Source organism: Callospermophilus lateralis, chromosome 15 (genome assembly GCF_048772815.1).
Source record: "Callospermophilus lateralis isolate mCalLat2 chromosome 15, mCalLat2.hap1, whole genome shotgun sequence".
NCBI classification, from domain to species: Eukaryota; Metazoa; Chordata; class Mammalia; order Rodentia; family Sciuridae; genus Callospermophilus; species Callospermophilus lateralis.
This window is the reverse complement of record NC_135319.1, coordinates 3,946,108-4,018,196: the sequence shown is the minus strand read 5'-3', so window position 1 is coordinate 4,018,196 and position 72,089 is coordinate 3,946,108.

The following is a 72,089-nucleotide window of genomic DNA, read 5'->3' as shown; positions in this document are numbered from 1 at the left end:
GCCTGTGAGAGTTTTCCAGAGCTTTCATTGAAATGAGCTTCCTCAACATTTAATGATTCCTGAATGAATTGAAACCCACAGTGCCTCTAACTTCATTTTTGAAAAATGGCTAGATAAATTCCATGAAATTTTTGAAATTCCCATGACCAGGTGGCACTGGAAAATTTTGGATGCCCTGTTGCTGATCATGAGTATACCAGACAGTCCCTTGATTGACTGGGTTTCATGAAAATGGTGTAGAACAGAGATGCCAGTAAGTTGGATCCTGCTGAGTAGTGGCCCAGAGCAGTGGTTGGCAGGTGTTTGTTAATACATCGGTGTTAGTGCCATGAGGATCTACCATTGGATTCCAAATGGCTTGTGACTGACATGGTGCAGCCAGCAAACCCTTATATGTAAAGGCATCTTGTTATATGGAGAGGTTTCAGGGCAATTTTCTGAATCATGTTGCTATTGTCAGGAGGCAAGCTACGTGGGATAAAACTGGTTGGTGCATTCTCCTGCAGACCCTTCCCCCCACACCTGACAGAACTCCTTCCAGTACTGTGTCCCATTTGAACTCGTTGTATTTTGTGAAGCAAATACCAAACTCCCAGAGCAGCATCAAAAACACCACGAAAATTAGAGGATGACCAAATGGCTTCACAGTCGACATGGGGAGACACTTATCCCTTAGAGGCCACAGTTTACCTACAAAGAGAGAATTCAGCACTGCTGCCTCATTACACTGGAAAATAAGTAACCATGTCATCCAGGTCACATAGATTCAAACCCAGCTTTGATGGTCTCACTACAAAGTAAGCTAAAGCTCCTGACAACAAGATATATTTCAAGTGCCCAACCTCAAAGGCAAATTCTCAAAAAACTTTAGACCAGCAGAGCTCCATGTTTGTTTATTGTTTACCCTGTCCATTACTTTTAGAAACTCCTCTACCAGGTCCAATGGTGTGAAATCTGGAGCATTTTCCATTCCAGATAGGTACTCACAGATTTTTTTTAACTCTTCTCCTCTAATTGTGTCTTACGTGAGGCGAAGGTAATGTCAAGGCATTGTTCTGGATGAGAGTCGGAAGATTTTTCTGTAGCATATGTTTGCATACACATTGGATTCACTTTCCTATTTTCCATTCGATATACTGAATCCCTGACACTAACCCATACCCTACCAGACTCTGACTACTAATCCTAATATGATGGAGAAAAATAACCCAAACAGAATAGATATACAAGCAGTTCAGAGGAGGCATGGTGTATAGTTGGACTTGCCTTCTGCATGATACAGAGTAGGAGTTATAGATCTAGTCAATTGATTGTTGAAATAGTTCTCCATGTATTTTTAAATTTAACAAATATGTGAATTCCTGTCTCCCTTTCTCTGTAGCCTATTCAGCATGTGTATTTTTATATGCACATATAGAATCCTACTTGGTACCACATGTACATTCTTGTGATTTGGCTGACTTGGCAGATACAAATTGTGAGACGAGATCACTCCTACTTAACCCTGTTGGTACTGAATATTCAAACTATGGGTGAGCTTCCTAGTTGAACAACATTTTACATAAATCCATGTTCAGTAAAATGAATATTTTTAGATCTGTGGATGATATATATTTTATGATGAATTTTGATTGACATACACATTGCTACTTTTTTTATCTGTGTGTACTCTCCAGATTTTTCAAAATATGAAATATATGTGTCTTACGCACACTCCCTAAATTTATTCATGATCATGTATGTGGATTTATAATCAACTATTCACAAGATTATTCTCAGAAATATTCATCGACCTGAAATTTGCCTAATGCTCTCAAATATCAATCCGATTGTTGACTACATATTGGTTTCTTCCTAAGATTATATATTCAAACTCAACCCTGTTCAAAATGTCTAATCCTATCACTCACTTTATACTTTGCCTGATTTTCTAATATCTCTATTTATATCTGCTTTCCTACATATTTTCCCCCGTTCATCATTTTGACCGACTCTTCACCTGTGCAGACATTAACATTCACTCTCTAACTGAAACCCTATAGCTAAAGAACTTTTGTTCCAAATCCTATACTCACACTTCTTCCTAAACGTACTGACTATCTTCCTAATTCTATCAACTATCCCTATTTGACTGGATGTTCTCTTCTACATTCAATCATCCTAGGAAATGTCAGGCAAGCTTCACAGGAGGAGACCACCGATAGACTATCTCATGCAACAGCAAAAGTTTATCGACTCTCCAGCATGCTGGTGCTCAGAGCTCACTTGAATAGAGCAGACAGCCCTGAGAATAGCTTAAGTAGAGCTTATATACTTTACCTGGAGAGGGCAGGGAGGGAAGTTTATTGATGGATCAGGGCGAGTGGGCGATTTGCGTGGAACTGGGTCAGGGAGCACATTCTGCAGTTTGGCAGTTGGGGACAGCACATACTGGGAACAAGATTTGCAAGTATTTCTCAAGATTTCAACAGTGCTTTGTTAAGCATACAGAAAAACAGGAAGTGACAAGTACCTATTTTATTAACCTTTTATTCCCCAATTCTTCTTCTGGCTACTTTTAATCATAAAAATGATGATTGGGGGGTGTCACATTCTATGTCTGCTAGTGGGTATTACCTTAAGTTTAACTCGTCCAATTTGAGCCTGGAGAAAAGAAATTACACGGTTGAAAAAACAGGGTTTTATAGTTAGCAAAAATATGAGGATTATTATTGGACTGGCCAGGGTTGATAAAAACGTAGTTAACCAGGGGGACTGTGTGAGCCAAGACTCAAACCACCCTTTTTGGGCCTCTCTCTATCGTTGATTCTCTTCAAGACGTCTATTTAATTTACTCATACATTTTATTACAACTCCAGTATGCTCGGCATACAAACAACATTCTTCCCTCAATGGAGCACAAAGTCCGCCTTCTCTCATGAAGTGCAGGTCCAACCCTCGAGTGTTCTGAAAAACAACTTCAGAGAGAGAGGTTAAAGATTCATGCAAAGCTCTGATGGAGGTTTCTAATATCTTCGTTTTGGTCTATTGCTGTCATATTTTTTTGTCATTTGTTGAGTCCCATGGACAAAGGCAGTAGTTCCCGTGCCCACCAGTGCAGCAATTCCTATTCCTAATAGGATGGCTAAAGGGAAGGATATATATTTTCAGTGGAACAGGGTTGTATGCCCCCCTATTTGATCTTCAAGTGAACCTGTGTCGTGATAGAGCACTCTGGGAAACATCTGCACCATTACACAATTAATCACATCTGTTGACCATTTCATGAAAATATAAGCAATGTTTAAGTATATAGAATTATGCTGTAGTAGGGACAGACAAGGCAAGGCACCTAAGAAAGCACTGAAGACAGGGAAACAGTCTTATTTGGTTGCAACCGGATTCAGAGGGCATTGATTCTGTTGTAGTCAAGTAATCCTCTGAAACCCAAGTTTAGGTAGTTTCAGAATTTTGTACCCAACATGTAAGGGAAGGAGCTCAGAAGTTCACAGTTTGCAGAAGTTGAAAAAAGCAGTTTCTGTTTCTGTTTTTTCCTCTGTTCTGGGCAAGTTAACTTTTCAAGGACACCTGGGAGGGTAAGAGCTTTTTCTTCCCTTTCTTATTTTCCCCCTGCCAGCTGTTACCACGGAGCCCAGTTGCTAACTTCTTTAACTTAGAAATGTAGCCATCTCTGTGAAGCCCCAGGTCAAGGCCCAAGGCTTTTTTCACATATTTTTGTGAAAAACTAGAAAGAGGGTGTCTAGCTAAGGATTGCTGTTTTTTTTAGCCAGTTGCCAAGTAGAACAGGGCAATATGAAAAGAAGAAGTTTAACTACATTGAACTCTCTTACAGGGACTCTTTTGCTGAAAGTCCAAAACTCAGCCATGGTGAAGACTTCTGGAGAAGGTCAGTTAAGAGTTTTCAGTGGGCCAGGTACAGAGGGGGAAGACAGGGAAGGTAGGGCTGAGAGCAGCTCCGAGGATCTGAGAATGAGGAAGGAGAGATGTAAAAGAATAATGGGAGAAGTGGTTTGGGATTTTCCTAGCAACAAAAACTTGAGCAGTACAACAGGTAGAGCACAGGGGAAGACGGGAGTGAGTATTCCAAAACGCATGTGAGGGACTTTAAATTCTTAGTAAACTGTTTTCAGTGATGACAAAGCAACTTTAAAGGCCATTTTCATTACATCTTGAATAGGGGTCTGAGGACTCTCCTCAGCTGGTTTGAGCTTTGGGTTAGCTGGTTAGAGGACCTGGTGGGACCCGGTGCGGGCACTGACGGGAGAAGAGAGGAGAGAGTGGGTGGAGGGGTACCTCTGAACCTGCTACCTCAGCAAGGGGGCAATGGTCTGAGAACCAGCGGAGGTTTGGGTTTTTGATCTATTAATTGGAGGGGAGAAATCAGGTTTCTGAGGTGGGAGTGACAGCAGAGACTCTGGAGCAGAAGGCTGAAGGTGAGGATCTATTGGATAAGCATAGTTCAGGATGTGAGTGAAGGAGGGAAAAGGCCTCCACATAGGGGAATCTCCTTTTACCCTTTTGAGCACTTGCAGATGTTAAAAAGGTCATGCAGAATTTGAGGATCTAGAGACCCCTCTGGGAGCCATTGTTTTTTGTTATCTAATTTGTAATATGGCCAATGCTGTGCACTGAATTTGATGAGGAGTTTGGGTTCCATCAGGCAGCCCCTGTATGCTCACATCCCCATTACTTACAGAAGAAGTCGGCTTTTCCCCCACACACTCATGGCTGTTTGTGGCTTTGATGGTCGGTCGGGCAAACATAGTAATCTAGGCTAGCCAACCTGCATCTGGCTCATGTGTCCCTACATCCATAATGTTTGTTTCCATTATCTATGGTACGGAAGGGATTTAATGGAATTTTAGTGGAATCCTCTTCATCAGGGATATCCCAATAGGAATGACCTGTAGCCAGCTGACAAATGTCTGGGTAAAGAGATGGTCACCAGGTACCTAAGGGGGCTGTATGCAAGATAGATTATACATCTTTTCCAGTAGAATTTGTGATCAGCCATCGCTGCTGCACTGGCTGATGAGGGTTAGGACTACTTGTTGCCAAGGGGAGATTCTATAGCCTTATCCACATGGTGAATATGCAATTTGAAAGTGTTACCAGTCTTTTCCAGTTTCCAGCCAGAGTGTGGACAGGGCACAGGCTTGAGATGAGAGGCAAGGATCCAGGAAGTGATTCTGTCTACCTTTACCACTGTAGATGTTATAAGTAGCACATGGTATTGTCCTTTCCAGCAGGGTTCCAGGGATGACACCTGATATCGTCTTACCTAGATGAAGTCTCTTACTTGATATCGATGTGGAGTCCCCTCGTCCCCAGTTTGGTAGGCAGTGGCCAGCTGTTTCCACAGGTATCACTGAGTTCTTTCAAGAACTTTAAGTCTGTCAAGCAAGGGGGTGTGGAAGGGATCGTTAGGTCTAAGAGTTGGGCTTAGGTCACTTACTGTTGGAGAGGCACCCTAGAGAATTTCACAGGGGATGAGGTTACTCAAAGAAACAGAGGGAGTATTTCTTGCATGAAACATTGTATATGGCAGGAGCATAGTTCAATCTTTTATGCTGGTCTCTAAGCTTAATTTCATTAAGGCGTCTTTAATGCTTCTATTCATTCTTTCTACCTGTCCTGAACTCTGGGGTCTGTTAGCACAATATAACTTCCAATTAATCCCCAGGTTCCTGGCTAACCCCTGACTTACCTGAGCCACGAACGCCGGTGCATTATCAGACCATTATTACCTTAGGCAGGCCGTGTCTTTGAAAAATATCTTCCAGGATCTTCTTGACCACCATTTGCGCTGTTTCTTCTTTTTTTTTTTTCTTTTTTTTTTTAGGGGGAAGGATTCAATTATATCCTAAAAATGTATCTACAAAGACTAGGAGATATTTATGTCCATACCTTGCTGGCTTAATTTCAGTAAAGTCAACTTCCCAGAATTGTCCTCGTGTGGATCCTCATAGGTGCTTTCCTGCAGGAAGCTTGGAAGGGTAAGCATTTACCATTTGATGTACTCGACAGGCTTTTTTTTACCCATTCAGCTATTTCTTTTTGCTGTGAGTCAGTTAGTGGAAAACTCTGTTCTTGATACTTCAGAAATACCTGCAGTTTCTTTTAACCAAGGTGAGTGAGTTGATGTGCATTTTCTACTGACATAGTTAGAGCTGTGATTATAAGAGTTTTTACTGAAAGATTTAGAAATTCCACTTGGGGGCCTTCAGGGATAAAAGTTATTTTGGCCCGGAGCTTGGTGAGCAGATCTCTGCCCATCAACGGGGCCAGGAATTTTGGGATTACTAGGAAGGAGTGATGGATTTTTCCTTTCACCAGGTCCATGATCCTCTTAGTTGTCCATGATCCTCTAAATTGTCCAAGCCAGATATTTACTGCCATTAGCCCCTTGAACTAGAGACCTTTTATTTGATAGAGGGCCCAAAGTGGTCTTAGGGGTGAGTATATTGCCCCTGTATCCACTTCAAAGTTTACTGGGGTCCCCTCCACTTCAAAAGTTGCCCTGAACTCAGGGAGGGGATCTTAGCCGCGACTTTCGTAGTCATCCTCCAGAGTCAGAATGGCTGACTGGCATGGCTGTCTCTTTCTAGGGCACTCTTTGGCCCAGTGTCCTTTTTTTTTTTTACAGTAGGCACATTGTTCTGAGGCCAGGGGTGGCCTCTGGCATGGGACCAGGTATCCCTTCATGTCTCCCTGTTTCTTAATTTCTGGCCCTTCTGTTGTTGTGACCAGGACCTTAGTCAATGCCTTAGTCTGTCTTTTGTTTCTTTTGTCCTCCCTTTGCTCCCTTGTCTTCCTCAGTTTCTCTCTTAAGGTATACTTTCTTGGCTTCTGTGACTAAATCTCTCAAAGTCATATCTTGTAATCCATCTAAGCATTGTAACTTTATTTTAATATCCAGGGCAGCTTGCCCAATAGAGGCCATCCTGACAGATGCCTTTTGATCCTCTGCCTGAGCATCGAAAGGAGTATATCTCCTATATGCCTCCATAATTCTCTCTAGAAACATAGAGGGAGATTCATCAGGCCTTTGAATAATCTCTCTTACCTTGGCCAAATTAGTTGGTTGCCTAGCGGAAACTCAGATGCCCACTATTAGATCCTGGCCATAAGTGGACAGATGCTTTCTAACTTCAAAGGTGTTGGTGTCCCATTTGGGTTGTTTCAAGGGAAAACCAGCTTTGATTAAGTTGGGAAGATGTGTTGGTCTCCGATCTGGTCCGAGGATTTTTTTTCTAGCTTCCAGGAGGATTCTCTCTTGTTCCTCTGTCATAAAGAGAGTCTCTAGGAATTGTTGACAGTCATCCCAAGTATTCAGGTGTGAAAACATCAATGACTCAACAAGACCTGTGAGCCGGGTGGGGTCCTCGGAAAAACAGGGATTGTTATTTTTCCAGTTATATAGGTCTGAAGAGGAGAAAGGCCAATAGTTGTCGGCTTGCATATTCCCCCCATGGCCTTCGTCAATCAATGGTCTGTAGGGACATAGGGGGAGCATCACGGGAGTTTCAGGGTTTTCAATCATTCCAAGCCAGCGAGTTCCCTTAGCCGGGCCATCTTCCTCCTGGGGAGGTGGGGCTGTGTGTGCTGTGGGGGAGTTATCTGGAGGGCGCAGGGCCAGCTTAGCTTCCTCCAATGGCGGAGAGGCTGAGTCAGCTGCAGGAGAATCACTTAGAGTGGGTTGGTGGTTGGGGGATGAGGGCAGGGTATAAGGAGGGTGATGAGAGTCCAGTAGAGTCAAATCTTGTGACTCAGGGAGAACAGAGGGTGGTAGAGGAGGAGGAGCAAAGGGTTTGAGAGATCATGGGGGAAGCAGTACGAGCAGGGAAAGGGACAAGGAAAGGCTTCACCCATGGAGGAGGAGACTTGCAGAGGTCCTGCAAAGTTAAGATACATGGGTGTTGATCAGGATGCCTATGTGTGCGCAGCTGAAAGACAATATCTCTGACTTTTTAAATTAGTGGGAAGTAGAAAGATGATTCTAGGGGCAATCCGACTTGAAAGGTGAAACATTCTGAGGCACAGACAGTCTGGCAAGTCTGGAGTTTTACTGAAAAAGAAAGATTCTGAGCCCTTAAGCGAACTTTGGTCCAGTGATCAAGGGTCAGGGACAGAGACATTGAAGTGCTCTGTCCCATATTGAAAGATACACAAACAGTGAATGCAACAACACACAACACAGACAAGACAAGACAATAAAGACAGGCAATGGACGTCCAAAACTGAGACCAGGACTGTGTAGCAGGCAAAACCCTATGGGCTGGCAATACCGAATCTGAAACAAAATATCACTGAGTCGAGGAGACAATTGTTCCTTGATTTCTCGAGTCCTCGGAGGCATCCCCCAATACCATTATTCATGCAGCAGAATGATTCCTAACCCAAATCGAACATGTTATCAACCCTAACCATACACTGTTACCTCAATCTAACTTTACAGAAGAGCAGGGACAGAGTTGGTCTTACAATCCAGGAATGTAGGGGATCTTCCACCTGCTGAGAACCTCAAAGATCCATGCAAAAATGATCCCTGAAGAAGATGTAGGCAGCTTTGAAGGACCTGATTGAGCAAAAGTCATCTTCCATGGCGAACAACCTGGTCAGGATGAAGGGTTGTGTCTGAATCAGCCTCTCTATTCTTAATATAGAGAAGATGGACCAAATGAGACCTGTGTGGAGAGTTGTTCCCAGGTGCCTATGGTTGATATACCATTCTAACTTGTGAATGTGTCACAGGAACCAGGGGCAGCCTCCATGTCATGGGACCCTTGGAAGCAACTGTTAAGACAAAATGGTTGCCAAGGCAGTGAACTCATTCTGTTCCTGAAGGAAGTTACCTCACCTCACTTCCTTGGTGATGGAACTCTCTGATCTTGGGATCCAGGAAGCCAGTTAAACAGTGCCAGTCCTAGTCCCAGTCCCAGTGTTCTCACTTTTTGGATTTCCCGAGGACAGGGTCATTCTTTCTTGCTAACTACTGATGTTAGGATGTCGAAATGGCAGAAAATCTCTGAAGAAGGGCCTTTCCTGAGAAATAAGGTAGTGCCTCACCGCTGACTCCTGACAACTTCAGAGACTTGGCCAAAGACACAAGATCTGAGACAGGACAGGCTATTTTGGAGGAACATTGTATGGCCCTCCAGTCAGAGGACACTCTGGATAGTCACAGACCTACTTGTGGGAAGGAGGTGCCTTTGTGGGTTTGGGTATGTGTTTGTGGTTTTGTCTCATGTTCTGAGAATAGGTAGGAAAGACGGTTTGTTTGGTTTGGAGTGAACTATTTCTAGTAAGTCTTTTGACAAGGTGAGTGTTTCTATGTCTGTAACTCACTGTCCGTGGTTGTAGACATTAGAAAAGATAATGCATCAATGGATGTGTCCTGTCTATGAGAAAGCTCCCCAGCATTCATCCTACCAAATTTATGAATGGACTGCCGCTTGCCTTATGGATAGCCAACTCCTGCTCTGTGTGCATCCAAAACCAAAATGGCTAAAAGAACAGTCATTGTGGATAGAGTCTCTTGACTTCCTCTGTAAGGTTCCTGATCTCAATTAAGTGAGAATAGAGATCCTTTGGGTCAAGTGAATTCTTTAAATCCTACAGAGGCTAGCTCATAGTTGCTTGGGTTTTCTCATGACATTAATTCACATAAAGAATCTAAAACGCACTGTCCGTAGGCCTCAAATTGGAGAAGCGGAGCAGTATTAATGGCAGGCCTATTTGATCACTCCTGCTTCACAGGAAGCATGTCCAGGCCACCATGACTTTAGGCAAATGAGGGGCATGGGAGCTTATTTTGGAAACTGCCTTGGGCTGCACCCCTCATGGAAACCTCCAACCAGAGGTTATGATGAGTGTCTATATATAAGAAGATGAGGGCAATGTGGGAGTTTTTTGGTTTTAATTGTGGTCATTTGTTTGGTGGTAGGAAGAGATGACTGGGTCCTCCTGGGCTTGAACTCTGGTGTGATTCCCCATAAAAACTGAGTTCTGGAACTGATCTCAAAGAAGTATTTCCATGAATTGTGTTGGGATATTAGGAGGCCACACTTAAGATTGGTCCTTGGAAACTGAGATCTAGGCCCAGAGTGGCTTTCCACAGAGCACTGGGAATCTCAGCCAGGATATCACATTATTTTATTCTGAAATATTTGGCAGCCATAGTTGAGAGTCAAAACACACATGGACTTCACATTGTAGACCTCAATGGGTCTGGCTTCATGTGATATTTTGGCCACTCTTTGGGAAGCCTTGCCTGTGAGAGTCCTCCAGAGATTTCATTGAAATTTTCTTCCTCACCATTTAAAGGTTATTGAAATAATTGAAACACTCAATGCCTCCAACTTCATTCTTGAAAAATGGCTCCATATATACCATGAAATTTTTGAAATTCCCATGACCAGGTGGCACTGGAGAACCACTGGATATCCTGTTGCTGATCATGAGTGTGCCAGACACTGCCTTGATTGACTGAGTTTCACGAAAATGGTGTAGATCAGAGATGCCAGTTAGTTGGAGCCTGCTAAATAGTGGGCCTAGAGCAAAGGTGGGCAGGTGTGAGATAAAACAGCTGTGGTGGTTTCATGTGGATCTACCATTGGCTTCCAAATGGCTTGTGACTGACATTGTGCAGTCAGCAGACCCTTATATGTAAAAGCATCATGTTGTATGGATAGGTTTCAGGGCGATGTTCAGAATCAGGTTGCTTTGGTCAAGGGGGCAAGCTATGTTGGACAGAAGCCTGGTTGGTGCATAATCCTACAGGCCCTGTCCCACCACACGTGACAGAACCTATGTGGGATAGAAGCATATTTGGTGCATTCTCCTGCAGACCCTGACACACGACACATGACAGAACTCCCTCCAGCACTGTGTCCCAGTTGAACTTCTTGTATTTCGTGAGGCAAATACCGAACTCCCAGTGCAGCAGCAAGAAAAACCACAAAAATTGGAGGATGAGCAAATGGGTTCACAGTCCACACGAGGAGACACATGGACCCCAGTGGCCACAGTTGACCTACAAAGAGAGATTTCAGCACTGAAGCCTCATGTTCATTGGAAAATAAGATACCATGTCCTCCAGGTCACATAGATGAAGACACATCTTTGATGGTCTTACTACAAAGGAAGCTAAAGCTCCTGACAACCACATATATTTCAAGTGCCCAATCTCAGAGGCATTTTCTCCAGAAGTCTTTAGGCCAGCAGAGCTTCATGTTTGTGGAGTGTTTACAGTGTCACTTACTTTTGGAAACTCCTCTTCCACCTCCAAGTTTGTGAACTCCTGAGCATATTCAATTCCTGATATGTATTCACAGATTTTCTAACTCATCTCCTCTAAATGTCGTATTTGGGGCGAAGGTAATGTCAAGGCATTGTTCTGGATGAGAGTGGGAAGATTTTTGTGTAGCACATATTTGCATACACATTGGATTCATTTTCCAATTTTTCATTCGAAATACTCAATCCCTGACACTATACCATACCCTACTAGACTCTGACTACTATTCCTAACAGGATGGAGAATAATAACCCAAACAGAATAGAAATACAAGCAAATCAGAGGAGGCATGGTGAACATTTGGACTTGCCTTTTCCATTATATAGCGTAGAAGTTATAAATCTAGTCAATTTTTTGTTTAAAGAGTTCTCCATGTGTTTTTAAACTTATCAAATATGTGAATTCCTTTCTCCCCCATTTCTCTGTATCCTATTCAGTACATGTATTTTTATATGCACATATAAAATCGTACCTTGTATCACACGTACTTTCTTGTGAGGTGGCTGACATGTCAGATACAAATTGTGAGAAGAGATCACTCCTCCTAAATGCTGTTGGAACTGAAAATTCAACCTATGGATGAGCTTTCTAGTTGAACAACTTTATACATAAATCCATGTTCAGTAAAATGAATATTTTTGGATACGTGGATGATATATATTTCACGATGAATTTTGATTGGTATATATATTGCTAGTTTTTAATGTCTCTGTGTATGTGTGTGTGTGTGTGTGTGTGTGTGCGTGTATGTATATATTTATATATATATATATATATATATATATGCACTGTCCAGATTTTTAAACATATGAAATATATGTGTCTTTTGGCCACTCTTTGGGAAGCCTTAGCTGTGAGAGTTCTCTAGAGCTTTCATTGAAATGAGCTTCCTCAACATTTAATTGTTCCTGAATGAATTGAAACCCACAGTGCCACAAACTTCATCCTTGAAACATGGCTTAATAAATACCATGAAATTTTTGAAATTCCCATGACCAGGTGTCACTGGAGAAACTTTGGATGTCTTCTTGCTGATCATGAATGTACCAGACAGTGAAGTGACTGACTCTGTTTCATGAAAATTGTGTAGAACAGAGATGCCAGTAAGTTGGAGCCTGCTGATGAGAAATGGGCCCAGAGTTGTGGTGTGCAAGTGTATGATAAAACATCTGTGGTGGGGCCATGTGGATCTGCCATTGACTTCCGAGTGGCTTTTGGCTGACATGGTGCAGGCAACAACCCTTATATGTAAAGGCATCTTGTTATATGGAGAGGTTTCAGGGCAATGTTCAGAATCAGTTAGTTATGGACAAGAAGGCAAGCTATGTGGGGTAGAAGCCTGGTTAGTGAATTTTCCTGAAGACCCTGACCCTCCACAAATGACAGAACTCCCTCCTGCACTGTGTCCCAGTTGAAATCCTTGTATTTCATGAAGCAAATACAAAAACCCCAGTGCAGAAGAAAGAAACACCACGACAATTGTAGGATGACCAATTGGCTTCACAGTCAAGATGGAGAGACACTTATCCCCCAGTGGCCACAGATTACCTACAAAGAGAGAATACAGCACTGCTGGCTCATGTTCTTTGGAGAATAAGGAACCAAGTCCTCCAGGTCACATAAATGCAGACCCATCTTTGATGGTATCACTACAAAGGACAGTAAATCTGCTGACAACAACATGTATTTCAAGTGCCCAACCTCAGAGGGAGTTTCTCAAGAAGTATTTAGGCCAGCAGAGTTGCCTGATTGTGGAGTGTTCATCCTGTCCCTTACTTTTGAAAACTCCTTTACAACCCCCAAGGTTGTGATCTCCTGAGCATTTTCCATTCCAGATATGTATTCACAGATTTACTAATTCTTCTCCTCTAATTGTGTCTTACTTGGGGTGAAGGTAATGTCAAGGCATTGTTCTGAATGAGAGTGGGAAGATTTTTTGTAGCACATATTTGCATACAAAATGGATTCATTTTCCTATTTTCCATTCGAATTACTGAAATCCTGACACTAACCCACACCCTACTAGACTCTGACTACTAATCCTAATATGATGGAGAAAAATAACCCAAACAGAATAGAAATACAAGCAGTTCAGAGGAGGCATGGTGTATAGTTGGACTTGCCTTTTGCATGATAAAGTGTAGGTGTTATAAATCTGGTCAATTATTAATTGAAATAGTTCTTCATGTGTTTTGAAAGGTATCAATTATGTGAATTCCTGTCTCCCCTTATCTGTTGCCTATTCAGCACATGTATTTTTATATGCACATATAGAATCCAACCTGGTACCACACGTACATTCTTGTGAGGTGGCTGACGTGGCAGATACAAATTGTGAGAAGAGATCACTCCTCCTAAATGCTGTTGGAACTGAAAATTCAACCTATGGGTGAGCTTCCTAGTTGAACAACATTATACATAAATCCATATTCAGTAAAATAAATATTTTTGGATCTGTGTATGATATGTATTTCATGATGAATTTCGATTGTCATATATATTGCTACTTTTTTATATCTCTATATGTGTTTTGTGAAAAATCTACACTCTCTAGATTTTTCAAAATATGAAATATATGTCTCTTATTATACACTTCCTAAATTCATTCATGTTCATGTATGTGGTTTTATAATCAACTTTTCACAAGATTATTTTCAGATATATTCATAAAACCACAACTTTTCACAAGATTATTTTCAGATATATTCATCCACCTCAAATACATATTTGTTTTCTAGTACTGAAAACTCACTTCAGTGAAGGGTGCATACAAATCCTTATATTTCTACAGTAACTGACCCAATTTAACATCAATACAAGTAGATTCCTATGGAAAATGTTTTGCATTTTGATGTTCATTTTTATTCAACACTGGTACATTACTATTTCTTCAGTTTATGGACATCTTAGAAAATAGATTTCATCCACATTTTATAAATTTAAATGCATTTGGTACACTTTCAATCACTTCCTGCTTAAGATCACATGTATTCCTCCTTTTTTTGACTGTTTTTTTTCATGATAGTTTTTCCTAACGCATTATTTTTGATTTCCATAATCTTTTTGAAGCAAAACTCACACTCTCTTTATGATAAACCATAACACTTACATTACCATTAGATGTATAATTGGATGGAATGAATGATTGTATATCAATGTAAGATTTCCTGTATATTTTCAGATATCAATTTATTCCAATTTCCAAAGTTGATACCAGTTATATTATTTATTCACAGTGTGGACTATTCATGCATTATCTGTATATTCATAGAAACAGGGTACACCTATTTTTATCCCCAATACTAATTAATGAGTTTTCAAAATATAGCTCCCATTAATGGTAGAAGAAATACTCATGTCACCAGAACTACATATATATTTTATCACAGTAATATTCTGGAAAAAAATGCAAAGATCACTCTTATGTCTGTACCAACTCCTAAATTGAATGTGAGTATGAATTACTAAAAACATCCATGTCCAGGATGCCTAAGGCTCTCAAATGTCAATCCTATTGGTGAGTACATATCTGTTTCATCCTAAGATTATATATTCAACGGCAACCCTGTTGAAAATGTCTAAACCTATCACTCACTTTATACTTTGCCTGATTTCCTAATGTCACTATTGATATCTATTTTCCTACATATTTTCCCAGTTCATCATAGTGACTGATTCTTCAGATTTGCTGACATTTACATTGACTCTCTAACGAAAACCCTATTACTAAAAAAGTCTTGGTCCAACTCCTAGACTCACTCTTCTTCCTAAAGTTACTATCTTCCCAATCCTCCTGACTACCACTTTTTGACTGGATGTTCTCTTTTACATTCAATCATCTGAAGTACAGTGTTTTATCCTACAGATGTTGCACATCATATGAAATATATTTTATTCACAAATTCACAAATTTATAGGCATTTGCTTCACTTTTAATCACTTCCTGCGTCAGAACACATGTATTCCTCCAGGTTTCTTGACTGTTTTTTTTCATGAGACTTCTTTCAAAACACATTATTTTCGAATTCCAAAAACACTTTTGAAGCAAAACTCACACAATCTTCATGATACACCATACCGCTAATATTACCATTAGATGTATTACTGGTTGGAATGAATGATTGTATATCAATATAAGATTTCCTGTATATATTCAGATATAAGTTCAATCCATTACTTAAAGTTGGAACAAGTTTTATTATTTATTCACAGTATGGTCTATTCATGCTTTATCTCTATATTTATAGACACAGGGTACACCTCTTTGTACCTCTAATACTAATTTTACATCTTTAATATATTGCTCCCAGAAATGGTGGAAGAAATACTCATGTCACCTGATCTACATATACATTTTATCACAGAAATATTCTGGAAAAAAAATGTAAAGGTCACACTTATGACTGTATCAAAGCCTAAATGGAAAGTGAACATGGATTACTAAAAACATCCATGTCTAGGTTGCCATTTGCTCTCAAATGTCAATTCAATTGGTGACTACATATCTGTTTCTTCCTAAGATTATGTATGCAAACTCAACCCTGTTGAAAGTGTCTAATCCAGTCACTCACTTTATACTTTGCCTGATTTTGTAATGCCTCTATTGATATCTGCGTTGCTACATATTTTCCCCAGTTCATCATACTGAGTGACTCTTCATATGTCCTGACATTTACATTCACTCTCTAACCGAAACCCTATTGCTAAAGACCTTTTGTTCCAAATCCTATACTCACTCTTCTTCTTAAACCTACGGAATATCTTCCTAATCCTACTGACTATCCCTTTTTGATTGGATGTTCTCTTCTACATTCAATCATCCAAGGTAAAAGGTCCTAGGCCATTGTATATCATGTTATCTGAGACATCTTTGCAGAACATAATTAAAATTTAAGTATCCCAATCAAGGGCCCAATGCCCTTCTGGGCTTCAAATCATACCGAGATTTCTGTTTTCATACTTATATTTCACCTCTGTATACTTGTAAATATCGCACAGAATGATTACTAACCCAAAATGAACCTGTTACTATCCCTAAACATACACTGTTCCCTCAATCTCATTTTACAGAAGAGCAGGGACAGAGTGGTTCTTACAATACAGGAAAGTAGTGGACTTTCCACCTGCTGAGAACCTCAAATGTCCATGCAGAAATGATACCTGAAGAAGTTGTAGGTATGTATGTAGGACCTGAGAGAGCAAAATTCATCTTCCATGGCAAACAACCTGGTCTGGATGAGGGATGTGTCTGAATCAGCCTCTCTCTTCTCTTCCCCAGAGGTTTCATTGAAATGAGCTTCCTCAATATTTAATACTTCCTGAATGAATTGAAACCCCCAGTGCCTCCCACTTCATCATTGAGAAATGGCTAGATAAATACCATGAAATTTCTGAAATTCCCTTGACCAGGTAGCACTGGAGATCCTTTGGATATCCTGTTGCTGATCATGAGTATACCAGACAGTGCCTTGATTTCCTGGGTTTCATGAAAATGGTGTAGAACAGAGATGCCAGTAATTTGGAGGCTGCTGAGTAATGGGCCTAGAGCAGTGGTGTGCAGGTGTGTGATAAAACATCTGTGTTGGGGCCTTGTGGATCTTCCATTGGCATCCAAATGGCTTGTGACTGACATAGTGTAGCCAGCAGAACCTTATATGTAAAGGCATCTTGTTATATGGAGAGTTTTCAGGGCAATGTTCAGAATCAGGTTGCTATGGTAAAGGGGGTAAGCTATGTGAGATTGAAGCCAGGTTGGTCCATTCTCCTGCAGACCCTGACCCACCACACGTGGCAGAACTCCTTCCTTGACTGTGTTCCAGTTGAACTCCTTTTATTTCGTGAAGCATATACCAAATTCCCAGTGCACTAGCAAGGAACACCATGGAAAGTGGAGGATGACCAAATGGCTTCACAGTCCACATGGGGAGACACTTAGCCCCCAGTGGCCACAGTTTACCTACAATGAGAGAATTCAGCACTGCTGCCTCATGTTCATTGTAAAATAAGAAACCATATCATCCGGGTCACATTGATGCAGAACCAGCATTGATTGTCTCACTACAAAGGAAGGTAAACTCCTGACAAAAACATATATTTCAAATGCCCAACCTCAGAGGCAGTTTCTCAAGTCTTTATTTCAGCAGAGCTCCTTGTTTGTGAAGTGTTTACCCTTTCCCTTACTTTTGGAAACTCCTCTTCCACATCCAAAGTTGTAAACTCTTGAGCATTTTCCATTTCAGATATGTATTCACAGATTTTTTATCTCTTCTCGTATAATTATGTATTACTTAAGGTGAGCGTAATGTCAAGGCATTGTTCAGGATGAGAGTGGGAAGATTTTTGTGTATCACAATTTTGCATACACATTGGATTCATTTTCCTAGTTGAACAACATTATACATAAATCCATGTTCAGTAAAATAAATATTTTTGCATCCATGGATGATATATATTTCACTATGAATTTCAATTGGCATATATATTGCTACTTTTTAATGTCTTTGTGTGTTTTGTGTATATATATATTATATATATATATATATATATATATATATATATATATATATATATATATATATAAATATATATATATACTATCCAGATTTTTCAAAATATGAAATATATGTGTTTTATCATACACTCTCTGAATTCTATAAGTTCATATATGTAGATATATAATCAACTTTTCACAAGATTATATTCAGAAATATTCATCCACCTGAAATACATATTTGTTTCCTAATACGGAAAACTAACTTCAGTGAATGGTGCATACCAATCCTAATATTTCTACAATAACTGACTCAGTTTTACATCAATGCAAGTAGATTCCTATGGGGCATGATATGTATTTTGATGTTCATTTTTATTCAACACTGATACGTTGCTATTTCTTCAGTTTATGCATATCATATGATATATATTTCATCTACAAGTTAGCATATATATAGGCGTTTGTTGCACTTTCAATCACTTCCTGCTTCAGAACACATGAATTCCTTCATGTTTCTTGAATTGTCTTTCCATGAGACTTCTTTCCAAACACATGATTTTCGATTTACATAATCACTTTTGAAGCAAAACTCACACCCTTCATGATAAACCATAACCCTAATATTAACATTAGATGTATAACTGTTTGGAATGAATGATAGTATATCAATATAAGATTTCTTACATATTTTAAGATATCAATTCAATCCATTATTTAAAGTGGAACTAGTTCTATTATTTATTCACAGTGTGGTCTACTCATGCATTATCTGTATATTAATAGACACAGGGTACATCTATTTGTACCCCCAATACTAATTTATACGTATTCAAAATATTGCTCGGAGAAATGGTGGAACAATTACTCATGTAACCTGATCTATATGTACATTTTATCACAGTAATATTCTGAACACTAAACGCAAGGGTCAAACTTATGATTGTACCAAAGCCTAAATGGAAAGTGAACATGGATTACTAACAACATCCATGTCCATGTGGCATAATGCTCACAAATATCAATCCTATTGGTGACTACATATTTGTTTCTTCCTAAGATTATTTATTCAAACTCAACCCTGTTGTAAATGTCTAATCCTATCACTCACTTTATACTTTGCCTGATTTCCTAATGTCTCTGTTGATATCTGCTTTCCTACATATTTTCCCTAGTTCATCATGTGACTGACTCTTCACATGTGCTGACATGTACATTGACTCTCTAACCGAAACCCTATTAGTAAAGAAATTTGTTTCAAATCCAATACTCACTCTTCTTCCTAAACCTACCGACTATCCCAGTTTGAGTGGATGTTCTTTTGTACATTCACTCATCCAAGGTACAAAGTCCTACGCCATTCTATATCGAATTATCTGAGACAACTCTGCAGAATGTAATACAAAGTTAAGTTTCCCAATCAAGGGCAAAATGCCCTTCTGGGCTTCAAATCTTACCTAGATTTCTCTTTTCATACTTATATTTCACCAATATATTCTTATAAATTATTCATCCCACAGAATGATTCCTAACCCAAATGGAACATGTTATTAACCCTAACCATGCACTGTTCCCTCAATCTAATTTTGCAGAAGAGCAGGAACAGAGTTTGTCTTACAATACAGGAATGCAGGGAAACTTCCACCTGCTGAGAACATCAAATGTCCATGCAGAAATGATCCCTGAAGAAGATTTAGGCAGCTATGAAAGACCTGAGAGAGGAAAAGTCATCTTCCATGGCAAACATCCTGGTCAGGATGAAAGGTTGTGTCTGAATCAGCCTCTCTCTTCTTAATGTACAGAAGATGGACCAAACCAGGCCTGTGTGGAGAGCTATTCCCGGGTGATATACCATTCTAACTTGTGAAAATTTCAAAGGAAGTAGGCACAGCCTCCATCTCATGGGACAATTGAAAGCAACTGTTAGGACAAAGTGGATGCCAAGGCAGTGACCTCATTCAGTTCCTGAAGGAAATGACCTCACCTCACATTTTTGGTGATGGAACACTTTGAACTTGGGATCCAGGAAGGCAGGAACCCAGAGTCAGTCCCAGTCCCAGTCACAGTGGGCTCAATTGTTTTGATTTAACAACGACAGAGTCATTATTTTTTTGTCCTACTGATGTGAGGATGACCAAATGCCAGGAAAGCTCTGAAAACTGGCCTTTCCAGAAAACGCAGGGAGTGGCTCACCACGGTCTCCTGACAACTTCACAGAGTTGGCCAAGGATACCAGATCTGAGACAGGACAGGAATGTTGGGGGAATATATTATGGCCCACCAGTCAGACCACCCTCTGGATAGTCACAGACGTACTTGGGGGAAGGAGGTGCCTTTGTGGTTGTGGGTGTTAGTTTGTGGTTTTGTATCATGTTCTGAGAATAGGTAGGAAAGGTGGTTTGTTTTGTTTGGTATGGACTCATTCTAGTAAGTCATGTGATAAGGCGAGTGTTTCTATGTCTGTGTATCCTACTGTGTCCGTGGTTGTAGACATTAGAAAAGAGAATCCATCAATGGATGTGTCCTGTGTAGTAGAAAGCGTTGCAGCTTTCATCCTGCCCAATTTATGATTAGATTGCAGATTGCCTTATGGATGGGCAACACCTGCTAATTTTAAGTTGCTGTTTTCTTCCTGAATTCTGGAAGCTCTCCAGAATAGGCTCATGGTTTGTGTCCAAGATATGTACCACGTCCAAGCTCTGTGATATGGCCATGTACTGGATAGCTGAAGGGAATGGCGAGCATCTCAGAAAACTCAGATATCAGTGTGACCAGGAAAGTCTCAGTGGAGAATCCCTGCTTTGGGCCTTTTGCTTACCTATTGTTCTGTTGCCCTGAATGTCAGGAAGGTCTTTGCCTCAGGTCACCCCTTTGTGAAGCCTGAAGCAAACAGTTTTCAAATGGAAATGAATGGGCATCACCTGTGTCTCTTTGTTTAATTGCTTTGAAAAGGGATGTGTCTGAATCAGCCTCTTGGGCCTTTGTCAGTCTCTGGCTTAGATTCCCAACACCTGAGGTATCTTAAGAAAGATCCCATGTGTGCATTCAAAATCAAAATGGCAAAAATTGCAGTCATTGTGGATGAAGTCACTTGCCTTCCTCTGTAAGGTTCCTGACCTGCATCAAGTGAGAGGAGGGATGCTTTGGGTCAAATGAATTCTTCAAAGCCCTGCAGAGGCTATCCCATAGGTGCTTGGGTTTTCTTATGACTCCAGTTCACTTAAAGAATCTAAACCCCAGAGTCAGAAGGCCTCAAATGGTAGAAGTGGAAAAGTATTAATGGCAGGCCTATTTGATCATTCCTGGTTCACAGGAAAGGTGTCCTGGCCACCCTGACTTTATGCAAATGAGGGGCAAGGGAGCTTATTTTGGACACTGTTCGGCTGCTCCCCTAATGGAAACCTCCAGCCAACGGTTTTGATGAGTGTCTATGTGGAAGAAGATGAGGGCCCTGTGGGAGTGTTTAGGTTTCAAAACACACAGGGACCTCACATTGCAGACCTCAAAAGGCCTGGTTTCATGTGACCTTTTCGCCACTCTTTGGGAAGCCTTGCCTGTGAAAGTCTCCTGAGCTTTCATTGAAATGAGATTCCTTACCATTTAATGGTTCCTGAATAATTGAAACCCACAGTGCCTCCAACATTATCTTTGAAAATTGGCTAGACAAATACCATGAAATTTTGAAATTCCCATGACCAGGTGGCACTGCAGAACCTTTGGATGTCCTTTTGATGATCATGAGTATGCCAGACAGTGCCTTGATTGACTGGGTTTCATGAAAATGGTGTAGAATAGAGATGCCAGTAAGTTGGAGCCTGCTGAGTAGTGGGCCTAGAACAGTGCTGGGCAGGTGTGTGATAAAACATGTGGTGGGGCAATGTGGATCTGCCTTTGGCTTCCAAATGGCTTGTTACTGACATGGTTCAGCCAGCAGACCCTTCTGTGTAAAGGCATCTTGTTATATGGAGAAGTTTCAGGGCAATGTTCAGAATCAGGTTGCTATGGTCAAGGGGTCAAGCTATGTGGCATAGAAGCCTGGTTGGGCATTCTCCTGAAGACCCTGAACCACCACTCATGACAGAACTTCCTCCAGCACTGTGACCCAGTTGAACTCCTTGTATTTCACGAAGCAAATACTAAACTCCCAGTGCAGCAGCAAGAAACACCGCGAAAATTGGAGAATGACCAAATGGCTTCACACTCCACACGTGGAGACACTTAGCCCCCAGGATCCACAGGTTACCTACAAAGAGAGAATTCAGCACTGCTGCCTCATTTTAATTGAAAAATAAGAAACCATGTCCTCCAGGTCACATAGATGCAGACACAGCTTTGATGGTCTCAGTACAAAGGAAGGTAAACTACTGACAAAAACATATTAAATTAGAAAAATGATAAGGCATAATGAAGAGTGAAAAGGAAGAGTAATAGGAATTTCACTTTATACAACTTAATTTTTAGAAAAACATGGCTCTTTCAATAAACGAAGCTAACATTTCTTTTGGATTCCAGAATTCAAACCATATTTATAAGTGTATAATTGAGCTGTTATTTGGTTTAAATAGACTTTTTGGGCTAGCCTGGGAAATGTTACCATTTTTACTGTTTTCTACAGAGAAAATACTTTCAGAGTTATGTGTCAAATAATTCAACGGACTTAAAAATTACAACCCATTTTTGTGTTGGAGCTCTGTGCAGTGCTTCCTGTGTAGTTGTACATAAAATGTTTTTACTGTAAATGAGTTAATATAACATGTTACTTTATGCCATAATAAAAAAAGATATTAGTAAAGAAAAAAAACATATATTTCAAGTGCCCAACCTCAGAGGCAGTTTCTCAAGAAGTTTTAGGCCAGCAGAGCTCCATGTTTGTGGAGTGTTTACCCTGTCACTTACTCTTGGAAACTCCTCTACCACTTCCAAGGTTTCAAAACCCTGAGCATATTCCTTTCCAGTTATGTATTCACTGATTTTCTAACTGTTCTTCTCTAATGTTGTTTTAGTTGGGGTGAAGGTACTGTCAAGGCATTTTCCTGGATGAGAGTGGGAACATTTTTTTGTAGCACATATTTACATACACATTGGATTCATTTTCCAATTTTCCATTCGAAATACTGAATCCCTGACACTAACCCCTACCCTACTACACTCTGACTACTAATACTAATAAGATGGAGAAAAATAACCCAAACAGAATAAAAATACAAGCATTTCAGAGGAGGCATGGTGTACAGTTGGACTTGCCTTTTGCATTATATAAGGTAGGAGTTATATATAGTCAATTTTTTTGTTGAAATAGTTCTCCATGTTTTTTTATTGTTAAACAATATGTGAATTCCTCTCTCCCTTTCTCTGTAGCATATTCACCACCTGTATTTTTATATGCACGCATAGAATCCTACCTGGGACCTCACATACATTCTTGTGAGGTGGCTGACTTGGGAGATACAAATTGTAATGGATCACTCCTCCTAAACGATGTTGGAACTGAAAATTCAAGTTATGGGTGAGCTTCTTACTTGAACGATATTATTCATAAGTCCATGTTCAGTAAAATAATTATTTTTGTATCTGTCGATGATATATATTTCATGTTGAATTTCGATTGGCATATATACTGCTATTTTTAATGTCTGTGTGTGTGTGTGTGTTTGTGTGTGTGTGTGTTTGTGTGTGTGTGTGTGTATATATATATATATATATATATATATATATATATATATGTGCACTCTTCAGATTTTTCAAAATGTGAAATATGTGTCTTATTTTACACTCAGCAAATTCTTTCACATGCATATATGTGTATTTATAATCAACTTTTTACAAGATTATTCTTAGAAATATTTATTCACCTGAAATACATGTTTGTTTCTTAGTACTAAAAAGTAACTTCAGTGAATGGTGCATACAAATCCTAATATGTCTTCAGTAACTGACACAGTTTAACATCAATGCAAGTAGATTCCAATCGGACATGATGTGTATTTTGACGTTCATTTTTATTCAACACTGGTAGATTAGTATTTCTTCAATTTATGCACATCATAGGATACACATTTCATCCATAAGTAAGGAAATTTATAGGCATTTGTTTCACTATCAACCACTTCCTACTTCAGAACACATGTATTACTCCATGTTTCTTGACTGGTCTTTTCATGAGAATAGGGACGGACAAGTCAAGGCAAGGCACCTAGGATAGCATCGAAGACACGGAAACAATCCTATTTGGTTGCAAACGAATTTAGAGGGCATTGCTTCTGTTGTAATCAATTAATCCCCTGAAACCAAAGTTTAGATTGTTTCAGAATTTTTTGCCCAACATTTAAGGGAGCGGCTCCTAAGTTCACAGTCTGCAGAAGTTCACAAAAAGCAATTTTAGTTTCTGTTTTTTTTCTCTGTTCTGGCAAAGTTAACATTTTAAGAACACCTGGGAGGGGGAGAGCTTTTTTCTTCTCTTTTTTTTTCTCCCTGCCAGCTGTTACCATGGAGCTTAGTTGGTAACTTCTTTATCTTAGAAATGCAGCCATCTCTGTGAAGCCCAGCTCAAAGCCAGAGGCCTTGTTTACATATTGCCAGCATTTTGACTGACTCTTTCCAAACACATTATTTTCGAATACCATAATCACTTTTGTAGCAAAACTAACATATCTTCATGAAAAATTATAACCCTAATATTAATATTAGATGTATAACTGGTTGGAATGAATGATTGTATATCAATATAAGATTTCTTATATATTTTCAGATATCAATTCAATCCGTTATTTAATGTGGACCCTGTTATATTATTTATTCACTGTATGCTCTATTCATGCATTATCTCTATATTCATAGACTCAGGGTACACCTCTTTGTACCCCCAATACCCATTTATATGTCTTCAAAATATTGCTCCCAGTAATTATGGAAGAAATAGTCATGTCACCTGATCTACCTATACATTTTATCACAGTAATATTCTGGACACAAATGCAAAGGTCACACTTATGATTGTACCAAAGCCTAAATGGAAAGTGAGCATGGATTACAAAAACATCCATGTCAAGGTTGCCTAATGCTCTCAAATGTCAATTCTATTGGTGAATACATATTTGTTTCTTCCTAAGATTATATATTCTAACTCAACCCTATTTATAATGTCTAATCCTATCACTCACTTTATACTTTGCCTGATTTTGCAATGTCTTTATTGATATCTGCTATCCTACGTATTTTCTATAGTTCATTATTGTGACTGTTCACATGTGCTGACATTTACATTCACTCTCTAACTGAACCACTATTGCTATAGAACTTTTGTTCCAAATCCTATACTCACTCTTCTTCCTAAACCTAACGAATATCTTCTTAATCCTACCGACTATCCCTTTTTGACTGGATTTTCTCTTCTACATTCTATCATCCAAGTAATGTTCATGCGAGCATTGGAGGAAGAGACGACCAAGAGACTGTGTCATGCAACAGCAAAGGGTATATTGGGGTCCAGCATGCTGGGGCTCAGAGCTCACATGAATAGATCAGAGAGCCCTGAGAACAGCTTTAGCAGATCTTATATACTTTCCTTGGAGAGGGCAGGGACGGAAGTTTATTGATGGGTCAGGGCGAGTGGGCGGTTTGCGTGTAACCGGGTGAGGGAATACATTCTGAAATTTGGCAGTCGGGGACAACAGATTCAGGGAACAAGATTAGCAAACAGTTCTCAATATTACAACAGTGTTTTGTTAAGCGTATAGAAAAACAGGAAGTTACAAGTACCTATTTTATTAACCTTTCATTCCCCAATTGTTCTTCTGGCTACTTTTAATCATAAAAGTGATCATTGGGGGGTGTCACATTCTATGTCTGCAAGTGGGGTATTACCATAAGTTTAACTTGACCAATTTGAGCTTGGAGAAATAAAACTACACGGTGGTTATGAAGGGATTTAATGGAATTTTAGTGGGATCCTCTTCATTAGGGATATCCCAATAGGAAAGACCTATAGCCAGCTGACAAATGTCTGGGTGAAGAGATTGCCACCAGGTCCCTAAGGGGGCTGTATGTGAGATAGACCATACTTCTTGTCTAGTAGGATTTGTGATCAGCCATCGCTGCTGAACGAGCTGATGAGCGTTAGATCTACTGGTGGCCAAGGGTAGAGTCTATTGCCTTATCCACATGGCGAATACGCAATTTGAAAGGGTTACCAGTCTTTTCCAGTTTCCAGCCAGAGTCTGGACAGGGCGCAGGCTTGCGATGGGAGGCATGGATCCAGGAAGTGATTCCGTCTTCCTTTTCCACTGTAGATGTTATAAGTAGCACCTGGTATGGTCCTTTCCAGCGGGGTTCCAGGGATGACACCTGATGTCATCTTATGTAGATGAAGTCTATTACTTGATTTTGGTGTGGAGTCCCCTAGTCCCCAGGTTGGAAGGCAGTTGCCAGCTGTTTCCACAGGTATCACTGAGTTCTTTCAAGAGCTTAAAGTCTGTCAAGCATGGGGGTGTGGAAGGGATCGTTAGGTCTTAGAGTGGGGCTAGGTCCCATACTGGAGGAGGGGCATCATAGAGAATTTCATAGGGGGTGAGGTTACACAAAGAAACAGAGGTAGTATTTCTTGCATGAAACAGTGCATAAGGAAGAAGCATAGTCTAATCTTTTATGGCGGTCTCTAAGCTTAATTTCCTTAAGGTCTCTTTATTGTTTCTATTTATTTTTTTTACCTGTACTGAGATCTGGTATCTATAAGCACAATGTAACTTCCAATTAATTCCCAGGGTCCTGGCTAAACCCTAACTTACCTGGCTCATGAACGCCATTCAATTATCTGACCCTATTACCTTAGGCAGGCCGTGTCTTGGAAAAATATCTTTCAGGATCGTCATGAGCATCATTTGTGCCCATGTTTGTGTGTGTGTGTGTGTGGGGGGGAGGCTTCAATCCATCCTGAAAATGTATCTACAAAGACTAGGAGATATTTAAGTCCATACCTGGCTTGCTTAATTTCAGTAAAGTCCACTTCCCAGAATTGTCCTGCTCTGGTTCCTCGTAGGTGCTTTCCTGCGGGAAGCTTGGAAGGGTACGCATTAACCAATTGACAGAACCTACAGGCTTTTGTTACCGGTTCAGTTATTTCCTTTTGCTGTTAGTGAGTTATTCAAAAACTCTGTTCTTGATCCTTCAGGAATGCCTGCAATTCTTTGAACCAAGGTGAGTGAGTTGATGTACATTTTTAATGTAGTGTAGGGCTTTCTGAAATTGAAGGCTGGGCTCAGTGAAGTTGAGGGGTTCAGTGTCAGTGTTCTTAGATGTTATCAAAAGCTGGCTGGTGCCGACGGGTCCATTGAAATTGGGCATCCCCATTTAACAGCGGGTATAAAGGAGCAGCTAAGAACACAAACCCAGGTATTCATAACCTGAAAAAGCCAGCAGTCCCAAGAAACTCTCTGTGTTGTCTCCAGTTATATGGGGTTGGTATCTGCACAACAGCTTGTTTTCTGGGCTCAGTGAGCCATCATTTATGCCCCTAAGGGAATAGCCCAAGAAGACTACTTCTTGCTGGCAAATTTGAGCCTTTTTGGCCGAAGCTCTATACCCAATTTGAGCAAGCTCGGATAATAGTGCTTGGGTTGCAACTCACAGTTTTCCTTTGTGTTGGCTGCCATTATTAGGACATAAACATATTTAAGAAGGGTGACTTCGGGGTGTGTAGTTCTGAAGTTGTTGAGATCTCTGTGGAGGGCTTCATCAAAGAGAGTGGGGGAGTTTTTGAACCCCTGTGGGAGTCTAGTCCAAGTTAGTTGACCAGACTTTCCAGTTTCTGGGTCTACCCACTCGAAAGCAAACAGCAACTGACTATCTTTATGCAGAGGCAAGCAAAAGAAAGCATCTTTTAATACAGAACAGTATAACATTTTCACTCAGCAACAGCAAAGGGTTTATTGGGGGTCCAGCATGTTGCGGCTCAGAGCTCAATTGAATAGAGCAGAGAGCCCTGAGAACAGCTTTAACAGAGCTTATGTACTTTTCTTTGAGAGGGAAGGGAGGGAAATTTATGGATGCTTCAGGGCGAGTGGGCGGTTTGCGTGCAACCGGGTGAGGGAGTAAATTCTGTAGTTTGGCAGTTGGGGACAGCACATTCTGGGAACAAAATTAGCAAACAGTTTTCAAGATTTCAACAGTGTTTTGTTAAGCATACAGAAAAACAGGAAGTGACAAGTACCTATTTTATTAACCTTTCATTCCCTAAACTCACTCTTTTTTGTAAACCCACTGACAATCTTCCTAATCCTACCGACTATTCCTTTTTGACTGGATGTTCTCTTGGACATTAAACCATCCAAGGAAGAAGGTCCTATGCCATTGTATATTGATTTAACTGAGACATCTGTGCAGAACATAATTCAAAGCTAAGTATCCCACTAAAGGGCCCAATGCCCTTCTGGGCTTTAAATCGTACCTAGATTTCTGGTTTCATACTTATATTTCACCTATATATTCTTGTGAATATTGCAGTTTCCTAATACCATTATTTATCCAGCAGAATAATTCCTAACCCAAATAGAATATGTTATTAACCCTAACCATACAATGTTCCCTCAATCTAACTTTACAGAAGAGCAGGGACAGAGTTGGTCTTACAATACAGGAATGTAGGGGATCTTCCACCTGCTGAGAACCTCAAAGGTTGATGCAGAAATGATCCCTGGAGAAGATGTAGGCAGCTATGAAGGATCTGAAAGAGCAAAAGTCATCTTCCATGGCAAACATCCTGGTCAGGATGAAGGAATGTGTCTGAATCAGCCTCTCTCCCCTTGATATAAAGAAGATGGACCAAACAAACCCTGTGTGGAGAGCTTCTCCTGGGTGCCTATGGTTGATATACCATTCTAACTTGTGAAACTGTCACAGGAAGTAGGGACAGGCTCCATCTCATGGGACACTTGGAAGCAACTGTTAAGACAAAGTGGTTGCCAAGGCAGTGACCTCATTCAGTTCCTGAAGGAATAGACCTACCTCACTTCTTTGGTGATGGTAATCTCTGAATTTGGGATCCAGGAAGCCAGGCACACAGAGCCTGTCCCACTCCCAGTCACAGTGGACTCACTTGTTTGGATTTACCAAGGACAGAGTCTGTCTTTCTTGGTACCTACTGATGTGAGGATGGCCAAAAGCAAGAAAAGCTCTGAAGACAGGCCTTCCCTTGGACAGCAGGTAGTGGTCAGTACAGGCTCCTGATAACTTCACAGAGAGGGAGACCTGATCTGAGACAAAACAGGCCATTTTGGGGGAACATAGTATTGCCCACTAGTCAGAGGACACTCTGGATAGTCACAGACTTACTTGGGAGAAGGAGGTCCCTTTTTGAGTGTGAGTGTGAGTTTGTGGTTTTGTCTCAAGTTCTGAGAATAGGTAGGAAAGGCGGTTTGTTTGCTTTGGAGTGGACTGTTTCTAGAAAGTCCTTTTACAAGGCGAGTGTTTCTGTGTCTGTGTATCCCACTGTGTCCGTGGTTGTAGACATTAGAAAAGAGAATTCATCAATGGATGTGTCCTGTCTAGTAGAATGCTTCCCAGCATTCATCCTTCCTATTTTAGGAATTAACTGCAGGTTGCCTTATCGATGGGCAACACCTACAATCTTCCTAAGTTCCTGTTTTCTTCCTGAATTCTGGCAACTTTCCAGAATAGGATGATGGTTTTGTGTCCAAGATATGTATCACCTCCAAGCTCTGTGACATGGCAAGGTACTGGATAGCTGAAGGGAATGGCGAGCATCTCAGAAAACTCAGATATCTGTGTGACCAGTAAAGTCTCAGTGGAAAAACCCTGCTTTGGGCCTTTTGCTAACTCATTGTTCTGTTGCCCTGAATGTCAGGAAGGTCTTTGCCTCAGGCCACCCCTTTTTGAATTGTGAAGAAAACAGGTTTCAAATGGAAATGAATGGACATCACCTGTGACTCTTTGCTTAATTGCTTTGGAAAGATATGTGTCTGAATCAGCCTCATGGCCCTGTGTGAGGCTGTGGCTTAGATTATCAGTGCCCGATGGATCTAAAGAAAGACCCCAAGTGTGCATCCAAAACCAAACTTGCAAAAATTGCAGTCATTGTGGATGAAGTCTTTCGCCTTCCTCTGTTAGGTTCCTGACCTCCATCAATTGAGAATAGGGATCCTTTGGGTCAAATGAGTTCATCCAAGCCCTTCAGAGGTGCTTTGGTTTTCTCAGGACTCCAAATCACATTAGAAATCTATACCTGACAGTCAGTAGGCCTCAAATTGGAGAAGCAGAGCAGTATTAACGGCAGACCTATGCGATCAATCCTGGTTCATAGGAAGGGTGTCCAGGCCACCCTGAGGTTAGGCAAATGAGGGGTAAAGGAGCTTATTTTGGTTACTCCCTTGGGCTGCGCCATTCATGGAAACCTCCAGTCAGAGGTTATGATGAATGTATATATGTAAAAAGATGAGTGCCATGTGGGAGTGTTTTGGTTTTAATTGTGGTCATTTGTGTGGTGGTTGGAAGAGATGACTGGGTCTACCTGGACTTGAACACTGGTGTGATTCCCCTCAGAGACTGAGTTCTGTTACTGACCTTAGATAAATAATTGCTTTGGAAAGGGATGTGTCTTAATCATCCTCTTGGCACTGTGTGAGGCTTTGGCTTAGATTATCCGCAACAGATGGATCTAAATAAAGATCCCATGCATGCATCCAAAACCAAAATGGCCAAAAGAGCAGTCATTGTGGATGAAGTCTCTCGGTTTCCTTTGTAAGGTTCTGAAAGGGTAAAAGAAATTGAAATTGAAACGTAAAGAATCAGGTTTTGTAAAGTTTACAAGCTGCACTCAGAAGCTAAAATTCCAGTGGCAGTTAAGACAATTCCTGGATCTGCTAATTAGATGTGTGTTGAAATCTTCCCTGACCACCTAGTTATTTAACAACCCCTTCCCAGAAACCGTGCAGATCAGCACGTATACATCTGAGAGCTTCAACCAATCAGTTTAAATGTATACCCCTTCTCAGGGCTGACCAATCACTCCCTGCCCGACCTGTTCCCGCCAATGAATGTGCTAATCATGTTTTAGAGTTGTTATTTGATTTTTCCGTGATACATGATGATTTGCTAAAGGAGGCTATGATGTATGTAAAGTCCCTGCCCTCTCTAAAGAATGTATATAAACTCTGCTCAAGTTGTTCTCGGGGCTCTTTGTTCTTTGTTCCTCTGAAGTGGTCTCTGAGCCCCAGCATGCTGGACTCCCAATAAACCCTTTGCTGTTGCACGAGAAAGTCTCTTGGTGGTGTTTTCCTCCGACGTTCGCCCCACCTTTTCATCTGGAGGCCCCAGGTGAGATATCGGCAACGGTGGACAAAAGACTCCAACGGACTCCTCTCAGGGTAAGTAAGGTGACTCTTTCTGGTTTCGGGTTTCAGGTTAAGGCTTGGCTAAGTGGCTGTCGGTGAAGAGCTTTAGCTCTCTCCGACGGTGGCAGACAGACGTGTCACAGAGCCATAGGCCACGTCCCTGGGGGACACTCCAGAGAACTCGGGAATTCGAGGAATAGTAGTTTCCTCAATTTGGTTATATTTTGCTTCAGGATTCGGTTTGCCAGCCCATCAGGTTTTGCTGGCTACTCAGTTTTGTTCATTGTCCCGAACTCATGTTGAGTTTACTGTCTGTCTTTATTGTCTAACCCATCAGGTTTTGCAGTTACTCAGTTCTAATCTTTGTCTTGGACTCATGTTAAACGTTTACTGTTTGTCTTTGTCTGTGTCGTGTTTGTGTCTTCACTGTCCCTGTTTGAGTAACTCCCATTATGGGACAAAGCACTTCCACGCCTCTGTCCCTTACCCTTGATCATTGGACTGATGTCCACTCAAGGGCCCATAATCTTTCTATTTCAGTAAAATGCCATACCTGGAAGACTCTCTGTGCTTTAGAATCGCCCATCCTCAGAGTCGGATGGCCCCCAGAAGGATCCTCCACTTCCCTCTAATGTGAAAAGTCAGAGATATTGTCTTTCAGCCGGGGCCACGTGGCGACGCAGCTCAACAGCCATATACCCCTTCCCCCAGAATCCTATCATTCAAACATTTCGCTCCTCCCCCTCTTCCCTCCATTCTCCCTGAATCACAAGACTGGACACTCCTCCCCCTCCTTATCCTCTACCCTCATTCCCCAACCCCCAACATGTTCATGATGATCCTCCCACACCTGACTCATCCTCTCCGCTGCTAGAGGCAATTGGGCGAGACCCAATCCCTCCAGGGGACTTCCCCACAGTCTTAGCAGCCCCTCCTCTCCTGGAGGAAGCTGGGGCACCTAATGGAACCCGCCGGCGACAGATAATAGAAAACTTGGAAGCCCCTGTGATGCTCTCTCTTTGTATCTACGGGCCTATGAACCGACGCAACTGGGACCCCAACACCTTTGAAGGTAGGTAGCATCTATCCACTTATCGCCGGGCTCTAAAGCGGGTCTCCGAGCAGCTGCCAGAGGGCCGACTAATTTGTCCAAGCTAAGAGAGATTATCCAAGGGCCTAATGAGTCTCCCTCTATGTTTCTGGAGAGAATTATGGAAGCATATAGGAAATATACTCCTTTTGATCCGCAGGCATGAGACCAAAAGGCATCTGTTGCAATGGCCTCAATCGAGCAGACTGCCCTAGATATTAAGAGAAAGTTACAATGTCTAGATGGATTACAAGATATGACCTTAAGAGATTTAGTCAGAGAAGCTGAGAAAGTATATTATAAGAGTGAAACTGAGGAGGAGAGGGAACAGAGGAGAGAGAAGGAAAGGGAACAAAAGGAGGATGAAAGGAGCAAAAGGCAGACTAAAGAATTGGCTAAGGTTTTGTTCACAGCAGCAAATAGGCCAGAAGTTAAAAAGCAGGGAGACAGGAAGGGATACCTGGGCCCACGCCAAAGGCTGACCCTGGCCTCAGATCAATGTGCCTATTGTAAAGAAAAAGGACACTGGGCCAAAGAGTGCCCCCAAAAGAAGCAGCCACGCCAGCCTGCCCTGCTGACTTTAGAAGAGGACTAGGAATGTCGGGGCTCAGATCACCTCCCCGAACTCAGGGTAACATTTGAAGTGGAGAGGACTCCACTGAACTTTGAAGTGGATACAGGATCAGTATACTCAGGCCTTGAACCCCACTGGGTCCCCTATCAAATAAATGGTCCCTAGTGAGAGGGGCTAATGGCAGGAGATATCGGGTTGGACAACTAAGAGGAATATAGACCTAGGAAAGGGAAAATTCCACCACTCTTTCCTAGTAATTCCAGAATGCCCAGCCCCATTGATGGGCATGGATCTGCTTACCTAACTCTGGGCTATAATAACTTTTAACCCTGATGGTCCCCAAGTGGAGTTTCTAAAGCCTTAAGTAAAATCTCCCATAGTCACGGCTTTGACTATGTTCGTAGAAGATGAACATCAACTCATCGCGCCCCCTAGGACTAATCAAACAGGCAAACTACCACAGAAATGGATAAAAGATTATCTAAATGCCTGGGCAGAAACTGCTGGGTTAGGTCTAGCCATAAAACAACCTCCAACAGTAGTAGAATAAAAGCTTCTGCCTCTCCAATCAGTGTTAAACAATATGCTCTAAACAAAGAAGCTAAGGATGGGATAAGGTCCCATATTCAGAAATACCTCGCTCTTGGGGTCCTAAGGCCCTGTCAATCAGCCTGGAATACCCCCCTGCTACCAGTAAGAAAGCCAGGAACTGGGGACTACCGTCCTCTTCAAGACCTAAGAGATCAACAACAGAGTGCAGGACATTCACCCCAAAGTACCCAATCCATATAATTTGCTTAGCACTCTGAATCCAGAGCGGGAATGGTACACTCTGCTGGACTTCAAAGATGCTTACTTCTGCTTTCCCCTACATAAGGACAGTCAGTTGCTGTTTGCTTTTGAGTAGATAGATGCAGAACCTGGAACATCTGGCCAACTAACCTGGACTAGACTCCCACAGGGGTTCAAAAACTCCCCCACTCTCTTTGATGAAGCTCTCCACAGGGACCTCAATGACTTCAGAACTGCACACCCCGAAGTCATCCTACTCCAATATGTGCATGATCTGCTACTGGCAGAAAACACCAAGGAGAACTATGAGTCTGGGACCCAAGCACTATTATCCGAGCTTGCTCGGCTTGGATATAGGGCTTCTGCCAAAAGTCCCACATTTGTCAGCAAGAAGTAATCTTCCTGGATTATTCTCTTAGAGGTGGCAAACGATGGCTCACTCAGCACAGAAAATAAACCGTTGTGCAGATACCGCCCCCATCTAATAAGAGAAAACTCAGAGAGTTTCTTGGGACTGCCGGCTTTTGCAGATTATGGATTCCTGGGTTCGCATCTCTGGCTGCCCCTTTATACCCGCTGATAAAGGGGGATGCCCACTTCCAATGAACCCCTGAGCACCAACAAGCTTTTTATAATGTCAAAAAAAGGCACTGGTATCTGCTCCGGCCTTAGCACTCCCAGATGTAGAAAAACCCTTCACTCTCTACATCAAGGAAAAGAAAGGAATAGCACGGGGAGTGCTCACTCAGACTTTGGGACCTTGGAAAAGGCCGGTAGCATTCTTATCACAAAAACTGGACCCAGTGGCTAGCGGGTGGCCCCATTGCTTAAGAGCTATTTCAGCAGCAGCCCTTCTAATAAAAGATGCTCATAAATGAACGTTGGGACAGAAGCTAACCATTATAGCCCCCCATGCCCTGCAGAGCATCATCTGTCAGCCTCCAGAGAGGTGGCTATCAAACTCAAGAATAACCCACTACCAGAGCCTCTTGCTTGACAAAGACAGAATAACGCTGGGACCCCCTGCTCCATTCAACCTGGGTACACTGCTGCCAGAAGAACCATCAGGACCCGTCGCTCATGAGTGCCAACACATACTGGCAGAAGAAATCAGTATACGACGAGAATTTAAGGATCAGCCACTGCTTCACCCTGAAGTCGTATGGTTTACAAAAGGCAGCAGCTTCATCCACGATGGTAAGTGGAGGGCTGAAGCAGCATTAGTTAGCAAAACTAATGTCATCTGGTCCTCTGGTCTCCCAGAAGGGACATCAGTCCAAAAAGAAGAACTGATTGCCCTTACGAAAGCATTGGAACTAGCAACAGGCAAAAGGGCCACCATATACACTGATATCCGCTATGCACTTGCCACTGCTCATGTGCACAGGGCTGTTTACCAACAAAGGGGTCTATTAACCTCTTCCGGGAAAGAAATAAAAAATAAAGATGAGATCCTCCACTTTTACTCAGCAGTGCAGGGCCCTAAGGAACTAGCTATAAGGCACTGTCCAGAGCACCAGAAGGGAACCGACCCTGTGGCAGTGGGAAACAGAAGGGCAGATGAGGGAGCTTAATTGGCAACCCAAAATGGAGTGACTCTGTTAACTTTTTCCAGACCGGGGGTAACAAAAATCAGGAGACTTGGCCGCACCGGAACATTCAGGTAACTTATCATTTGAGGAGACAGATACATAACTCTGGGACCCTACAGAGCCAAGTTTACAATTTCAAAAAGCCCACCTTTATGTCAAAGACATACACCAGCTCATCCACTTAGGCTCAAAAAAGTTATAGGCACTCTTTAAGGACCCAAGAAAGGACTTATTATTGACTGACTCACAGAGGAAAGAAATAGCTGAGCAGATGACTACAGCATGTCAAGTCAGCCAATTATTTAATACTTACCCATCCAAGCTTCCTGCAGGGAAGCGCTTACGAGGAACCAGACCAGGACAATTCTGGGAAGTGGACTTCACTGAAATTAAGCCAGCAAGGTATGGACGTAAATATCTCCTAGTCTTTGTAGATACTTTTTCAGGATGGGTCGAAGCCTTCCCCATGAAGAAAGAAACGGCTCAGATGGTGGTCGAAAAGTTCCTAGAAGACATTTTCCAAGGTTCCATCTGCCTAAGGTAATAGGGTCCGATAACGGGCCGGCATTCGTGGCCCAGGTAAGTCAGGGTTTCGCCAAGACCCTGGGGATTAATTGGAAGCTACATTGTGCTTATAGACCCCAAAGCTCAGGACTGGTAGAAAGGATGAATAGAAACATCAAAGAGACCTTAACGAAATTAAGCTTGGAGACCAGATTATAAAATTGGACTATGCTCCTACCTTATGCACTGTTTCGTGCAAGAAATACTCCCTCTGCCTTTTTGTGTATTCTAACCCCTTATGAAATTCTCTATGGTGCCCCTCCTTCAGTAAGGGAACTAACCCCAACTCTGAGACTTAATGATTCCTTTCACACCCCCTTGCTTGACAGACTTAAGTCCCTTGAACAAACCGAGCACCCAGCGATACCTGTGGAAACAGTTGGCCACTGCTTATCAGCCTGGAGACGAGGGAACCCCACATCGATATCAAGTGGGAGACTTCGTCTACATGAGACGGCATCAGGTGTCATCCCTGGAACCCTGCTGGAAAGGACCATACCAGGTGCTGCTTATAACACCTACAGTGGTGAAAGTGGATGGGATCACTTCCAGGATCCATGCCTTCCATCTCAAGCCTGCACACTGTCCAGACTCTGGCTGGAAACTGGAACAGACTGGTAACCCTCTCAAGTTGCGTGTCTGTTGTGTGGGTAGGGCTGCGGATTCTTCCCCTGACCACCAGCAGTCCTAATCCCCATCAGCCTGTTCAGCAACAATGGCAAGTTATAAATTCTACTGGGCAAGTAGTGTGGTCTACTTCACATACAGCCCCCTTATGGACTTGGTGGCCATATCTCCACCCGGACATTAGTCAGCTTGCCATAGGCCTCTCTGACTGGGATCTCCCTGACATAGAGGACCCCACAGAGATCCCACTCAAACCCAAATTAGGGCAACATAGACCACCTTACCCCATGAATTATGGATGTCATTTCCCCCAGCTCAGGTGTAAACTAGCCAGTCTTGATTTTTATGTGTGCCCAGCTGATTTCCAAAGTCGCAAACAGGCCCAAACCTGTGGAGGACCCAGTGACTTTTATTGTAGATCTTGGGGTTGTGAACACACGGGAGCTGCATAGTGGAACCCAAAATCCTCAGACAGTACGATTCAGGTAGGACCAAATGACACCTGGATTGATCCCAAGAAATGTGCCGCTAGCCAAGTGGTGTCAAAAACTCGCTGTGGAAAGAATAGTCTATGTTACCTCCTCAACATAACTTTCACTTCCAAAGGAAGGGGGTACCTCAGAACAATATGGCCTATGGGAAATACTTGGGGAATGCGATTCTATATTTATGGCCCTGGTTATGACTTTGGGCTCTGGTTCATCATCCGGCTAAAAAAGGAAGAAAATCCCACAGCAATAGGGCCCAATCCCCTCAAACCAGGAATTAAGCCTCCTAAACCTCCCATGCCTAGATGTACCAGAACCCCTCTACCATCTCATACTTCCCGGTTTCTGTCTTTGCCTACTTCCCCAATCCAGAGTACAGCTGACTCCTCCCCCTGAGAACCAATTAAAGGAACCTTTATGGTACTGAACTCCACACAGTCAGAACTCCTTGCATTTCAGCTCAAGTATTGGACAGCTCTGTAAATTATTGTGTAAAGGTGCAGATACTCCCCAGGGTGCTCTATCGTGATGCAGAATCATTTCAACGTCTACTAGGGGGACAAACAACCCAATTTTGTCGGGAGCCAGTGTCCCTTACTCTAGCCATTCTATTAGGGATAGGAGCTGCTGCAGGAGTGGGTACAGGAACAGCTACGATGATCCGTGGGTCACAACAAATGGCCCGATTACAAACAGCAATAGATCAAGACTTGAAGACGTTAGAGACCTCCATCACAGTTTTTCAGGAATCCTTAACCTCTCTATCTGAAGTTGTTTTACAGAACAGGTGAGGATTAGACCTCCTCTTTATGAGGGAGGGGGGCCTCTGTGCTGCACTGAGAGAAGAATGTTGTTTTTATGCTGACCATACTAGAGTTGTAAAAGAATCCATGAGTAAATTGAGAAAATGCCTTGAAGAGTGCCAGAGAGAAAGGGAGATAAAACAAGGGTGGTTTGAATCATGGTTTACCCAGTACCCCTGGATAACTACACTCCTATCAGACTTAGCTGGACCCCTTATCATACTTATGGTGTTGCTAACTGTGGGACCTTGTTTGCGTAACCACATAGTTTCCTTTCTCCAGGCTCAGAGTGGGCAGGAAAACTCATGGTAACCAGACAGAAATATGCTCCACTGGCAGCAATAGAATGTGAGATCCCGCAATAATTATGATTCATTACTTTTAAGATTAAAAGTAGTCATTAAAAGGAGTGGGGAATGAAAGAATAAAAGAAATTGAAACTGAAATGTAAAGAACCAGGTTTTGTAAAGTTTACAAGCTGCACTCAGCACCTGAAATTCCTATGGCAGTTAAGACAATTCCCGGAACTGCCAATTAGCTGTGTGTTAAAATCTTCCCTGACCACCTAGTTACTAAACAACCCCTTCCCAGAAACCATGCAGCTCTGCCCGAATACATCTCAGGGCTTCAACCAATCAATTTAAATGTATACCCCTTCTCAGGGCTGACCAATCTCCCGCTTCCCGACCTTTTTTCGCCAATGAATGTGCTAATCATGTTTTAGAGTTGTTATTTGATTTTCCCGTGATACATGATGATTTGCTAAAGGAGGCTATGATGTATGTAAAGTCCCTGCCCTCTAAAAAATGTATATTAACTCTGCTCAAGTTGTTCTTGTGGCTCTTTTTTCTTTGCTCCTCTGAAGTGAGCTCTGAGCCCCAGCATGCTGGCCCCCCTATAAACCCTTTGCTGTGGCATGAGACAGTCTCTTGGTGGTTTTTTCCTCCGATGTTAGACAGACCTTTTCACCTATGAAGGACCTGGGAGAGCAAAAGTCAACTCCATGTCAATTTCCATGTCAAACAACCTGGTCAGAATGAAGGGATGTGTCTGAATCAGCCTCTCTTTTCTTAATGTAGATTAAATGGACCAAACCAGGCCTGTGTGGAGAGCTGTTCCTGAATCACTATGGTTGATATACCATTCTAACTTGTGAAAGTGTCACAGGAAGTAGGGGCAGCCTCCATCTCATGGGACCCTTGAAAGCAACTGTTAGGACAAAGTGGTTGTCAAGGCAGTGAACTCATTCAGTTCCTGAAGGAAGTGACCTACCACACTTTCTTGGTGATGGAACTCTCTGATCTTGGGATCCAGGAAGCCAGGCACCCAGAGCAAGTCCCAGTCCCAGTCCCAGTGGTCTCAATTGTTTGGATTCACCAAGTACAGAGTCAGTCTTTCTTGGTACCTACTTATGTGATGATGGCCAAATGCCAGGAGAGCTCTGACGAGGGGCCTTTTCTGAGAAAGCAGGTAGTGGCTCAACCATGGTTCCTGACAACTTCAAAGTGTTGACAAAGAAGACCAGATGTGAGACAGGACAGGCCATTTCTGGGGAACATAGTATGGCCCACCAGTCAGAGGACATACTTGGGGGAAGGAGGTGCTGTTGTGGGTATCGGTGTGAGTTTGTGGTTTTGTCTCATGTTCTGAGAATAGGTAGGAAAGGCGGTTTGTTTGTTTGGACTGGAATGTTTTTAGAAAGTCCTTTGACAATGCGAGTGTTTCTATGTCTGTGTATCCCACTGTATACGTGGTTGTAAATATTTGAGAAGCGAATGCATCAATGGTTGTGTCCTGTCTAGTAAAAAGCTTCCCAGCATTCATCCTGCCCAATTTAAGATTGGAGAGCGGCTTGCCTTATGGATGGGCAACACCTAGAATCTTCCTAAGTTCCTCTTTTCTTCCTGAATACTGGCCATGCTCCAGAATAGCCTCATGGTTTTTTTTCCAAGATATGCACCACCTCCAATCTCTGTGACAGGGCCATGAACTGGATAGCTGAAGGGAATGGGAGCATCTCAGAAAACTCACATATCAGTGTGACCAGTAAAGTCTCAGTGGAGAAAAACTTCTTTGGGCCTTTTCTTATCTACTGTTCTGTTGTTCTGAATGTTAAGAAGGTCTTTGCCTCAGGCCACCCCTTTGTGAAGCCTGAAGAAAACAGTTTTCAAATGGAAATGAATGGGCATCACCTGTGGCTCCTTGCTTAATTGCTTTGGAAAAGGATGTGGCTGAATCAGCCTCTTGGCCCTGTGCGAGGCAGTGGCTTAGATTCTCAGCACCTGATGGATTTAAAGAAAGTTTCCAAGTGTGCATCTAAAACCAAAATGGCCAAAAGAGCAGTCATTGTAGATGAAGTCTCTCGCCTTCCTCTGTAAGCTTCCTGACATCCATCAAGTGATAATGGGGATCATTTGGGTCAAATCAGTTCTTTAAAGCCCTCTAGAGGCTAGCCAATAGGTTCTTGGGTTTTATCATGACACCAATTCACATAAAGAATCTATACCAGACAGTCAGTAGGCCTCAAATTGGAGAAGTGGACCAGTTATAGAGCAGGCCTACTTGATCACTCTTGGTTCAGAGGAAGCGTGTCCAGGCCACCCTGACATTAGGCAAATGAGGGGCAAGGGAGCTTATTTTGGACAGTGTCTTGGGCTGCGCCCCTCATGGAAACCTCCAGCCAGAATTTCTGATGAGTGTCTATGTTGAAGAAGATGAGTGCCATATGTAAGTGTTTTGTTTTGTGGTCATTTATGTGGTGGTTGGAAGAGATGCCTGGGTCCACCTGGGCTTGAAGTCTGGTGTGATTCCCGTTAGAGACTGAGTTCTGGAACTGACCTCCGAGAAGTATTGCCATGAATTGTGTTGGGATTTTAGGAGGCCACACATGAGAGTCGGCCTTGGAAACTGAGATCTAAGCTCAGGGTGGCTTTTCACAGAGCACTGTCAATTTCAGCCAGGATATCACATGATTTTATTCTGAAAGACTTGGAAGCCATAGTTGAGAGTCAAAACACACATGGACCTCACATTGGAGACCTCAATGGGCCTGGCTTCATGTGTCCTTTTGGCCACTCTTTGAAAAGCCTTGCCTCTGAGTGTTCTCCAGAGCATTCCTTGAAATGTGCTTCCTCAAAATTTAATGGTTCCTGAATGATTTTAAACCCACAGTTTCTCCAAATTCTTCCTTTAAAAATGGTTAGATTAATTCCATGAAATTTTTGAAATTCCCATGACCAGGTAGCACTGGAAAATCTTTGGATGTCCTGTTGATGATCATCAGTACACCAGAGAGTTCCTTGATTGACTGGGTTTCATGAAAATGGTGTAGAACAGAGATGCCAGTATTTTGGAGCCTGCTGAGTAGTGGGCTTAGAGCTATTGTGTGCAGTTGTGTGATAAAACATCTGTGGTAGGGCCATCTGGATCTGCCATTGACTTCCAAATGGCTTGTGGCTGACATGGTGCAGACAGGAATCACTTATATGTCTGAAACCTCTCCATAAAAGACATCTTGTTATATGGAAATGTTTCAGGGCAATGTTCAGAATCAGGTTGCAATGGTCAAGGGGGCAAGCCATGTGGGATAGAAGCCTGGTTGGTGCATTCTCCTGCAGACCCTGACCCACCACACGTGACAGGACTCCCTCTAACACTGTGTTCCAGTTGAACTGCTTGTATTTCGTGAAGCAAATACCAAACTACCAGTGCAGCAGCATGAAACACCATGAAAAGTGGAGGATGACCAAATGTCTTCACAGTCCACACGCGGAGACACTTAGCTTTCAGTGGCCACAGTTTACCTACAAAGAGAGAAGTCAGCACTGCTGCCTCATATTCTTTGGAAAATAAGAAACAATGTACTACAGGTCACATAGATGCAGACCCAGCTTTGATGGTCTCATTAGAATGGAAGCTAAAGCTCCTGACAACAACATGTCAAGTGCCCATCCTCAGAGGCAGTTTCTCAAGAAATCTTTAGGCCAGCAGAGTACCATGTAGGTGGAGTGTTTACCTTTTACACCGGGATGCAATAAAAGACCACAGACTCCAATTAAAATCAAATTAAACAAGCTTATTATTTACATCACCCCAGCTGCCTCTCACTCCTAAAACGGTGGGAACAAGACAGCAACACCACCTTTCCTACAGTCCAGCTTTATAGCCCACAAAGTTACACAAAAGTGGGATTACAGATAATAGAACTCTGACAATCATCACACTAACGGTAGTTTACATTTTTTTTTTTTGCTGGCCCCAACATCAGAATTTATGAGGACCATTAGAGCCTCAGAGAGGGTCGTTGTCTGGCAAGGGAAGGCCAATATTCATGAGGTGTTAACAAAGTTTCAGAGAGGGCTGTTATATGGTCAGAGAGCCAGGCATGGGTGAGTTCAAGGCACAGGAAGGCATTCCAAAAAGGTTCAGAATTTGCTGTAATTTATAGTTAAGCCAAAATTATCTTTTCATGGTTGTGGCATGATATCTCCCAATTTTAATTAAAGATCAGTTTGGGTCTATCATTCCCCCCTTTTCTAACGTGTCCCTTTCAAATCTTTGATAGGGTAGGGGAAGAGCACCTAGGGAATTTTAATCCCTCAGGTCACAGTCTCCCTATTTTTGAACTCACCCAAAACTGGACTCCCTTATTTTCCCTGACTTAATTAATTAATTATATTGATATTCTATTTATTTTTGGCTCCATTGTTGTAAGAAGAGAGACGTCACTCATTTCAGCTTCTTCTGAGCTGAGAGAGAGTGAAGTGAGGGTGCACGGCCTGAGGGACATGAGTTGCCTTTTAGAAGTCTGTTTGGTTTGAAGTCTGGTTGAGGAAGAACAGGTTGTTATGTCATCTGGGGATGGGTTCTTTTATGAGAGAAACAAAAAACATGAGTACTGAATAAATGTTGCAGCAGCTGGAACATGTCACTGTATAGAAGTTCCCTCACCAGTCTTTAATATCCCCAGGTATCAGGACTGTCAACTTAATATTTAACTTTTAGGGTTATAGTTTTCCCTCCCCATAAGATACAGTTTAATTATTTAATGTCATCTGATCTTGCAAAACCCTTTTTCTAGTATGAACTCTGTGTCTAATAGAGAAACCTTTAATTCTGTTACTCAGGGATGGATAATCATACTAGCAAAAACCAAGCCTACCTGTGTAGGTTAAGAATATCTGTAGGCCTTAAACTAATAACTTCTGCCTCTGGCAGCTCCTCTTGATAGTCTCTTTTTATACTTATCAGGCTTTCTTGTCTGAGAATCCTTCTTTGTATCCTCCAGTCTTACTTATTTTGGGAGGCTAACATAAACTGTATACCTTAAAATATTATTATTACTATTATTATTTGAAATGAGCAGGAATGGCTGTATTTTGGTTTTCACTGTCTTTGCTAAGTGTTTAAGATGAAGCAGTCAAACTGACTTTTGTTTCTATCTATTGTTAACAATCAGCTGAGCTTTTATGGGAGTCATTCCTGGGGAAACTTGAGAGCAGCTTCTCAGTTCTGCTAGTGCCATTTGCGCTAGGTGGGTCCAGGTCTTGCTTGACCATGTGGCTTCCCTCAGAAGCATCAGGGATGTCTCCGTTCTCTGATGACTGTCTTCTTCATAGAAAATACACTGATTGGCTTTCTGTTCTCCAGTAGTCTCATTAATCTCCCTGATTAGGAGGTTATGTGGCTCAGAGTTGCAATGCTCTTTAGAGAAGTGCCCTGTTCCCTGGATACAGACTGACTCAGAGGACAAGAGCCAAATATTGGTTATCTTGTCCCTTTTCATTTAACTGTAATTTTAAATCCTAATCTTAAACATCCAGCAAATAAATTTTAACAGTCTTATATTAAGAGTACTGGGCTTTAATTTCTATTTTTTAAAATTATTTATCTTTTTATCAATTTGGATCTGTATTATTCTGTATGTCTTGTAGGTGATGACTTATAATCTTAAATTAACCCATGTTGTGTTCTTAAAGCAACACTTCTGTAAAACAATAACAGGGAATCTTTAGATCATTTATAAGGAAATTACAAAATAAAATTAACAAGAGTAAATATACTTAGTTCGTGTAATAGCTACCCTGAATTTTTTGGCTGAGTTATACATTTTATCCCCTGTGGGAGATCCTAGTAATCTTGACAGAAAAAAAAAAAAAAACTTTTGAACATAACTTTAAATGAAAAAACATATGACCTACTGCTTTTGTAGTCATTCTCACATGTAGTAAGATGGGACACAGAGCCGTATCTCAGGTAAGGCAGGGCTCTTTATAAATCTTAAGTGTTTTAGTTTTTAAGCTAATCTTTGTTTTTTTTTAAAATATCATTTTACAAAGTTTACATAAATTGTTTGAGGTCAAATGAACATTTGCTAACACCATATGATATAACATTTGAAACATGAATTAAAGAAAGGCTGAAAGTTTTTAACCTTTACATAGATTAGGCTCTCATTAACTTAAAAATACATTCAAATTGTTCCCCAATTATAAGTAACATTAAAGTTTACATATCTTATTGATAACAGGTAAATAAATCCCCAATATACATATATATTTTTTAATTATGCAACTTCAGAACACCAGCTTGATATAATGCTCTTTTAAAGTTTCTACCTTTCAGGCTTGTACACCTGGAATATATGAGCACATTAATAGCATCGCAATTACATTGATATTTCTACATTAACCAAGTTTAGCTTTTAAAGAAATGGCAGTACAGTGCTCTAAAATAACAGTTCTTATTTAATCAGTTGTTTAATTTTTATGGTTGCTTGCTCTAGAAAAATAAAACCTAATAAACACAATGTTATGGGTAAACTTATGTTTTAAGAAATTTTTGTCTCTTCAACACATGACTGAATTTTACAACCTTATACAGACTTTAGAACAAACTTAAACAGATCTTAGTAAATCAATCAGATATCTAACAAAAGTACTCATGAATGAGTAATCTCATATCAAATTTATTTTATTTATTTATCAAAATATTAGACAAATGTATTGAACAGTGTAAACCATTTTTTTGTTGAAGGAAAAGTCCTAGAACCAAGGCATATTAGACCTTTTGTTGACATTAATATTTTATTAGATTTTTGAACACCTAGAAAAACTTGTAAGCTTAAGTTTAAAGACATTTATTTTTATCTGTTTATCCAATTTAAATAGAACCATTTCAATCATGTGAATTAAAGATCTTTGGATCCACTTTCTAAAATTTGTTTTTATGAGTGCTCCTTTTTTATGAGCACTCCTTATATATGTTAAATTTTGTATCATATATATGATATACGGATATATGTATATATAGACATACAACACATACCAATGTTTGCACACATAATAATAGTAAAGACCTCTTCGCTTTTCGCAGGTGAAATCTCCATTGCAATGTTTCAAAAACTCCACTGTTGGTGAAAGAGTACTTATCAAAAAAACATTAACCTAGGTCTGTAAGATCAAAATCATGAGCTCAAAAATATAAGGAAAAAAATAAGAGTCCTAGAAAAATGACTAGCCAGTAATTAGTAAATACCATACAATTTACCCCTTTCCCCACCCTAGGCCTCAGATAAGTCTCCTACTGAGTTGCATGCTACTTTCATTTGCGTTTCAACATAAGTCCTGGCTGAGGACTGGAAAGAGCAGGGAAAAACTGCTATTCTGAGCAGACACCTCGGGCCTAAGGCATTTTAACCATAATTTTCAGGTTGCCATGTTGAAAATTATGATACAAGTTTAAGACACAATTCTCAAAAAATTATATCTTTATATCTTCTTTTGTCAACAGATACCATACTGTGATTTACTATCCTTGTCCAAATTAATGCACTGGTACACACTGTGATATTTTCCCATTCAACCCAATTCAAAATTGATGAAAAATAAGACTGAATGTTTGGGAAGTTACTTGCCAACTTGGAAGTAGAGTTCTTTAGTTTTCCATCCTAAGTATTTAAGTTCTCTGGCATGAATTATCTGAAATCATAAACTAAACAGTTACCTAAACCCGACTTTTAACTGCAAGATTGTGCAATGCTTCAAAAACCCATTCAGATACCAGATTGTTACAATAAAACATCATCATTTAGACACACATTCAGCTAAGATCATTCCCAAGAAACAATTTATAAAATCAACACATTATTGCACAAGTCTCAAAGGGCCAGAAACAAAGACACAAGACAGACAGAAAGGAGCTCCAGATTATGGCTGACAGACAGAAGACTTTAAAACATAGCAGATAAGAGAAAAATCTGCTACACCAGTTGCACGATAGGTATCCCCACAAGGGGACCAGATGTTTTCACAGAGAGGCAACCTGAAATGTAATATCAAGGGTCTCCATGGTGACTTTACTGCCTTTAGTGTCCCCTTTTTCTTTTTTCTTTTTTTTTAAGAAGACAGAGGTGGCATAATCCTTAGAGTGCAGGGAAGGGAGGAGGGAATTCCCTGAAGCAAAAGGGCTTTGGCAGCTGCTCAGAGTCTCTCAGTTCCTCCTTTTACTTACAGGATTAGTTCCTCTGGTTTGGTTCCACCCCAAGTATGCTCCATCTCCTAACATTTCAGTAGTCAGCTCTCAAAAAGTTCCAGGGTCGGGGGGGGGTATAAAAATTTGTAACTTAAATTTCTGTTCCTGACCTTGAAGCCAATTAATACCAGTTTAATAATGAGGACAGGGTTTGAGAAAAATAAAAAGGGACGTTTACTGCTTTGCTAACAAAGGAGAGACACAGGGGACTCTGCCCATTGTGGTGACTCTCTTGATCTGGAGCGACAAGGGGTTTTAAAGGAGTTTTACTTGTTAACCTGAGAGATACTCAGTTCTTAGATTTCCAGCAGTCATTGCCCTCTGCAGTGAGTATGCTCCAGGCAGCCAGCTAGGGGATTCTCTCATCCTGCTTAAAAAATGGGGGTAAAGTTCATCACAGTTCCTTAAAACACAGTCCAAAATGGTGTCAGGCTTACTTGCTTTATTACCCATTTTCACGTCCAGTATCCTTTAGTTTTTACCACAGAAATCACAACAAAACGCACAAAAACAAACAAACAAACAAAAATACAGAACACAGAACAAAACACAAAGAAACAGAAACCCGGTGCCGAAACAGAAAAACAGAGGAGCAATGCAACGTCTTGCCAAAGCTTCGGGGTAGTAGCTCCTTCATGCCCGTTGGCACCTTTCTACCCTTTCAGAGGACTTCCCTACAGAACAGAACAGAGGACAGAATGATTCTTGTTATTGTCCTGGGCAGTAGTATATGTGAGCCTCCGCAGGACACCTCTCAGTCATCACAAGAGTTTTCTCTTAACCAGATATCAGATGTTATAAATGTACCACTTAACTATAGAGGCCTCCTCCACCAGATGCTTGCTAATAGTTTTAGTGCGATGTTTCACTGCAGTGCTCCCCCCGGAATGAAGGCTCACTCCAAGGCCTTGGAACTTGGCTCTACAGCCCAGAGCCTGGGAGGAAAAGCCAGCTTAAGAATTTCCAGCAGTCTGGTCTTGTGATCTGGTCAGATCATCTCGCTGGGGAAATCCGAAATGTTAGACCAGGACGCAACAAAAGACCACTGACTCCAATTAAAATCAAATTAAGGCAAGCTTATTAGTTCAACCGGCCTGCCTGCCTCTCCCTCTCAAAATGGCGGGAACAAGACAGCATCCCCACATTTCCTACAGAATAGCTTTATAGCCCAGAAAGTTACACAAAAGGGGAGTTACAGAAAACAGAACTTTGACAAGCATCACACTAATTGTAGTTTACATTTTTTTTGCTGGCCCCAGCATCAGAAATTATGAGGACCATTAGAGCCTCAGACAGGGTCATTGTCTGGCCAGGGAAGGCCGAAATTTATGAGGTGTCACTAAACTTTCAGAGAGGAATGGGATCTCTTCAGAAAGCCAGGCATGGGTGAGTTCCAGGCATGGGGAGGCATTACAAGCAGGTTCAGAATTTGCAGTAATATATAGTAAAGAAAAATTATCTTTTCATGGCTTTGTGGCAAGATGGCTCCCAATTTTAATGAAAGATCAGGTTGGGTGATCAACCCTGTCCCTTACTTTTGGAAAATCCTCTACCACCTCCAAGGTTGTGAACTCCTGAGCATTTTCCATTCTAGATATGTATCTACAGAATTTCTAACTCTTCTCCTCAAATTGTGTCTTACTTGGGGCGAAGGTAATGTCAAGGCATTGATCTGGATGAGAGTGGGAAGATTATTGTATACCACATATTTGCATACACATTGGATTCATTTTCAAATTTATCATTCAAAATACTAAATCCCTCACAATAACCCATACCCTACTAGACTCTAACTACTAATACTAAAAAAGATGTAGAAAAATAACCCAAGGAGAATTGAAATACAGAGTTCAGTGGAGGCATAGGGTATATTGGACTTGCCCTTTGCAAGATAAAGGGTAGGTGTTATAAATTTAGTCAATTTTTTTTGAAATAGTTCTCCATGTGTTTTTAAATTTAACAAATATGTGAATTCCTGTCTCCCTTTCTCTGTAGGAAATTCAGCAAATGTATTTTTATATGCACATATAGACTCCAATCTGATATCACACGTATATTTTTGTGAGGTGCCTGACTTGGCAGATTCAAATTATGAGAAGAGATCACTCCTCCTAAACTCTGTTGGAACTGAAAATTCAAACTAAGGGAAGCTTCCAAGTTGAACAACATTATACATAAATCCATGTTTAGTAAAATGAATGTTTTTGGATCTGTGGATGATATATATTTCATGGTGAAATTCGATTGGCATATATATAGCGACTTTTTAATGTCTGTGTTTGTGTGTGTGTGTGTGTGTGTGTGTGTGTGTGTGTGAGTGTGTGTGTGTATATATATATATATATATATATATATATATATATATATATATATGTATATATATATATATACTATCCAGATTTTTCAAATTATGAAATATGTGTTTTATTTACACTCCCTAAATTCATTCATGTTCATGTATGTGGATTAATAATCAACATTTCACAAGATTATTCTCAGAAATATTCATCCACCTGAAATACATATTTGTTCCCTAGTACTGAAAACTAACTTCAGTGAAAGGTGCATACAAATCCTAATATTTCTAGAGTAACTTACTCAGTTTAACATCAATGCAAGTAGATTCCTATTGGAAATGATGTGTATTTTGACATTCATTTTTATTCAACACTGGTACATTAGTATTTCTGCAGTTTATGCGCATCATAGGATATATATTTCATCCACTAATTAGCAAATTTATAGGCATTTGTTTCACTTTCAATCACTTCCTGCTCCAGAACACATGTATTTCTCTATGTTTCTTGACTGGTCTTTTCATGAAACTTCTTTCCAAATACATTATTTTCGAATTCCATAATCACTTTTGAAACAAAACTCACACACCCTTCATGATAAACCATAACCTTAAGATGACCATTAGATATATAACTGGTTGGAATGAATGATTGTATATCAATATAATATTTCTTATATATTTTCAGATATCTATTCAATCCATTATTTAAAGTGGATCCAGTTATATTATTTATTCAGAGTATGGTCTATTCATGTATTATCTCTATATTCACAGACACAGGGTACACCAATTTGTACCCCCATACTAATTTATACGTCTTTAAAATATTGCTCCCAGAAATGGTGAAATAAATACTCATGTCACGTGATCTACTTATATATTTTACCACAGAAATATTCTGCACACAAAAAGCAAAAGTCACACTTACAATTGTACCAAAACTTAATTTTAAAGTGATCATGGATTACTAAAATCATCCATGTACAGGTTGCCTAATGCTCTCAAATGTCAATCCTATTGGTGACTACATATTTGTTTCTTCCTAAGATTATATATTCAACCTCAAGCCTGTTGAAAATGTCTAATCCTATCACTCTCTTTATACTTTGCTTGATTTCCTAATATCTCTATTGATGTCTGCTTTCCTACATGTTTTTCCCAGTTCATCATTGTGACTGACTCTTCACATGTGCTGACATTTACATTCACTCTCTACCTGAAACCCTACTGCTAAAGAACTTTTAGTCCAAATCCTATACTCACTGTTCTTTCTAAGCCAACGGAATACCTTCCTAATCCTACCCACCATCACTTTTTGACTGGGTGTTCTCTTCATCATTCAATCATCCAAGGTACAAGGTTCTATACCATTGTATATTGATTTATCTGAGACAACTGTGCAGCACATAATTCAAAGCTAATTATCCCACTCAAGTGCCCAGTGCCTTTCTGGGCTTCAAATCTTACCTAAATTTCTGTGTTCATACTTATATTTCACCTATATACTCTTGTAAATATCGCACGTTTCCAATACCATTATTCATCCCACAGAATGATTCCTAAGCCAAATTGAAGCTGTTATTAAACCTAACCATACACTCTTCCCTTAATATAACTTACAGAAGAGCTGGTACAGAGTTGGTCTTACAATATAGAAATGTAGGTGATCTTCCACCTGCTTAGAACCTCAAAGATCCATGGAGAAATGATCCTTGGAGAAGATGTAGGCAGCTATGTAGGACCTGAGAGAGCAAGAGTCATCTTCCATGCCAAACATCCTGGTCAGGATGAATTGATGTGTCTAAATCAGCCTTTCGCTACTTATTGTAGAGAAGGTGGACCAAACCAGGCCTGTCTGGAGAGCAGTTCCCAAGTGCCTATGGTTGATATTCAATTCTAATTTCTTAATGTTCACAGGTTGTAGGGACAGCCTCCATCTCATGGGAACCTTGGAAGCAACTGTTAGAACAAAGTGGTTACCAAGGCAGTGACCTCATTCAGTTCCTGAAGCAAGTGATCTTACCTCACTTCCTTGGTGATGGAATTCTCTGAACTTGGGATCCAGGAAGCCAAGCACCCAGAGCCAGTCCCAGTCCCAGTCCCAGTGGGCTAACTTGTTTGCTTTTCCCAAGGACAGAGTCAATCTTTCGTGGTACCTACTGATGTGAGGATGGGCAAATGCCAGCAGAGCACTGAAGAGGGGCCTTTCTGGAGTAAGCAGGTAGGGGCTCACCACTGGCTCCTGACAACTTCACAGAGTTGGCTAAGAAGAACAGATCTGAGACAGGACATGCCATTTTGAGGGAACATACTGTGGACCACCAGTCAGAGGACACTACAGATAGTCTCAGAATTACTTGGGGAAAGGAGGTGCCTTTGTGGGTGTGGGAGTAGGTTTGTGGTTTCCTGTTGTTCTGAGAATAGGTATGAAAGGTGGTTTGTTTGGATTGAGTGAACTGTTTCTAGTAAGTCCTTTGACAAGGTGAGTATTTCTTTGACTGTATATTCCATGGTGTCCGTGGATGTAGACATGAGAAGAGAGAATACATCAATGGATGTGTCCTGTCTAGTAGAAAGCTTCCCAGCATTCATCCTGCCCAATTTATGAATGGACTGCAGCTTGACTTATGGATGGGCAATACCTGCTATCCTCCTAAGTTCCTGTTTTCTTTCTGAATTCTGGCTTCTCTAAAGAATTGGCTCATGGTTTTGTGTCCAAGATATGTACCACCTCCAAGCTCTGTGACATGGACATGTACTGGATAGCTGGAGGGCATGGCGAGCTTCTACGAAAACTCAGATATCACTGTGACCAGTAAAGTCTCAGTGGAGAAACTCTGTTTTGGGCCTTTTGCTTACCTATTGTTTTATTGCCCTGAATGTCAGGAAGGTCTCTGCCTCAGGTCTACTGTTTGTGAAGCCTGAAGAAAAGAGTTTTCAAATGGAAATGAATAGGCATCACCTGTGTCTCTTTGCTTAATTGCTTTAGAAAGGGATGTGTCTGAATCAGCCTCTTGGCCCTGTGTGAGGCTGTGGCTTATATTCTCAGCACCAGATGGATCAAAAGAAAGATCCCATCTGTGCATCCAATACCAAAATGCCCAAAATACCAGTTATTCTGGATGAACTCTCTCGCCTTCCAATGTAAAGTCCCTGACCTCCACTAAGTGAGAATAGGGATCTTTTGGGTCAAATGAGATCTTTAAAGCCCTGCAGAGGCTAGCTTATAGGTGCTTGGGTTTTCTCATGACTCCAATTAACATAAAGAATCTAAAACCCACAGTCATTAGGCCTCAAATTGGAGAAGCGGAGCAGCATTAAGGTAGGCCTATTTGATCACTCCTGGATCACAGGAAGGGTGTCCAGGCAACCCTAAATTTAGGCAAATGAGGGAAAGGGAGTTTATTTTGGAAACTGTCGTGGACTGCAGCCCTCATTGAAACCTCCAGCCAGAGGTTATGATGAGTGTCTATATGGAAGAAAATGAGGGTCATGTGGGAGTATTTTGGATTTAATTGTGGACATTTGTATCGCGGTTGGAAGAGATGACTGGGTCCACCTGGGCTTGAAATCTGGTGTGAATCCCCTTAGAGACTGAGTTCTGGAACTGACCTCAAAGAAGTATTACCATGAATTTTGTTGGGATTTTATTAGTCCACGCATGAGAGTCGCCCTTGGAAACTGAGATCTAGGCCCAGTGTGGCTTTCCACAGAGCACTGTGAATCTTAGCCAGGATATCACATGATTTTATTCTGAAAGACATCCCAGCCATAGTTGAGACTCAAAACACACATGGACCTCACATTGTAGACCTCAATGGGCCTGGCTTCATGTGACCTTTTGGCAACTTTTTGGGAAGCCTTGCCTGTGAGAGTTCTCCAGAGTTTCACTGAAATGATCTTTCTCAACATTTAACGGTTCCTGAATGAATTGAAACCCACAGTGCCTCCAACTTCATCCTTGAAAAATGGCTAGATAAATACCATAAAATTTTTGAAATTCCCATTACCAGGTTGCACTGGAGAAAGTTTGGATGTCCAGTTGCTGATCATGAGTATACCAGACAGTACCTTGATTGACTGGGTTTCATGAAAATGGTGTAGAACAGAGATGCCAGTAAGTTGGAGCCTGCTCAGTAGTTGGCCTACAGCAGTGGAGGGCAAGTGTGTGATAAAACTTCTGTGGTAGGGTCATGTGGATCTTCCAGTGGCTTCCAAATGGATTGTGACTGACATGGTGCAGCCAGCAGATCATTATATGTAAAAACATTTTGTTATTTGGAGAGGTTTCACGGCAATGTTCAGAATCAGAATGCTATGGTCAAGGGGGCAAGCTATGTGGGGTAGAAGCATGGTTGGTGCATTCTCTTGCAGACAATGACTCACCACACTTGACAGAACTCCCTCCAGCACTGTGTCCTAATTGAACTTATTGTATTTCGTGAAGCAAATACCAAACTCCCACTGCAGCAGCAAGAAACACCAGGAAAAGTGGAGAATGAACAAATGGCTTTACAGTCCACACGGGGAGACACTTAGGCCCAGTGGACACAGTTAACCTACATATAGAGAATTCAGCAATGCTGCCTCATGTTCAGAGGAAAATAAGGAACTATGTCCTCCATGTCACATAGATGCAGACCCAGCTTTGATGGTCTCACTACAAAGGAAGCTCTTGACAAAAACATATATTTCAAGTGCCCAACCTCAGAGGCAGTTTCTCAAGAAGTCTTTAGGCCAGCAGAGCTCCATGTTTGTGTAGCGTTTACCCTGTCCCTAACTTTTGGAGACTCCTCTACCACCTCCAAGGTTGTGAACTCCTGAGCATATTCCATTCCTGATATGTATTCACAGAGTTTTTAACTTTTCTCCTCTAATTATGTCTTACATGGGGTGAGGATAATTTCAAGGCGTTGTTCTGGATGAGAGTGGGAAGATTTTTGTGCATCATATATTTGAAATTCTGAATCCATGACACTAACCCATACCCTACAAGACTCTGACTACAAATCCTAATATGATGGAGAAAAATAACCCAAACAAAAAAAAAAAATACAAGGATATCAGTGGAGGCATGATGTATAGTAGGACTTGCCTTTTGCATTACATAGGGTAGGAGTAATACATCTAGTCAATTTTTAATTGAAATAGTTCTCCATTTGTTTTTAAATTTAACACATATATGAATTACTGTCTCCCTTTCTCTCTATCCTATTCAGCACATGTGTTTTATATGCACATATAGAATCCTAACTGGTATCACACGTACATTCTCGAGAGGTGGCTGACTTGGCAGATACAAATTGTGGGAAGTGATCACTCCTCCTAAACGCTGTTGGAACTGAAAATTCAACCCATGGGTGAGCTTCCAATTTGAACAACCTTATACAAAAATCCATGTTCAGTAAAATGAATATTTTTGGATATACAGATGAGTTATTTTTCATGATGAATTTCGATTGGCATATATATTGCTATTTTTAATGTCTCTGTGTGTGTTTTGTATATATATATATATATATATATATATATATATATATATATATATATATATATATATACACACACACACACACACACACTCTCCAGATTTTTCAAAATATGAAACATGTGTCTTATTATACTCTCCCTAAATTCATTCATATTCATGTTTGTGGATTTATAATCAAGTTTTCTCAAGATTATTCTCAGAAAGATTCATCCACCTGAAATACATATTTGTTTCCTAGTACTGAAAACTAACTTCTTTGAATGGTGCATACATATCCTAACATTTTGATAGTAACTGACCCTGTTTAACATCAATTCAAGTAGATTACTATGAGACATGATGTGGATTTTGATGTTCATTTTTATTCAACATTGCTACATTACTATTTCTTCAGTTTATGCACAGCAGAGGATATATATTGCATCCACAAGTTAGCAAATTTATAGGCATTTGTTTAACTTTCAATCACTTCCTGCTTCAGAACACATGTATTCCTCCATGTTCCTTGACTGATCTTTTCATGAGACTTCTTTCCAAACACATTATTTTTGATTTGCATACTCACTTTTGAAGCAAAACTCACACACCCTTCATGATAAACCATAACCCTAATATTACCATTAGATGTAAAACTCGATGGAATGAATGATTTTATACCAATATAAGATTTCTTGTATATTTTCACATATCAAGTCATACATTATTTTAAGTGGAACCAGTTATATTATTTATTCACATTATGGTCTATTAATGCAATATCAATATATTGTATGACACAGGGTACACCTCTTTGTACCCCCAAAACTAATTTTTACTTCTTCAAAATAGTCCTCCCAGAAATGGTGGAAGAAATGGTCATGTCACCTGATCTACAGATACATTTTATCACAGTAATATTTGGGACACAAAATGCAAAGGTCACACTTATGATTGTACCAAAGCCTAAAAGGAGAGTGAACATGGATTACTAAAAACACCCATGTACAGGTTGCCAATGCTCTCAAATGTCAATCCAATTCATGACTACATATTTGTTTCTTTCTAAGATAATATATCCAAACTCAACCCTGTTTAAAATGTCTAATCCTATCACTCACGTTATACTTTGCCTGATTTTGTAATGTCTCTATTGATATCTGCTTTCCTACATATTTTCCCCAGGTCATCATTCTGACTGTTCACATGTGCTCACTTTTACATTCACTCTCTAACCGAAACCTTATTGCTAAAGAACTTTTGTTCCAAATCCTATACTCACTCTTCTTCCTAAACATACTGACTATCTTCCTAATCCTACCGACCATCCCTTTTTCACTGGATGTTATTTTCTACATTCAATCATTAAAGGTACATGGTCCTATTCCATTGCATATCGATTTATCTGAGACATCTGTTCGGAACGTAATTCAATGCTAAGTATCCCAATCAAGGGTTCAATGCCCTTCCAGGCTTCAAATCTTATCTAGATTTCTGTTTTTATACTTATATTTCACCTATATATTCTTGTAAATATCACAGGTTCTCAATACCATTGTTCAACCCTCAGAATGATTCCTCACTCAAATCGAACCTGTTTTTGACCCTAATCATACACTGTTCCCTCAATCTAACTTTACAGAAGAGCAGGGATGGAGTTGGTATTTCAATACAGGAATGTAGGGCATCTTCCACCTGTTGAGAACCTCAAATGTCCATACAGAAATGATCACTGGATAAGTTGTAGGCAGCTATGAAAGACCTGAGAGAGCAAAAGTCATCTTCCATGGCAAAAAACCTGGTCAGGATGAAGGGATGTGTCTGAATCAGCCTCTCTCTTCTTAATGTAGAGAAGATGGACCAAACCAGGACTGTGTGGAGAGCTGTTCCCAGGTGCCTATGGTTGATATACCATTCTGACTTGTAAAAGTGTCACAGGAAGCAGGGGCAGCCTCCATCTCATGGGACCCTTTGAATCAACTGTTAGGACAAAGTGGTTTTCAAGCAGTGAACTTATTCAGTTCCTGAAGTAAGTGAATTGCCTCACTTCCTTGCTTGTTGGAACTCTCTGAACTTGGGATCCAGGAAGCCAGGCACACAGAGCCAGTCCCAGTCCAAGTCCCAGTGGTCTCACTTGTTTGGATTTACCAAGGACAGCGTCATTCTTACTTGGTACCTACTGATGTGAGAATGGCCAAATGCCAGGAAAGCTCTGAAGAGTTGCTTTTCCTCAGCAAGGAGGTAGGGGCTCACCGCTGGTTCCTGACAACTTCACAGAGTTGGCCAAGGAGAGCTGATCTGATACAGGACAGCCATTTCAGGGGAACATAGTGTGGCCCACCAGTCAAAGGACACTCCGGATAGTAACAGACCCATTTGGGGGAAGGAGGTGTCTTTGTGGGTGTGTGGGTGTGGGTGTGTGGTTTGTTTCATGTTCTGAAAATATGTAGAAAATGTGGTTTGTTTTGTTTGGATTGAACTGTTTTTAATAACTCATTTGACAAGGCGAGTGTTTCTATGTCTGTGTATCCCACAGTGTCCGTGGTTGTAGACATTAGAAAAGAAAATGATTCAATGGATGTATCCTGACTAGTAGAAAGCTTCCCAGCATTCATCCTGCCCAAATTATGAATGGACTGTGGCTTGCCTTATCAATGGTCAACACCTGCTAATTTCCTAAGTTGCTGTTTTCTTCCTGAATTCTGGCCGCTCTCCAGAAGGGGCTCATGGTTTTGTGTCCAAGATATGTATCACCTCCAAGCTCTGTGAAATGGCAAGGTACTGGATAGCTGAAGGGAATGGCGAGCATCTCAGAAAACTCAGATATCAGTGTGACCAGTAAAGGCTCAGTGGAGAAACTCTGCTTTGGGCCTTTTGCTTACCTATTGTTCTGTTGCCCTGAATGTCAGGAAGCTCTTTGCCTCATTCCACCCCTTTGTGAAACCTGTAGAAAACAGTTTTCAAATGGAAATGAATGGGCATCACCTGTGGCTCTTTGCTTAATTGTTTGGAAAGAGATGTGTCTGAATCAGCCTCTTAGCCCTGTGTGAGGCTGTTGATTAAATTCTCAGCACCTGATGGATCTAAAGAAAGATCCCATGTGTGCATCCAAAACCAAAATGGCCAAAAGAGCAGTCATTGCGAATGAAGGCTTTCGCCTTCCTCTGTAAGGTTCCTGACCTGTATCAAGTGAGAATAGGGAACATTCACCAAGCCAATTGATGGCTCCTTTTGGAAAAATTGTACCACCGATGACAGCATCGGCATAAATACCCCAACATTACCACAAGTCGCTGCACCAACAGTGCACAATGCATACAAGTGCGTTCACAATGCATAGAAGTGATACATAGTCCAGGCAAGTTCTGCAAGCAGTTCAGTGATGGCTATTGCAGAAGCTGTAGATTGGTTTTATCATTGTCTTCACCGGCACTGGGATGAAGATAGGAATTGTGGCAATAATGGATAAAGAAAAAATTATGTAACATTCCAGAAGGCAGTAAAAGAAAACTATTTTCTTAACAATTTACATTATCTTGAAGACAATTATTAAATATAATGAAAAGGAAAGGTAAAAGTAAAAAAAACAGGTCTGTTAACCTCCTATTTTTTCACATGTTAAAACAATCCTCAACAGTTGTTTATCCAATTTAATTTAAACCATTTAAATCACGTGAATATATAAAAATAATTGGATCAATTTTTTCATTAATGCTCATCATATATGATATATGGACATATGTACATTCAAACATATAACACAAAACACAAGTGTGCACACATAATATAATACATAAAACACATAACATAATAGTAAAGGCCTTATAATTTTTTACAGGTGAAATCACCATTTGAATGTTTAAAAACTCTATAGACAAAAAATAGGACTGATCACCAAAACATTAATCTAGTTCTGTTTGAGCTCAAAAAACAAAATAGAATGTGGGAAAAGACAATAATAAAATAGATATTGATAAAAGCATCCTGGTTTTTTCGCAGATGTAAGGATAGCCAAACTGGAGTTTTGGATATCAGCTATTATGGATTTGAGCCAAATTATCTTCTTTTTGGTGTATAGAATTCACTTTAGTTAATCTCTCTGGAATCTAAATCGGCTGCTGTTCTTCCTGGGTAAATACACAAACAGACCCAGGAATAAAGACAATCACTGGTTCAGGACTTTAGTTAATCTCTCTGGAATCCAAATTGGCTGCTGTTCTTCCTGTGGAAACACACAAACAGACCCCTGTCTCCAGACAATTACTTGGTCAGGACCTTTCCATTGTCCTGTTAGAATATCCTTCCAAAGTATCTTGGGCTTAAACACATTTTTTGGACACATATGCATTTCCGCAGCACTAAGTCCTGATGAATCCAAATTTTAAAAGTTTAGAGTAAAAAGGGTTATTTTAAGTTTATCTTTGGGGAATATATACCCCTTCACAATACCGTCATTTCGCCTTAATAAATACATTTTAACAGTTTGATGTGCTCTTTCAACTATGCCTTGTCCCTGTGGATTGTAAGGGATTCATGTAATATGAGTAACGCCAAATGATGAGCAAAATTGTTTAAAAGAGGTAGAAGTATAACTGGGGGCATTATCTGTTTTTAACTGTTTTGGAATGCCCACAGTGGCAAAATTTTTTAAGCAATGAGCTATAACATATTTAGTTTTTTCTCCAGCATGAAGGGAGCCCATCAAAAATCCAGAAGAAGTATCAACGGTAACATGCAAATATTTTAATTTTCCAAATTCTGGCAAGTGTGTGACATCCATCTGCCAAATATGGTTAGGTATCAATCCTCTAGGATTGACTCCAAGATTAACTTGTGGTAAAAAGGTCACAGAATTTTGACATTGTTTTATTATTTTTCTGGATTGTTCCTTAGTTATTTTAAAACTGTTTTGTAAAGTATTAGCATTGACATGGAACTTTTTAAATAAAATTATAGCTTCTTCTAGTGTAGACAAAATATGTATGTATGTCATGTGTAGTTTTATCTGCTAAATCATTGCCCAAAATATGGGCTCCAGGCAATCCTGTATGTGCCCTGATATGTCCTATAAAGAACGGATCTTTTTGTCCCAGATTAGACATTGTATACTGGAAAGCAAAGAGAAAACACTACAGGATGGGAAAATCCTACCAGCATCTTCAAGGGATACTATAACATTCACTATATACTGACTATGGGAAAATAAATTAAATACAGAAAATTAAACATCAAAAAAGATTGTAATACTGCATTAAGCTCTACATTTGAGCTGATTGTTTCAGTACTAAAAATGTAAAAGTTTGATCAGGTGTAACTATTGCTGCTGTACCATTATTTGACCCATCAGTGAATATATTCGGAGCATTCATAATAGGTGTTTTTCTTGTCATTTTTGGAAAAATTACAGGATGCAATGACCAAAAAGACAATAAAGGATTAGATGGTAAGTGGTTATCAAATGAAACATTAGATTTACACATGATTATTGCCCAAGTATTTAACTCATTAGCTAATTCATCACTTGATTCATTGTATATGGAGTATTAATTTTATTGCAAGAAATGGCAAACACTCCCTTTGCTGCTTTTATTCCTATGATTATTAAATGTCCCTCAGCCTCAGGATACCTAGTAATAATAGTGTTAGAAGAATAAGATAAATGTATCCATAATAATGGACCTTCTTGCCAAAATACTCCTGTAGGAATATTTTTGATGGTAGTACAATAAATAATAAAGGCAAAATTATATCAACTCTATTCAAATTCATATTTCCCATATATATTTCAATGATTTTTAATGCCTTCCTTGCTTTAGGCGTTAACATTCTGGGTGTATTTGGATCTGATGGACCTTTTAGTATATCAAATAAAGTCCCAACTCTCCTGTTGGATAACCTAGATAAGGCCTTATCCAATTTATGTCTCCTAATAACTTTTGAAAGTCATCAATTGATTTGAGTTGATCTACTCGTATTTGAATTTTTGGTGGACTGACCATGGTTGAGGATAATAGAACTCGTAAATAATTAATTGGAAAATTTAATTGTTCTTTATCTATTGCTATCTCTAGAATATGATTTTTTAATAAGTTTGTTAGTGTGGTATAACATTATAGCAATGGGTTTTTATTTTTGTGTGTTTAGGTTTTTCCATATAGTGAAATATTTGTAGTGTAGGATTTCGATCTCTAAGTGGCTGGATTACTTTGTTAACATAAATTTGACCCATAGTTGGGCTCTTAGCCATCCCTTGAGGGAGTACTTTCCACTCATATCTCTGATCAGGACCTTCATGATTCAGTGCAAGGATAGTAAATGCAAAACGTGGACTATCCTCAGGATGAATTCGAATTGAAAAAAAAAAAAACAATCTTTAATATCTATAACGAAAACATACCAAAGTTTTGGCAAAGCAGACAATTGAGGAATCCCCGATTGAGCAGGTCCCATAATTAACCATCTCATTATTAATGGCTCTTAAATCTTGCAATAATCTCCATTTACCAGATTTCTTTTTGAGGACAAAAATGGGAGTATTATGGGAAAATACAGAAGGTTGTATATGTCCTTCCGTTAATTGTTGTTTGACCAGGTCATGGGCTGCTTGTATCTTTTCTTTAGTCAGGGGCCACTGAGGAAACCGTACTGGTCATTCTGATTTTCTAGTAATTTTTATTGTCTCATCTCATTTCCCTTTTCTGAAAATCCAACCCATGTCTATCTGTTCCTTGATCTATTTGTATTGGTGCTGCTATAACTTGTTCTTGTTTTTCTTATCTTTTTCCTTTCCTAAAAACCTGTCAAGCCATAATAGTGGGTGCATTTTGATTGATGTTATTTGTTAATGTCAAACTTAATTGATCTAGGACGTCTCATCCCCATGAATTTACGGGAAGATGATCCAATACATATGGCTGTATAGTTCCTTCACATCCTTCAGGATCCTTCCAATCTAATACCATTGCACTTTTATGTGGATTAGTTGCCACTCCTAGGCCTCATAGCATTTGAGTGGGTTGTTTTAATGGACAATGTTTTGGCCATTCTTGACGAGAGATGATGTATCCAGTAGCCCATTAAATTCATGTCCTTGAATATTTAGTTTTAGCATGGGGCGAGAATATAAATTTAAAGAAAGCATAGCCCAATCTACACCTGTGGAGCCTAATCCCTTATAACGTCTTTCTACAGTACGACTCAAAAATTTATCATATAAGCTGGGTATTATTAGTAACTGTCCTAGTCTATCTCCTGGTGAAATTACTTATATACCCTTTGGAGAACTGGCTATAATTTTTCTTTCACCTTCATAATGGGATCAATTACCCCAGGACTAATCATAAGTTCTTTTAGAGTAGAAGAGCTGCATCCAAAAGATAAGCCTACTGTTCTTTTGGAAAGAGGTCCTTTCACCTCTGTGGGAATGATTTGAACTCCCATCTCTGGAGTTAGTACTGATCTGGTGGAGGCACAGATGTCCAACCCTGTGCTCCCTCTGGTTTGTCTGATGAGGGATCTGATGGACAATGTGTCCTGGGCAATAATCTGATAAGGTTGCTGGGTTCTTCCAGTGCTCCGTATATTTGTGGTTTGGTGCCCCAGAGCATTGGGGCCCCATGTCGATTTTTTGGCAATGGATCCCGAAGCCTTTCTCCATGATATCATGGATAAACACCTGGTCCTTTTTTCGTTTTTTGATAATGAAGTACCCTCTATGGTGGCTTGAGAACGGCGTTCATTAGCCCAATGTCTCCCTCTATGACATCGTAGGCAAATACCCCTTATTCTACTCCTTTGATACCTAGTTTTGTTAAACCCTCCTCCTATGGGGCAATTCCTTTAAAGGGTCCTGTTCATTCACAATTGTAGCATGTTCTTGTCCTGGCATCTAAAGCCTGTTTTACTGCAGCTGCAACAATTGGCTCTTGTTCATTAATGTCTCTGGCATCTAAAGCCTGTTTTACTGCAGCTGCCACGACTTGCTCTTGTTCATTAATGTCTCTACATAATTTAATAAATGTGTTTAAACCTTCATGTTTCCATGGTCTATTGATATCTCTGCACAAACGATTTGCTTGGTCATAAGCCAGTTGTTTTATTAATGACATTGTTTGTTCTGTATTTCCCAAAACTCTGGTAGCTGTTTGAATAAGCCTATCTACAAATTCAGCTTATGATTCTTTATCTCCTTATATTACCTTAGATAATTGACCTTGTAAACCTCCATGTCTTTGTAAAGTCTTCCATGCCCTAACCACCTCTTCAGCAATTTGTGCATATACGCCAGGATCATATGCAATTTGTTGGTGCTAATCATCATAAGGTCCCTCTCCTAACAACATTTCTAGATTTCTCTGAGGATAACCAGCTGCTGCATTTCGCCTAGCCGTCTCCTTGCAAAATTTCTCATTGGCAACCTTCTGTAACAGGTATTGACCTCTATTTAACACAGCTTTACACTTATTAGCCCATTCTGCTGGCGTCATGTTCAAGTTGTTAATGGATTCTACCAAGCTTACTATGAAGGGTGCTTGAGGAGCGTAGGTTGTTACAGCCTCTTTTAGGTGCTTCACTATTTTGAAATTTAAAGAATGGTGAATTCGCTGACCTCCTACCTCAAATAGAGGTCATGTTAATACTTAAGATCCTGTCTCAGGATCTGATCTATCGACTGCAGGGGTTGGGGGCCTCCCAGCATATGGAGGTGGCCTTTTTAGTTGGACAATTACATCCTCTGGTGATAGAAAGGTGTTAATAACAGTCTCCTGTAGAGGTGGCGCTGTTGGTTGGGCACTTACGCCCTCTGGTGATAGAAAGTTGTTAGTAGCAGTCTCCTTTTGTAACTTTGCCACTGATGGCTTTTTCTGCTCTAAGCTTTGTTCCTCTATCTTTGTCTGAACTGAAGGCTTTGGACTAAGCAAACCAGATATGAACGTCCACAATGGCAATGTGCCAACTGGCAGAGTCCCTGGGCTGTTCTTTTCTATTCTTTTTAAATCTTCACCATGATGATACCATTGTGATATATTCAACAACTCCTCCTCAAGAAGCCATGGGCTACATTTTTGTATTGTATTAATGAATGCTCTGACTGTTCTTGATTTTCCTGAGATGCCTCCTTCCTCTAACAATTTACTTAACACTCTTTCAGTTTGTTATTTACTAATTTCGGATTCAGTAATTCTACTATAATACAACCCAACAAGATTACGCCAAACAAAACCAAGACAGAATGAAATAAAAAGGGAACAACAAAAAGTCATTGTAGCCTTTCTATCCTTTTGACATATGCATTCGTCCTTTATCCCTATCTGTTCCTCAGACTTAAATAGTTTTTCCTAAGATGCGAGCAGTTTTTTTTTTTTTGTTTTTTTTTTTTTTTTTTTTTTTTTTCCGTCTCACTCATCTCCAGGGACAGGCAACTTAAACCAAAGTGAAGGAAAACAAAAGAGGAATCTTAAAATGGCAACCCATCCTTTCACCCTGCCCTCAGAGCCGAGCAGTTTAACTTATCACTTACCCTCAGTCACTCCCCATGCGAGCCACCAAATGCTGCAGTTTGGCTGGGCACGATTCAGGAGCCACTTGACAACAGAATTGAACTTTATTTTTAGAACCACACATGCCAAACAAAACAGCTCCTCAGGAAAAACCCTGAGAGCCCAACTGCCACCACTGTCTTCCTTGTAAAGTCTCTCTCACACCCATAAGCCTCTCCACCTCCCCAAATCCTCCTGTTCTTGAGGCCGATTGGCTGGGCCATGTGGGTGGAGCCAAAAAAGTCCCCCAATGAGCAGCTCTGTGGTTTGAAAGGGCAGGGAAACAACACAATGTGCATCACCGCAGAGGACCCAATCAGCTAGATGTTGCTGGGGCTGCTGTGAGCCAATAATCAACCGGCAGCTGGAAATTTGCTGGCAGTTGGAAGTTCCTGGAGCCCCTTCAGCTGTGGTTCTCAACAAATTCCTGTCTCCTCTCTTAGTAGCCTATTCATAACATGTATTTTTAAATGCACATACAAACATTTTTGTGAGGTGACGGACTTGGAAGATACAAATTATGAGATGTGATCACTCCTCCTAAATGCTGCTGGAACTGAAAACTCAACCTATGAGTGAGCTTCCTAGTAGAACAACATTATACATAAATCCATTTTCAGTGAAATAAATATTTTTGGATCTGTGGATTATATATATTTTATGATGAATTTCGATTGGCATATGTGTTGCTAGTTTTTAATATCTGTGTGTGTGTGTGTGTGTGTGTATATATATATATATATATATATATATATATATATATATACCCTCCAAATTTTTTAAAATATGAAATATATGAGTCAGTTTATACACTCCTTAAACTCATTCATATTCATGCATGTGGATTTATGATCAACTTTTCAAAAGATTATTCTCAGAAATATTCATCCACCTGAAATATAAATTTTTTCCTAGTACTGAAAACTAACTTCAGTGAATGGTGCATACAAATCCTAATATTTATAAAGCAATACCCAGTTTAACATCAATGCAAGTATTTTCCAATGGGACATGATGTGTATCTTGCAGTTCATTTTAATTCAAGAGTGGTACATTACTATTTCTTCAGTTTATATTTCATCCACAAGTTCACAAATTTATAGGCATTTGTTTCAATATCAATCACTTCCTGCTTCAGAACACATATATTCCTCCAGGTTACTTGACTGGTCTTTTCATGAGACTTCATTTCAAATACATTATTTTCGATTTTCATAATTACTTTTGAAGCAAAACTCACACACTCTTCATGATAAACCATAACCCTAATATAACCGTTCGATGTATAACTGGTTGTAATGAATGTATGTATATCAATTTAAGATTTCCTGTATATTTTCAGATATCAAATCAATGCATTATTTAAAGTTGGAACCAGTTATATTATTTATTCACACTATGGCCTATTCATGCATTATTTCTATATTCATAGACACAGGGTACACCTCTTCATTCCCCCAATACGAATTTATACATCTTAAAAATATTGCTCCCAGTAATGGTGGAAGAAATACTCATGTCGCCTGAACTGCATATACATTTTATCACACTAATATTCTGGACACCGAAAGCAAACGTCACTCTTATGATTGTACCAAAGCCTAAATGGAAAGTGAGCATGGATTACCAAAAACATCCATGTCCAGGTTGCCTAATGCTCTCAAATGTAAATCCTATTGTTGACTATATATTTGTTTCTTTCTAAGATTATATATTCAATCTCAAGCCTGTTGAAAATGTGTAATCCTATCCCTAACTTTATACTTTGCCTGATTTCTTAATGTCTCTATTGATATCTGTTTTCTTACATATTTTCCCCAGTTCATCATTGTGACTGAATTTTCACATGTGCTGACATTTACATTAACTCTGTACCCGAAAACCTATTGCTTAAGAACTTTTGGTCCAAATCCTATACTCACTCTTGATTCTAAACCTAGCAACTATCTTCCTAATCCTACCTAATTTTCTTTTTTGACTGGATGTTCGCTTCAACATTCAATAATCCAAGGTACAAGGTCCTATGCCATGGTATATAGATTTATCTGAGACATCTGGGCAGAAATTAATTCAAAGTGAAGTAACCCAATCAAGGCCCCAATGTTCTTCTGGGCTTCAAATATTACCTGGATTTCTGTTTTCATACTTATATTTTACCTACATATTCTTGTAAATATCGCAGGTTCCCAAAACTATTATTCATCCTGCAGAATGATTTCTAATCCAAATCAAACGTGTTATTAACTCTAACCATACACTGTTCCCTCAATCTAACTTTACAGAAGAGCAGGGACAATGTGATCAGAAAAGTCTCAGTGGATAAACCCTGCTTTGGGCCTTTTGCTTACCTATTGTTCTGTTGCCCACAATATCAGGAAGGTCTTTGCCTCAGGCCACCCATTTGTGAAGCCTGAAGAAAACAGTTTTCAAATGAAAATGAATGGGTATCACCTGTGGCTCTTTGCTTAATTGCTTTGGAAAGGGATGTGTCTGAATCAGCCTCTTGGCCCTCTGTGAGGCTGTGGCTTAGATTCCCAACACCTGATGGATGTAAAGAACGATACCATGTGTGCATCCAAAATCAAAATGGCAAAAATTGCAGTCATTGTTGATGAAGTCTCTCGCTTTTCTCTGTTAGGTTTCTGACCTCCACCAAGGAAGAATAGGGATCTTTTAGGTAAAATGAGTTCTTCAAGCCCTGAAGTGGTTCTTGTGTTTTATCATGACTCCGAATCACATAAAGAAACTATACCTATCAGTCAGTATTAGTCAGTCAATATTACTCATAGAAATGGTGGAGGAAATACTCATGTAACCTGATCTACATACACACTAAATCACAGATATATTCTGGACACAAAATTCAAAGTTCACATTTTTTATTGTACCAAAGCCTAAATGGAGAGTGAACATGGATTACTAAAAACATCCATGTCCAGGTTGCCTAATGCTCTCAAATGTCAATCCTTTTGGTGACCACAAATTTGTATTTTCCTAAGATTATATATTCAAACTCAACCCTGTTGAAAATGTCTAAGCCTATCTCTCACTTTATACTTTGCCTGATTCCATAATGTCTCTATTGATATCTGCTTACCTACAAGTTTTCCCCAGTTGATCATTGTGACTGACTCTTTAAATGTGCTGACATTTAAATTCATTCTCTAACAGAAACCCTATTGCTAAAAAACTTTTGTTTCCAATCATACACTCACTCTTCTACCTAAACCGACGGACTACCTTACTAATCCTACCTACAATTCCCTTTTTGACTGGATGTTCTCTTCTACATTCAATCATCCAATAATGTTCGGACTAGCGTTGGAGGAAGAGACCACCTTTACCTTGCAGACTGTCGTATGCAACAGATAAGGGATTAACGGGGGTCCATCATGCTGTGGCTCAGAGGTCACTTGAATAGAGCAGAGAGCCCTGAGAAGAGCTTAAGCAGATCTTATATACTTTCCTTGGAGAGGGCAGGGATGGAAATTTATTGAATGGTCAGGGCAAATGTACGGTTTGCGTGCAACCAGGTGAGGGAGTACATTCTGCAATTTGGCAGTTGGGAACAGCAAATTCTGGGAAAAAGATTAGCAAACAGTTGTCAATATTTCAACAGTGTTTTTCTAAGCATACAGAAAAAATAGAAAGTGACAAGTAGCTATTTTATTAACCTTTCATTCCCCACATCTTCTTCTGGCTACTTTTAATCATAAAAGTGATCATTAGGGGGTGTACACTCTATGTCTGCTAGTGGGGTATTGCCATATGTTTAACTTGTCCAATTTGAGCTTGGAGAAAAGAAATTACATGGTTGAGCAAACAGGGTTCTATAGTTTGCAATAATATGAGGATTATTATTGGACCGGCCAGGGTTGATAAAAGCGTAGTTAACCAGGGGGAATGTGTGAACCAAGACTCAAACCACACTTTTTGGGCTTCTCTCTCTCGCTGATGCTCTTCAAGGTGTCCCTTTATTTTACTCATAGATTTTTTTACAACTCCAGTATGGTCGGCATAAAAACAACATTCATCCTTCAATGCAGCACAAAGGCCCCCTTCTCTCATGAAGAAGAGGTCCAACCCCCGACTGTTCTGTAAAACAACTTCAGATAGAGAGGTAAAAGATTCCTGCAAAGCTCTGAAGGAGGGTTCTAATATCTTTAAGTTTTGGTCTATTGCTGCTTTTAATTGGTTCATTTGTTTGTGTCCCATGGATGAGGACGGTGGTTTCTGTGCCCACCCCTGCAGCAACTCCTATTCCTAATAGGATGGCTAAAGTGAGGGTATATGTTCCCAGTGGAACCAGGTTGTATGCCCTCCTATTTGATCTTGAAATGAACCTGCATCATGATAGTGCACTCTGGGAAACATCAGCATCATTACAAATTTAATCACATCTCTTGATCATTTTATGAAAACAAACACAATGTTTAAGTATATAGAATTATATGGTTGTAAGGATGGACAAGGCAAGGCACCTAAGATAGCACCGAAGACAGGGAAACAGTCCTATTTGAATGCAACCAGATTCAGAGGGCATGGCTTCTGTTTTAATCAATTAATCCCCTGAACCCCAAGTTTAGATAGTTTCAGAATTTTGTACCAAACATGTAAGGGAAAGTGGCTCAGAAGTTCACAGTCTGCAGAAGTTCACAAAAAGCAGTTTTTGTTTCTGTTTTATCCTCTGTTCTGGGCAAGTTAACTTTTCAAGGATACCTGGGAGGGGGAGAGCTTTTTCTTCCCTTTCTTTTTTCCCCCTGCCAGCTGTTACCATAAAGTTCAGTTGGTAACTTCTTTATCTTAGAAATATAGCCATCTCTGTGAAGCCTCAGCTAAGTCCAGAGGCCTTGTTCACATATTTTATGAAAAACTAGTAAGGGGGTGTCTAGCTTAGATGTGCTGAGTTTTTTAGCCAGTAACCAAGTTGAACAAGGCAACACGAAAAGGGAAAGTTTATCTACATTGAACTCTTCTATAGGGACTCTTTTGCCTAAAGTCCTAAAGTCAGCCATGGAGGAGACTTCTGGAGAAGGTCAGTTAAGATTTTTCTGTGGGAATGGTACAGCGGGGGAAAACGCGGAAGGTGGGGCTGAAAGCAGCTCCGAGTATCTGAGAATGAGGAAGGAGAGATGTAAAAGAATAATTGGAAAGAGGTTTGGGATTTTTCTAGGAAGAAAAACATGAGCAGTAGAACATTTGGAGCAGAGGGGAAGATGGGAGTGAGTATCCCACAAAGCCTGTGAGGGACTTTAAATTCTTATTAACCTGTTTTCAGTGATGACAAAGCAACTTTAAAGATCATTTTCATTACATCTTGGATAAGGGTCTGAGGGCTCTCCTCATCTGGTTTCAGCTTTGGGTTAGCAGGTAAGAGGATCTGGTGGGACCCGTTGCTGGCACTGACAGGAGAACAGAGGAATGAGTGGGTGGAGGGCTACCTCAGTACCTTCTACCTCAGCAGAAGGACAATGGTCTGAGAACCAGTGGAGGTTTGGGTTTTTGATCAAGTAATTGGAGGGGAGAAAATAGATTGCTGAGCTGGGAGTGACAGCAGAGAGTCTGGAGCAGAAGGCTGAGGGTGAGGATCTATTGGAGAAGCATAGTTCAGGATGTGAGTGAAGGAGGGAAAAGGCTTCCACATAAGGGAATCTCCTTTCACCCTTTTGAGCACTTGCAGAAATTAAACAGTTCATGCAGAATTTGAGGATCTAGAGACCCCTCTGGGGGCCATTGGTTTTGGTTATGTAATTGGTAATATGGCCAATGCTGTGTACTGAATTTGATGAGGAGTTTGGGTTCCATCAGGCAGCCCCTGTATGCTCACATCCCCATGACTTACAGAAGAAGTCGGCTTTTCCCCACAGAGCCATGGCTGTTTGTGGCTTTGATAGTCCCCCAGGCAAACATAGTAATTTAGGCTAGTCAACCAGCATCTGACTCGTGTGTCCCTACATCCATTATATTTGTTTCCATTTTATATGGTACAGATGGGATTTAATGGAATTTTAGTGGGATCCCCTTCATCAGTGATATTCCAATAGGAAAGACCTATAGCCAGCTGACAAATGTCTGGGTGGAGAGATGGCCACCAGGTCCCTAAGGGGGCTGTATGCAAGATAGATTATACTTATTGTCCAGTAGTATTTGTGATCAGCAAAAGCTGCTGAACGGGCAGATGAGGGTTAGGAGTACTGGTGGTCAAGGGGAAAGTCTATAGCCTTATTTACATGGTGAATGCGCAATTTGAAATGGTTACCAGTCTTTTCCAGTTTCCAGCCAGAGTCTGGACAGGGCACAGGCTTCACATGAGAGGCATGGATCCAGGAAATGATTCTGTCTACCTTTACCACTCTATGTGTTATAAGTAGCTCCTGGTATGATCCTTTCCAGCGGTGTTCCAGGGATGATACCTGATGTTGTCTTATGTAGACAAAGTCTCTTACTTGATATTGATATGGAATCCCCTCGTCCCCAGGTTGGTAGGCAGTGGACCGTTTTTTTCACAGGTATTGCTGAGTTCTTTCAAGAGCTTTAAGTCTATCAAGCATGGAGGTGTGGAAGGGATCGTTAGGTCTTAGAGTTTGGGATAGGTCCCTTACTGGAGGAGGGGCTCCATAGAGCATTTCATAGGGGGTGAGGTTACACAAAAAAACAGAGTGAGTATTTCTTACATGAAGCAGTGCATAAGGCAAGAGCATAGTCCAATCTTTTATGCCGGTCTCTAAGCTTAATTTCGTTAAGGTCTCTTTAATGGTTATATTTATTCTTTCTACCTGTCCTGAACTCTGGGATATATAAGCACAATGTAACTTCCAATTAATCCCCAGGGTCCTGGCTAACCCCTGACTTACCTGGGTCATGAACACTGGTCCATTATCAGATCCTATTACCTTAGGCAGGCCGTATCTTGGAAAATTATCTTTCAGGATCTTCTTGATTTGCGCTTTTTTTTTTTTTTTTTTTTTTTTTTTGGTGGGGAAGGCTTCAATCCATCCTGAAATTGTATCTACAAAGACTAGGAGATATTTAAATCCATACCTTGCTGGCTTAATTTCAGTAAAGTCCACTTCCCAAAATTGTCCTGGTCTGGTTCCTCGTAGGTGCTTTCCTGCAGGAAGATTGGAAGGGTAAGCATTACCCAATTGATGGACCTGACAGGCTTTTGTAACCATTCGGTTATTTCCTTGCGCTGTGAGTTGCTTAGTGGAAAACTCTGTTCTTTATTCTTCAGGAAAGCCTGCAGTTTCTTTGAAACAATGTGAGTGATTTGATATACATTTTCTAATTACATAGATAGAAGAGTGACTATAGGAGATTTTACTGTAAAATTTAGAAATTCCACTTTGTTCCATCAGGGTTAAAAGTTATTTTGGCTCCAAGCTTGGTGAGGAGATCTCTACCCATAAATGGGGCCAGGCATTCTGGGAAAACTAGGAAGAAGTGATGGATATTTCCTTTCCCCAGGTCCATGGTTCTCTTAGTTGTGCAAGCCCGATATTTACTGCCATTAGCCCCTTGAATTAGAGACCTTTTATTTGTTAGAGGGCCAAATAGGGCCTTAAGGGCAGAGTATATTGCCCCTGTATCCACTTCAAAGTTTGCTGGGGTCCCCTCCACTTCAAAAGTTAGCCTGAGCTTGGGGAGGGGATCTGAGCCCCAACTTTCATAGTCATCCTCTAGAGTCAGAATGGTTGACTGGTGTGGCTGTCTGTTTCTGGGGCACTCTTTGCCAGTGTCCTTTTTCTTTACAGTAGGCACATTGATCTGAGGCCAGGGGTGGCGTCTGGCGTGGGTCCAGGTATCCTTTCCTGTCTCCCTGTTTCTTAATTTCTGGCCAATTTGTTGTTGTGACCATGACCTTAGTCAATGCCTTAGTGTGTATTTGTTTCTTTTATCCTCCCTTTGCTCCCTTCTCTTCCTCAGTTTCTCTCTTATAGTATACCTTCTCAGCTTCTCTGACTAAATCTCTCAAAGTCATATCTTGTAATCCATCTAAGCTATGTAAATTTCTTTTAATATCCAGGACAGCTTATCCAATAAAGGCCATTGTGACAGGTACCTTTTGATCCTCTGCCTAAGAATGGAAAGGAGTATATCTCATATATGCCTCCATAATTCTCTTTAGAAACATAGAGGGAGATTCATCAGGCCCTTGAATATTCTCTCTTACCTTGGACAAATTAGTTGGTCGCCTAGCGCCGCTCAGAGTCCCACTATTAGAGCCCGGTGATAAGTGGACAGATTCTCCCTACCTTCAAAGGTTTTGGGGTCCCAGTTTGGTCGGTTCAAAGGTGAGCCGGATTTGATTATGTAGGGAAGTTGTGTTGGTCGCCCATCTGGTCTGAAGATATTTTTTCTAGATTTCAGGAGGATTCTCTTTTATTTCTCTGTCATGAAGAGAGTCCCTAGGAGTTGTTGGCAGTCATCCCAAGTAGGCTGGTGTGAAAACATCAATGACTCAACCAGACCTGTGAGCCAGGTGGGTTCCTCAGAAAAAGGGGGATAGTTATTTTTCCAGTTGTATAGGTCTGAAGAGGAGAAAGGCTAATACTGATTGGCTTGCATTTTCCCCCATGGCATCATCAAT